General features: G+C 40.4%; 4 protein-coding genes across 12 annotated transcripts; 3 read left to right on the top strand and 1 right to left on the bottom strand.

Moving 5' to 3' along the window:
* The first annotated feature begins 22,024 nt into the window (after nt 1-22,024).
* On the top strand, nt 22,025-34,494 carry LOC111838369 (soluble guanylate cyclase 88E-like). 9 transcript variants are annotated; one of them, XM_023801256.2, is made up of 19 exons: nt 22,028-22,269; nt 22,409-22,515; nt 24,131-24,278; nt 24,913-25,090; nt 25,619-25,751; nt 25,875-26,049; nt 26,247-26,338; nt 26,611-26,868; nt 26,993-27,134; nt 27,448-27,573; nt 28,004-28,124; nt 28,360-28,489; nt 28,778-28,924; nt 29,602-29,748; nt 29,992-30,148; nt 32,233-32,342; nt 32,730-32,819; nt 32,928-33,046; nt 33,585-34,494. In XM_023801256.2, the coding sequence occupies exons 4-19, from the start codon at nt 24,963-24,965 to the stop codon at nt 33,931-33,933; spliced, it is 2,424 nt and encodes an 807-aa protein (XP_023657024.2). In that variant the 5' UTR covers nt 22,028-22,269; nt 22,409-22,515; nt 24,131-24,278; nt 24,913-24,962; the 3' UTR covers nt 33,934-34,494. The 9 variants fall into 9 exon arrangements, with proteins under 9 accessions (XP_072572225.1, XP_072572226.1, XP_023657024.2 ...); XM_072716119.1 differs by having other exon boundaries at nt 23,280-24,278; XM_072716124.1 differs by having other exon boundaries at nt 22,025-22,515; nt 23,280-24,278; nt 28,432-28,489.
* Nucleotides 34,495-37,228: 2,734 nt separating this feature from the next.
* Nucleotides 37,229-48,588, top strand: tnfaip8l2b (tumor necrosis factor, alpha-induced protein 8-like 2b). The gene is made up of 3 exons (XM_023801316.2): nt 37,229-37,451; nt 46,545-46,867; nt 47,674-48,588. Exons 2-3 carry the CDS (start codon nt 46,550-46,552, stop codon nt 47,914-47,916), a joined length of 561 nt encoding a protein of 186 aa, XP_023657084.1. The 5' UTR covers nt 37,229-37,451; nt 46,545-46,549; the 3' UTR covers nt 47,917-48,588.
* A 778-nt stretch (nt 48,589-49,366) lies between these two features.
* On the bottom strand, nt 49,367-53,644 carry lysmd1 (LysM, putative peptidoglycan-binding, domain containing 1). The gene is made up of 3 exons (XM_023801315.2): nt 52,368-53,644; nt 51,576-51,898; nt 49,367-51,120 (listed from the first exon to the last, which is right to left on the bottom strand). Exons 1-3 carry the CDS (start codon nt 52,545-52,547, stop codon nt 50,943-50,945), a joined length of 681 nt encoding a protein of 226 aa, XP_023657083.1. The 5' UTR covers nt 52,548-53,644; the 3' UTR covers nt 49,367-50,942.
* Nucleotides 53,645-53,853: 209 nt separating this feature from the next.
* On the top strand, nt 53,854-58,179 carry scnm1 (sodium channel modifier 1). Its single transcript, XM_023801314.2, has 8 exons — nt 53,854-54,008; nt 54,197-54,267; nt 55,516-55,604; nt 55,686-55,780; nt 56,103-56,203; nt 56,623-56,753; nt 56,842-56,977; nt 57,370-58,179. The coding sequence occupies exons 1-8, from the start codon at nt 53,958-53,960 to the stop codon at nt 57,503-57,505; spliced, it is 810 nt and encodes a 269-aa protein (XP_023657082.1). The 5' UTR covers nt 53,854-53,957; the 3' UTR covers nt 57,506-58,179.
* The last annotated feature ends 13,753 nt before the right edge of the window (nt 58,180-71,932 follow it).

The raw sequence follows: 71,932 nt of genomic DNA, 5'->3' as shown, positions 1-71,932 counted from the left end.
ACCATTCATGCCACTAAAGTATCCCAGCCGAGCTCATTAACCCTGTCTATAAGACAAGAAAAGCATTTATATGTAAATTGACTGAGAAATGAAAGTGTGCATCCATAAAACTGACAAGTGTCATGTGCAGATGGTGGAGGCAGAGCGGCACTTGGCCGTCTCAGTGTGCGGAACCATCTGGCAAAAGTGGCAGGAGCCAGAATGATAGCTAGAATAGGCTTATCACCCCCCCCCCAGCCCCCCCCCCATTCCGGTCTTTACTAAAATCCTTAGTCCACACTGAACCACTGACGCATGCGGTCATCATCACTGTGGTTTTATCAAGAATAAAAAAGGCATCAGGAAGGAGCTCTTTAAAAGTTAATAATAATAAAGAGTTTTAATAAAGAGAAGAGTCTGAGAGTTATAATATCAGTCCTAACATTATAGTGCTATTATACCGCAGACTCAATCGTTTTCTGGCCCTACAATCACAGACAGTAATTATTGTTTCCAGCAATAACTGCTAACCGATTCCACGATGAATCATGATCTCACAGCTGCTCTTCAGAATATAGATAATAATTACACTGACGATATCTGACTTACTCTTTTCACGCTTTTTCCAATGTGGATATAACAGACAAAGGGTGTATTACAGCTCTGAATAAAAATCAATGAGTGGAGTCAGAATAATACGAGTGGTTTGAAAGGAGATAGCTGATAAAAGAAAGACTTCACAGGTTCAAAAAGTTTCTTTGATGTCACAAAAGCTATCCATTGCAGATGGAATTTATCAATGTTAACTAATGATTGGATATCAAATGTAATGGGTACTTTGATATCAATTAACAGAGACGGACCCTGTTCCTGCCTTTATTCAGAGCGTGATAATCAATTCATTTTTGTGACACCTTTTCTGACAAAGATAATACATTGTACACCCCAGAGGGACCAGTTAATGTACATTAGTTTTCTCCTTACAGGTTATAAAGGCTGACTGGCATTTAGATAATTTAACACACTCATTCATTACATAAAACAGAATACCAGCATAATACCTGCATTGTCCATATACTGCAACTGTGCTGTTCCTGTTGCCTGACTTTTGCATGCATAAATATGACTAAAGTTTAGTAAGGTTTGGCAAGGCCATGAAAAGAAAGCTTGCCAACAGAATATGCATTAATAGTATTTGTGTAGCAGTTTTGTAAGGACCTTCCAGAGACCAGTTATATTTACCAGTGTTTATTAAAGTATTCAGACAAACACTCTAAAGGTTGTTCTTTTAGAAAATGAAATTTTCTCTCTATGGCTGTGTGATGAATCTCAAACAGCCATCAGTTACTCTAAGTGACTCACAATGAAAAGCGACTGAAAAAGCAAATCCATGCGCAATTTACAGAATGAAAACAAGGTCACTTATTTTTCCAGTCCACTAATTGAGGAGGCTGCATTTCTTGTGTATATTTAATCGTGGAAAACATTAACATTAAACATTTTTTTGTGATGCACCATAATTAAGAACCGAAATGGCATAAAATTCAACCCAGAACCAAATCAGAATGGTTAAAAATGAAGATGCGAGAATCAGTCTCTTAATTGCAACGATGGATTCATAACATTACGGATGTTATCAACAACAACAAAAACCTTACCTGCAAACACACAATGCTGACTCATTCAGCCCCTCAGCAATGACAGTGTAATTTGCTTATGAGTAAGTGTTTCTTTGAATTGGTTTTCAAAATAATTATAGAGCTTTCACCTAAGGACATAGATGGAAAGTGACTCTGGAGCAGAGCAACATCACTCATCATGCAGATTTCATCTTTTGAGTTACCCTTAATCTGCCCCCTGTCATTTTTTGTTTGTGCTTGTCAATGAACTCTTAATATTTATAAATATTAATGAAGGTCTAATTAGCACACTGGAATAAACAGGAATAAATACCAAATATCAAAATAATATCAAAAATATTTTTCTTCCTTTCGTGTTTGTGTCCTTCCATTTGTATATTTAGACAGCAAAGAAAACAAAGAAAAAATGTTCATCTATATTTAATATCCCCCAATTAAATTTGTTTTTAACATGAACTTTGATGTATTTTTAAAAATAGGTTACTGAAGTCCCTGATTCAGACACTGATTTTAAAATGTAATGAATGTCTGTTTATTTGTTCATGCAGAATAATTTTTTTAGAATTATTCCATCTCTTTCTTGAAGACTGAAATATTTGTATTTATGTAATTAACATTAAAGAACATTTTGTTGAGAGCAGTGGAAATGAGGATGAGGAAAATGTACATGTATAATGCTTGCAGCATTCGCTGACACACGCAGCATATAAAAGGCCTGTCGAGAAAACGTAAACAGCAAGAGAGAGACAACAGCGGCAACAACACAAGTCTGCTGGACGAAAATGTCTGTAATGTAGATGTTGCTACTCTTTTGAATAAACATTGGCAACAAATCGGTGGCAGGCAAACAGGAAAAGCCTGGACATTTGCCACTTTTATTCCAGATGACACTTTTCTGTGCAATTTAAGGTGCTGCCACTTACGACATCGCTTTGCCAGCAGAAGCAGCGGAGAGGCAGTAACAGTCTGCTGTACTTGCCTGTTAAAATGTTATTATTCAGCTATACAGAGGGGGGAGGATCGCTGTAAGACCTTCCGCTGGAGCTCCTAATGGGCTGACACGCCCTTATTAGGCGTTTTATTGGCTGGGAACAGATGCCCTAGCTGACACGCATGTTAGCTTGGAACCTTTAGCCCCCATGTTGGGGTGACCAGGTCCCCTTAGACTCCAGACATAATCATCAAGAGCAGCAGCATGAAATTCTAGGATTTTTTTTTTTTTTAAGGTAGGGGGCATCAGCGGGGCCATAACTCATACAGAGGGGCAAACCGTGTCATAAGCCAACTTGGTTTGAATCAGTGAGTGACAGGGGAGGGGGCGCTCTGGGGACCAATCAGCTTTCAGCTGGCCAGTGCCCCTGTGCGCCTGCCCCTGCATATACCCCTGTACAAATACCAGAGAGGAAACTGCTATTGTAACATCAAACAAGCAAAATGGAATATGGAAATGGTATACATATTAAAACATTCAGCACCCAATTTACTTCAAAGCTCACTTTTATGTCCCTTTCAGACATAAAAATTAAGGCCTTTACAATCTTGCCAAGGCATTTTAAAACTCATATTTATGACTCACATTTATTATCTTCGCCATTCACGCGATTCCATTTTTTCTTCTGTTCAATACATCTGATGAACTTTGTGAAGAATTTTTACAGAAAGAAGGCATAAGGAAGACAGGGAGACCCAGGAATACGTGGCATGACAAAAGTTCCGTCGGACATATTTCATCCTCCTATTACACTGGTCAACAGTGAAAAAAAGGTCTAACTTTTTATAGCTGATCTAGGATAATTTTAATGCGCTAAATCCAAAAATCACATTGGTTTTGCGCTACCAGGTCAACTTTTTGATCTATTGTCGAAATTAGATAAACTGATGCCATGCAAAGCATTACGTAAACTACATTGTCTGCGTGCGTGTGTGTTTCTCATTTATAGGCCTATACTTAAAATTTTGTTGCTGCATATTACAAATATTGTTATTTAGAGTTTCAAAGTTAATGATATGGCATCATTAAGAAGATCTTGCAGAAATAAGCCTGATGTCTTTTGTTACATTTGCGGCGAATACACTCTTGTTCATAACAGGAAACCAATCACAAGTTTCGTAAAGCGTGCATACCTTGCTTATTTCAGTATGGCACTAGGTGACCAAGACAAAGCTTGGGCACCACACATGGTATGCAAAAACTGCACTGAGTATCTGCGTCAGTGGACCAAGGGTAGTTTGGAATACTCATGGTCTGGAGGGAGCCGAGAAACCATGGCACTGATTGCTACTTTTGCGCTATTGATGTGACTGGGATAAACAGAAAAAACCGGAACAACCTGACATATCCTGATCTTGAATCAGCACGTCGTCCTGTAGCTCATTGCGATGAAATCCCAATACTTGTCTTTGGAGAACTTCCTGTAATTAGCGACCAAGACTCTCCCAGTGCTCATCACAGATCCTCAGTTTGAAAAGTCAATGAACGAAGTGGAGCTGGAAGCGTGGAAGGCTTTTGTTATGGTTGTGAAAAACTTTCTGGGCAACAATAAGGCCCCTAACTACGCGGAACTTGTCACGAATATGTTGACTGCTTTCAGGAACCTCGGATGCAACATGAGCATCAAGATGCATTACTTATACTCACATATGGATCGTTTTCCGGAAAATCTTGGATCTATGAGTGATGAACAGGGCGAGCGTTTCCATCAGGAGATGAAGGAGATGGAGAACAGGTACCAAGGTCGGTGGGATGCAGTAATGATGGCGGACTACTGTTGGAATCTGACTAGAGACATCCCTGCCGCTGGACATTCCAGAACTTCAAGGAAAAGGAAATTTAAGCCCCAAGTTTTGAACAGTGATGATTGAACATACAATTTGCATATATAAAGTTAATTTTGTGGTAAATTAAAATTTTTCGAGACTGAAAATCGCACTATTTTAAAATCAACTTAGCTGAAAAACCTGACCTGATCTACAAAAACTGATGCCATATTCGTGTTCTGTGGGCCAGAAATATATTAAATCAGCAGAAATATATTAGACAACTCACCAAAATTTTTTTTTGTAACCCTGTGTTATATGTTTTGCAGGAAAAAAACTGACTGGACCATTCATTTGCAATTATTTCTGAATATCACCATACTATAATACTTTAAATACTACTTTAAGTCCTGAAAGTTTTACATTTGCAACATTTGTTATTTGGTTTACAGCATAAGAATAAATTGTTTCTTCAGTTTTCCTGAGCGTCAAGTAAAAATGAAAACTGTCATTCAAGAATTCAATTTATAAACTCACAACAGAAGGAAGGGATGTATATTTTCTCCCCAGCAGCACATTTAAGAATAACAAATAAGCCAATAATAGCAAAAAGCAATAAGTCTTATCCGTCACAATCACCATCTCAGACCTGGCTTCGCAGTTTCTTCTCTTTAGAAGACTTATAAGTGTTCAATCCTCATTTCCTATAAACCTGCAGTTTGTCTGTTTATTACCGAAAGGAAAAATCCTTCTGACTTTCACCACGGAAAAGAATGAAAGGAATTTAATGGGAAATCATTAAGAGATGCACTGGTGAAAGGCAATGGGGCAGGCTGAACTGCTGAGAGCTGGGTTCCATGCTGGGTTCCACGCTGGGTTCCACGCTGCCACAAAGTCTAGACGCAGGTCAGCGTTCCACACAAGCAACCTGTGGCATCTTTTTTCCACATACTAGGCTGATTTACCAGAGATGGCTTGCATACTGTTAATAAGGAGGCACGATTAGCTATGAAAATAAAGGGAAAACAAACAAGAAGGTGCTTAATGGGCTCTGTGTCTCCACAACAGACCCATTTATTGTGAGTCACACACATACTTGTCAAGCAGCACAGAACAATGTAAAATATGGCTCATCTGAGCATATGTTCTTTTTTTCCCATTACTTTCCTCACAAAAGTGCATTTTATTGGAATAATTATGCATTCATATACTGCAACCTAATCACAGAATTCCTCTCTGTGAAGCTCTGAATAATAGCTGGCGAAACTGTCTGCTAATACCGTAGATAAACAATATCAGGCCCCTGGTTTTTGCTTTGCATCTCAGATCATCACAGATACTACAGTTCTCGGATACTGGGCTAGCAGAATTGCTAGCCTGACATGCCAAGATGATCAAGTTTTCTTGTCGGGCTAACAAACCGTAACATCACCCCGTCCGACGGGCTATCAGAAATGATCACTTAAGTAAAATAACATTCCCACCTCTATTTGCCCTTTCTGCAATTTTGATTTGCCATTTGGAGGAAAAACCCAACAAATACGTTGTTGATCTTGATGATGGTTTGTCCTCTGGGAAGTGTACGCTTAAAGTCTAATTGATAGGGGAGTTGAAATTTGTTGCGCAATTGCGCCATCTTGGTGCATTGTCAGTGATAGTAATCGAGTACCCCAAGCATGTTACAGCAAGCAAGTTAAGTCAAGCAGGGCTTCATTATCACACCAGTCATGTACATTGCTTATGGCTATGTGAAATAACATTATAAGAACATAATAATACATAAACATAATATATAAAAACAAATTAAAAGCAAAAAATATTAAGAGAAAATGGATATTACTGGATGGGACCCATAGACACTTTCACTTATGAGGATATTGTTAATTGTCTGGTTTTTCAGAAAGTGACAAAGTCTGGAGATTCAGTTTCTTTATTTCTGGTTGGGAACAAAAACTGTGGAGGAAAAAGTGTGGAAGAAATATTTCGGTGTATTTGTTGAAGTACAGGTGTATGTTTGACACTTATGCATCAGTTAGGGTTATATATTGTTATATTATTTGCATTGTGTGATGGTAACATTAAGCGATCGCAATTCTCTCTGCCTGTTGTCATTGCTATTACACCAGATTTCATTTGATTGCACATAAGTGAATGTGTTTTAAAGGCAAATTGTCGATCGATTTATTTTATCCCTGGATGCGCGGCTGCAGCGCCTCTCCGAGGAGTTTGTTTCTTTTTGCTCTCCTCTCTTGATGTCTGTGGTGCTGACTGGCTGCCATGTCCCAAGTTCACTGCTGGTGCCTAGTCAATGTTGCCTCTGTGTCACAACATGCGGCAAGAATGACCCAAAGGTGAAACAAGTAGAGGTTTTATTGACCGCGAGGGATCAAAAACGGGAGGACTGGAATAAGGAAGGGCACAAGCAACAGGATGGTTCAATGTCAATGACCAGACTGGGGTTGACAAGACAAACAGGTACTTAAATTCAAAGACTAATGAGGGGCAACAAGCAACAGGCATGACTCATCAGGGCCACGTTAGGGGGGAGACAGGGGGGGTCAGGGGGCCATGGCAGACAGGACGTGACACTCTGTCACACTTAGTGAGTGCTTTGCCTAACGTGAAAGGATAAGAATGGCTCTTAGGATATGTTTCCATGTTGTATTTTAATTTTTTAATTACTTTATTGAAAATATCTACATTTGTAATGTACTTTTTAAAGGGCTAGTCAAAGTTTATTTCGGGCTACCATGGACTTCGAAATTTAGTGAGCCCTGGGATATATACTTTCACCCAAAGATAACCCTAACAGATTATACCATTCCCTTCCCACACCAAAATACCACCATCAGCCCAGGTACAATTCCATGTGAAAAATCAAGCAAGGCTTCAGTAAATCTCTCGTTCTACATTCCCAGGCTCCTTTCTCAGTGAGACCTGAGATACTTCTAGCTAAAAACAGCTGGACCAGTTTGATAATCTATTCTTTGTGGAAATACATGCTTTTGATATGCTTTGCATGGCCCATTTACTTGAAGGTTTCCTTTATTTTGTCAGTTACGGTACATGGTACAACTAACCAATCACAGATGGCATTGTGGAGTCTACTGACTCAGTTCATTAGCATCACAGGGTTCATACTGGTATTCAGTTTACTACGTACGGCTCTGAATATTTATCAGATTATCTTTTTAACAGCATTAAAAAAGTTCTTGCACTATGGCATTCATGACATGTAAAGATGTGATGGAAAATGCCTGTAGCTATATTTCATGTATTCCTGTACCCGCATCTAAAGAAAACCAAATGAAACCTAAAATATCCAGAATTATAGACATTTTATAGGAGATTGAGGATGAAAATTTAGGCCAAGAAACAGCTGCCTTGTTTCCAATGCAGTAGAAGACATACAGATAGCTAAAATTTAACACATTTATTTATTGACTTCCAATCACAATATCAAGTTAACTTTCACAGTGGACACACTGAAGAAAACAGGAAAACAACAGACCATAAAGCTTGCAACTGGATTTACGAAACCAGGACAAGGTGCATGAGAATCGAAGGCCAGTGCAGGGCACTGGTGAAGAAGCAGGAACAAGAGCCAGGAAATGGGGCTGATATATAGAAACGACTGATCACACCACACCTACAGTAAAACAAACTGCCAGCCACCCAGGACACCAGTTGTGAAACTCTGCTTGACCGTTATGGAACCAAGACAGGAACAAACATGGAAACAAAAACGCCGGCACAGAGAACAACAAATCCAACGAGGAGATGTGCGCAGCCCTTAAGAAAAGCCCAGAAATAAAAGGCCAACACATTAAAGCCAGCAACTGAATTCCAAACCAAACTGAACACTGAGTATTTCTGTCACAAACGATGATAAAGAGACTGACCCCCTATTCAGTCTAAAGAAGATTATCATTCACACATTAACTTGCCAGACAGAAAACAATTTTTTGAACAAAAATCACCTATTGTTTCCCCACCTTCAGACTTGTCACCTTGCCAGCTGCCAAGTTTCCCTTTGATTGGCTTGTTATCCCAAATAGATCCAGGTGCACCTTATTAATTGGGGCATTCCAGCACCGCTAATGAGGGCAGGAACCCCCCCAGTTCCTGCTGAGATTCAGCTCCACACCGAATCACAGATGTGAAGATTCCTTTCTAAAAGGATTACAGATTCTTTCTGCAACAGATTTTTTTTTTGAAGTCTTCTTCAACAGAGGAACTGCCTCTTGCACAGGCACTTGTTCATATTTCATTGGTGGTCAACATTTGTTGTGCCAAAGGGCTGATTGCTCTCGAGGCCAGCATCAGGGCACCCCAGGAAGCAAATTAGTCCTACATGCTCCCATGTACAACAACATTGAAATAAATTCGGTTTATGAATTAACAACTTGACAAGTCGAAGTTTTTGTGAAGGAACAAGCCTGTAAACATTTAGGAATAAAGGCTGGCATGCAAAAACCTTGTATTAACGTGCCATTTTGCCTCCCCCATATTACAATTGGAATTGGAATTATTATAAAACTAAGGAGGAAACCATAGTTTTTATGGGGTTTTAGTGCAAATCAGCGAAGATAGAACTGGAAGATTGTAGTAGCAGATGTCAGATCTGATGCTTATGTGTTGCTTTGTGAGAAGGGGTGTGCCGAGAGAAAGTCGATCTACGGCATATTAGCAGCCTATGGTCTACGCTGAAATATGCCACGCCATATGCAATGCTGCAACTCTCACAGACCCCAGGTTTTGTCAACAGCGCATGCAATGGCGCATGCATGATAAAAGCCCGCCATTCCGTTAGAAGCTTGGCAACACGATGATCAACTGCCATGTTATCACACGCAAATCCATTCTTTTGCCATGACTGAGTACCTAGATTTTTGAAAATTTCTCTGGACTGTATAAAAAAGTCTGAACATTTTTAAACGTGAGTACTATTTTTAAAGAACAAGCTAATAACCACCATTAGCTCAGGGTAAATAAGGTATTCTTACTCTTAACTCGCAAATTTTACTTGTATATCCTCAGCATCCCGAAGCCATGCTCTTCCACCGTCCTGCATTGTATACATAGTGTTCTCTAAAAATAAGTCATTCTGTTGGTCCATCTTCTAATGAGATATCCAGGTCTGCGTCACGGGGAAAATATTAACTGTAGAAAATTTATTTTTCACAATCCAAATATTTACACGAGGCAATATACAGTTTGGAATACATCAGAAATACAATGGCAAATATAATTCTGCAGAAGTTTGGTTATTAGCATTGAGCCACTAAGGTCACTATGCATATATCTGGACTTTGTAGCATTGTTGATACTACAGATTTGTGCGATAAATGTTTAAGTATGAGAACTGTAATCATTTTCATTGGTAAAATGGACTTTGCATGAATTTTACATTAAGGACTTTTGTTCAGATTTTGCATCTTGCGCTGATTTTCCACTAGATGCCTCTTCAGATGCTCTTAAGATCATTGTATAATTGGGTGCATATATGACAAAAACTGATACAGGAATCTGTGTCGAATCAAGCCAGTTTCAAAAGCTACTTGGATGCATTTATGCAATTGTTTCCAGAGCACTGAGATGAGAGACATAAAGAAATGTAAAATGTGGGACGCTCCCAAAAAATCTGTGACAGTTTAACTGCACTAATGAAGGAGAGGAAGCACCTTGTCTTCACATTTACACGATTTGCTCAAATTCTCTTTTCACACTTAGATTTAATGGCTTTGGTAGCTCGGTAAAGGAGCTACCGTTCTTAGGGTTTGCTATTCGGAAACAGCACACCTTTCTTTTGATTTAAGAATTACCTCCTGATGTTTGACGATTCCCATCTCAGTATTGTGCTGTGACTCATTCTCAGGCCACCAGATATGTCTGTCAGGATCCGAATTGAAAAGGGGTGACTTTCAGAGTTTGTCAGAATAAGCAAAAGGGGAATTATGCTGATAAGGAAGCTTACACAAAGTTCAAGGAAGAATGCTGCTGTTGAGATAATTTTATTCTTATAAAGATTTATTGTAACACCCTTTGGAAATGTAGAGGACATCTGAATAATGAGATTACATTTGTTGCCCTGGATTCTTCAGTCCTCTTTAAATACCTTTAAGAAGAAGATAAGGATGATGATGATGATTTGGAGTGGCTTGGTGTTGGACTGGCTTGGTGGCCCAGTTAATGGGTAGCCCTGTTACCTCCCTTTACTGCATTGATTACCTCTCACAGTCCAAGGACATGCTTTTATGCAAATTGGCATTTCTACATTGCCCATAGGGTGATTTTAAAACCATGAGAGTGTGCTCATGTATATATTACGAACCTGTTATTTCCATCTTGTGGGGACACTTTTCCCAAGCTCCACATGAGAAAATGCAATCTTATAAAAAAAAAATATGCAAATGCAATCAAAAAACTAAAAATGTCAGACGCTTTGCATTTTGTTCGATTACTTAAGGTTAAGGTTAGGAGTGAGTAGGGGTTAAGGTTGTCATGCTGTAGTTAGGATTAGGATTATGCCCATAGAGTGTCCCAGCAAAGATATCCTCCTGAGACCCCACCCATTCATTTATGTCCATTGTAGTGGACATTTTGTTTTTGCATCTATCTTTTCACTGTTATAAGAAAACGTATTTATTCCTGTTGTACACTAAAGAGGACATGCTGTGAAATTAAAAATAAAAATAAATTTGAAAAAATCTAAATTGTAAGATGTCATTTCCTCCAAAGACAAGTAACCTAAAATTGAAGGACAATTTTCCTTATTATATTTAGTGGCAAGGAAATTTCACAAATGGACTTATTGCACAGGTGCCATCATATCACGGTACCACGCTTAAATTCACTGAGCTCCTTAGAGCGACACATTCTTTTGAACTTATGGAAGTGATTGGAACACCTGAATTCAATTATTCGGAGGGGTGTCCCAACACTTTTGCCAATATAGTGTATATCTTCAGCCAACAAGACCTCTGGACCAGGTGTCATTCAGCGTGAAAGCAAACCGGCTTTGACACTGAGTGCCTATAATTAGCAATGTCTAGGCCAGGTCACAACCTTGCTGGAAGTTCTGTGTGCTCTTGGTAAAAGTCATAATGGGCACTTAAAGGCTTTGTACACTTTAATATATGTCATTACATAACCATGCTAAAGTGCTGCATTATTCTCATTTTGCAGTAGAACCAACCTCTTATAATGTATTAACTCAACAGGGCAGCAGTTGCAATAACAGGGTTTAGCGCCTCGAGTTCATGACAGGTGCTACTCCCGCATTCACCTAAAACACCTGGGTATATAAATAGATCAGCAAAATTTGAGGGAAAATTTGAGCAAAGTGGCATTCACGCCTGCTAACACGACAGCATTGACATGCCTCAGGATATTTTTGAAACGTCTTGAACTGTCTTTTTTCAAACAGTGCAGTTAGAAACAACTGTATCGTATCCATTGTCTGTTGTGTTAAATTTTGCAATGATCTTAGAGTAATCAATTATTGTTTGAGGATTTATTATTAATCAGATTTGCTTTGTGATTGGTTATGATTAAGTCCTACTCATAATGACTCATGTCATTCTCTATAAATTAGGCTTCAAGTGCTTCTTGGTCCCAGATCACAGAAGTGTGTGAAAGGCGTGATGTGAGGGGTCATCACAGGCTTTCCTGATGCTCCATTTTCTCCTTATCCAAGTTTAAGGGTCTTCAACCTTGGGGTCTGGCCAGAGGAGTTTCCAGCTATAGAAAAGGTCAGATCCTAAGTCAGGTTTACCTGGGGCTTGACATTTTTATTTTCTGAAGGAAGATTGGCATTGAGGCTAAAATACTCGGGGCTGTAGCCCCGAGTGATCTGACCTAACGACGCCCAAGTGTCTGACTAGGATATAGACTATAAGGAGTCTGTGAAAGAGATCTGAAGACCCTTTTTGTTCCAGTTAACAAGGTCACTTGCATCTGTAAACATCTGTCTCATACGTCTAGGCAGGGCCGGCATGGATAAAATAATTTCAACAAGATCACTCCTTTCTGCCCCCCCCATACCCCCCAGGGATGGACTTGAGACAGCTTCCCCGGGCGTCCCCCCCCCCCCCCCAGGCACCGAGCCTACATCTAAGTTCAGGGCCAGGTGGATATCTAGCATCCAAAGTGATTTTATTTATTCTGTATGGTTACAGCCCTATGTGCGTTAATGCAGCTGGCTGAGAGCATAATATCACTCAATGGACATAAGGTATGAAAGATGTATAAACCGGGTAGAATAGAATGTGGGGGAAAACACTTGAGTTGCCCCCTGGGACTCTGTGCCTCTTCCCTTAGCCTTTTACTTTGATGCTTAGTTTATTGAGAGGATCAAAAACAATCCTTGGATATTAGATACTTGTCTGTGAGTCTCCCATAAGAATTCAGTTAGATTTAGATCTGGTGACAGTTGGGGGTAAATGCAGGTACAACATCCACACAAAGACAGTGGGGGTAAAGGCAGGTACAACATCCACACAAAGACAGCGGGGGTAAAGGCAGGTACAACATCCACACAAAGACAGCGGGGGTAAAGGCAGGTACAACATCCACACAAAGACAGCGGGGGTAAAGGCAGGTACAACATCCACACAAAGACAGCGGGGGTAAAGGCAGGTACAACATCCACACAAAGACAGCGGGGGTAAAGGCAGGTACAACATCCACACAAAGACAGCGGGGGTAAAGGCAGGTACAACATCCACACAAAGACAGCGGGGGTAAAGGCAGGTACAACATCCACACAAAGACAGCGGGGGTAAAGGCAGGTACAACATCCACACAAAGACAGCGGGGGTAAAGGCAGGTACAACATCCACACAAAGACAGCGGGGGTAATGGCAGGTACAACATCCACACAAAGACAGCGGGGGTAAAGGCAGGTACAACATCCACACAAAGACAGCGGGGGTAAAGGCAGGTACAACATCCACATAAAGACAGCGGGGGTAAATGCAGGTACAACATCCACACAAAGACAGCGGGGGTAAATGCAGGTACAACATCCACACAAAGACAGCGGGGGTAAATGCAGGTACAACATCCACACAAAGACAGCGGGGGTAAAGGCAGGTACAACATCCACACAAAGACAGTGTGGGTAAAGGCAGGTACAACATCCACACAAAGACAGTGGGGGTAAAGGCAGGTCCACATGCAGTGTTGTCCCTCAAGAATCAAACCTTTCTACTGGAATCCCTTTCCCCCTACTGTAAGTATAGGGTGGAAAGCTTGGGGCAGAGTCTACTTCAGCTACACCCTAGCCTATTGTCTGTGCTTCCAGGACCCCCCCCCCCCTCCACTATCCTTCCATAGCACTGAGATCGGTGTTAACAAAAATACACTTACGTTTCACCTGACCTCCACCTATCATGTAAATCAGTTCACTGGGCAGTAGCAGCATATTTTATAGACCTCCCAGTGAGGGCTCTTCAAAGCACTGCAACCAACATGACGAACAAAAAAAAAGCTGGGCCAGCGTTTTTAAAATGATGCTTAGTAAGATGGGGTATTAATTGCTTAATTAGCTCCTGAATCACACCTGTGGTGAAACACCTGTTTTTTAATTCTCTAAATCCCTCATTTTCTGTAGTCTTTCCTTTTGCTTTTCTTTTCAGGTACTTCTCTTGCTACTCTTCAGAATTAGTTGCTTTGAAATCCCTCCATTTGTCAAAATGAAAATCTTTAAATCTTTAATAGAACTTAAGTGCTTGTATACATACATTTTCACAGAACAGTACATGTTTCCTTCCACTCAGACTGTGTTTCCAAGCATCTAAATGCTGCATAATGGAACATTCAGTCAGCATCCAAATTACTAATGAACCACTTATTAATATTTTATCTTTCCTTTTACAGATTTCCGCACATATTTATATATTTATGATACTACCTGTACTTTTTGCATTTATGTATGCAGTAAATTCAATATAGCTACTGCTGTTACATTAGGAGATAAATATTACACAAAACTTTTGTGACTAGACACTCAGTGACTAAGCTTTTATATTGCGGCCCAACCCCTTGCAAAGAATTGAAAATATTAATACAAAATCCATATCTACTGGCAGGGTAAAGGTATCATATCAAATAATGGGGGAAGAACATAGTTTGCAGTAAACCCAGAACCTGAGAGAGATTGTGCTTATTGTTTGTGGTAAGGTGTTTCTTTTCTTATCAAAATTTTTATTGTATAGACTAAATAATTCAAACCCATTCAATAATTCAAACCAATGACCCAGGCAGCAGGTATCACAGACAAATATCTTTCCATTTCACAACATTTCATTTTTTGGTCACTGTGATTGTTCCAAGACAATATAATACTAGTCCATTCAAACTGTTATGGTATTTGGCACAATAACTTAATATATCAAACATATAAACCCTACTCTTCTGCAGACTGGGTAAGCAGAAAACACATAGTGAAAATGAAATCATTAAAGTAAAGCTTTGCTTTTTTCTGAAATAAACAATTACTGGCTTGATATTTTGGTCCTGAAACTTGGATCTGACCTTGAAAATACTGTATTAAATCTGTTCCCTTCACCGGATTACTCTGTTCCCACATGCATTCAGTGTTGGCCTGTAATTGAAAATTCCATTTGATTTCATAAGTACATTAATCTACATAAATGTCTTTTAAGACGACTGAAATTCAGCCCATACTCAAGAATGATATGTATAATAATAATTGATACTTTATTGATCCCTGTGGGGAAATTGTCTATATGCCTCCCTCAACTTGCTCTTTGTGGAGTAAGTTGTCCGCAAACGGCAGCCACCTGTAGCGGCGCCCAGGGAGTTGGGGGTTAAGGGCCTCGCTGAAGGACCCGCAGACGTGCTGAGGCTGGGTGTGGACTGAGCCACACGCTGCCCCTATAGGTAGACAGATAGCAGAGCAGAGCTGCCATTTTCTTTGGGAGTTTTAGATATCGGCCTAGTTGCTGGTTTCACTTGATTCGGAAAATACTCAAGCAGCACTTGTGTGATGAATAAAGTGACGATTTTAATAGCATATCACACCAAATAATCATATTCCCCCCCACAGAGTGGAAAATAATATCGGTCTCAGTAGGCAGGTATTTTCTTGGTTAAGGTCTTATATTGGCATTTTACATTGAATGTATCTAGCAAATGCTTTTGTTCGAAGTGACACACAAATGAATTTGCATGGCTGTTACCGGTTTGGGTAAGCGCTCCGTGTTTGCTCAAGCCTCTCCTTTGTCAGATTGCATCAATGTCACTTTTAAAAAGTGATCTGTGCCAAAGAAAATGATTAATTGAGCTGCAGAGAACAGTGATCAAGGAACATCAGGCGATATAAATAACCCTTTGAAACCTATCATTGGTGTTCATGCTTGCTTTGCATTCATGGATATTTTGCTTGCTGTTACAGATTATTTTTATGCTTTGGACCCCATTTTTGATGAATTTTTAAAAGATGGACTGAACAAAATTATTTAAAGGGCATTTTGCATTGGTGCTTCCAAATTAATATCAGAATATGTGAGGTCATTAATGGCTTCTACATAGATACCGCAGTGAATTTAATTAAATCTCTATTACAGTCAGCTGGCCTGCTCTTAACTACCCTCATTTCTCTCTAATGCTATGGCAATTTAGAAACTCGGGCTCTTCTTTTAAGGTAGCATTGAAGAGGCTGTCTGTTCGAAGACAAAAAAAAAGCAGAAAATCATTTTTGCAATTTGCACCAGCTTGTGGAGAAGCACATTACGGGATGATGACCACCCTCTGCAGCACTCAGGATAAAACTAAATATGAATGAAGAACAGTGAACGTTACTTTGACAAAATTCGGAAATCTACATTCAACCTTTTTGCTGCACAGTTCCGCTTATGTATCTATTGCAGAAGTGGACTGAGGTGCGTTTTTAAGAAGCATAAAACCCTCACAGTCCTCATGCAGCCATCAACCTGCTTCCACAAAGGCAGCTGATAGGAAGAAGTCAACTGCAGTGAGGTAAATGACAAAGAATCAGGAACACAGCAACTTTAGAGGTGTCACTAGCGGAGCGGAAATGGGATTAGCGTCACCCTCGATAAGGCAAAGGGCAGAGAGGTGGAGGGGGACTACTGCTTTCTAATCCTTTTGCAAATATTTTGCGACTGTATGAACAGATTGTTATAGGGTTCTGTGGATTTCATAGAATATTTAGGTGCTGCCTTCCATCTAGTCTCCTGTAGGTGGCAGTGTACTCCTCCCATTGTTCAGAGATAGTCGTTCCTGTGCCGCACCAGGAGCCAGCTGAGTTTTTACAGAAACAAATCGCCGTTAAGAAAAAAATGTGCCTGTGTCATGTCGTGACGCTTTCCAAACACTGCAGTCGATGCAATTAAGCTAATGCAGAGAGCGGGGGGGTGGGGGGGGGGGGTGGCGGGGGGTGAGAGATGGACTGTGAGAATGTAGATGTTCACCGTTAGCGATCTGAACTTGTGTAACCGGGTTGGAAAATAAGATCGAACTGAATACAGCATCATGGGACTGAAAACAAAATCTGTGTGGCACAGCTGAAATAGCTTGTAGACGGATTTATAAAATATTATGCTATGGAACACAATACCTTTTCCGCTCATAATATTCACAGTTTCTATTTTTATAATCTGTAAGGCTTTTATTTATTCATTGTGTGGTGGTGTTCTATTGTGTGTTGAATTCTGAATAATGTCTTTATCCAGTTGCTTGTGCAAGATGAATATAAACTGACTATTCATCTGTTTGGCTAAGCAGACACAGGAGGCTGGTATATACACTGTGCTGCGCAGAGTTGCTGCATTAAAGTAATGGCAGCTGGGCTGGCATGTAGCTGAAGTCTGTGCTTTTCTGTGGCGCCCTCCACAGGGTACACTGGTAACACCAGGTCTTAGATGAAGAATGAAGGGAATGTGTGGAAAAGAAGTTGCGACAAGGAGCAGGAAAACAGAGCATGCGGGAGTGGACGTGGAGAAGGAAACCTGTGGAGGAGAGAGAGAGAGAGACAGAAGGCTTCAGAAGACCATCTCATTTGAGGAAACCAGTTTTGAGAAAGCAATCGCTCCATGCTTTTCCTTTTTAATACAAAATCGCTGCTGGCGTGGGTTATAAATGATCCCGTCCTGACCTCCAATAGAATGACATGTCACCGGCCGGCTTGAGTAATAGTGTAGAAGGTGTAGTTGGCATCATCAGCACATTCTGCTTATTATGTTAGTCCAGTTCCCTGCCTGAGATTCGGTTCTGCGCCTCCTTTGCGTCTGGCGCGCTGTGATCCCCAAGGTGGGCTGAACACCGGCAGCCACGAAGCAGCACTTGGCAGCGGGCGAGTCCGTGAGGTGGCACAGTACACGGCGGCACCTGAAATAGCAGGCTAGCTCGTCACGCGCGACGCTAACGTTAACGTTAGCCCTGTGCTGCCAGGTGGCGTGTCCGCGTCGCGCGGAAAACGTATGGCTCGTTAATCCTGGGCTGGCTCTGACTGTAGGTTTAGCTGCAGGGGATTTTTAATTACTTAACATTACATGACATTACTCAACATTACTCAGTATGTATCTTAATCATGAGTAGTAAAATAGACCCAAGATGTGCAAATGAAATGACCAACTTTCTGGTTTCAGTTTATGCAAGAATGTAAACAGGTTTCCCAAACAAAACAAAAAAAAAGAAAATACTGCAGTATTCATACATAATATTCAAGTATAAAATAAATATCCTTATATATTCCATTAATACAAAATATAAACAGAAAGTGGCTGCATTTTATTTATTTTTTTCATCTTTTATAGTATAATTATTTCAATACATCTTGACATGTTTCATATATCTGAAATTTGAGGCTGCAACAATGAGCATAGTTTTGAAGAGTTCTGGCTTAACAAAACAACAAAAAAAAAACCTGACTTCCTATCATTTACAAAAAGCTCAAAGAGCTGATGAAAAAACAATAGATAATACCATCCGTCATCATGACAGACACAAAATTGCTTTGTACTACGCTGATAAACAATATCACAGTGTTCCATTTTGAAGTCTGTTTTGCCACACAATGTATGGCTGTACACCTTCGGTGCTTCCAGGACTTTCAGCACGAACACGCAACATCTGTCAACTGCCTGTCACAGGTCTGGGAACAGTACAGTGTTTAACAGAGATTTTAATTGGTGTGAAGGCACAAATAATGCAGTCAGATATTGAAATCTGTAAAGCAGCATGAGCCAAACACCCATTTTATATGTTTTTGTTCAAATTCTATTTAAATGCATTTCATTTTATTGCAATGCCTCAAAATAACATTCATATACAAATCCAAGGCTGCAAATCTGGTAGCTGATTTTTGTAAAGATAGTTTTAAAGAGAAACTTTAAAGTCTGGTAATATATAGTGTAGCTGGGAAAAGGGATTCAGAAATCAGAAACTAACATGAGACCCAGAGCACTGTTTGGCTGTATAGGCCTTATTTATCCTAGGAATGACCCTCTCCATGTGCAGAGAACCATGAAACACTCCTGAAGCTGGCTGAAAGGCTTCATGCAGTAAACCAAGGACCTCTGGAGTCATGTCCTTCAGCATAATGGAAAGCTGGTATTTTCATAAGCATTTGATTAAATGTTCAGGAACATTCTTCTGATCCATTAGGCTCATGTCCTACGTTTCTGGTGTCTGCATGTCAGAGGAACATTTTCTGGGCCTGTCACCGAGACATGAACCCCATCACTGTCTAAAACCTAAAGGGTTTTTGTGACAATGTTGCTGTGGTTCTTAGCAAACCACACACGTCACTAGACCGACCATCCTGCCCAAAGGTGTATTTGCTCATTTTCCCATTTTTTGTTTGGTCGATTCTCTGTACGAACACACAGTCAGTTCGCTGTAACTCCTACTCCCTTAATGCTGCAATGCCTCATGGGAACTGAAGTCTTAAGCCGTCAGCAGCTGTGTTTTTATCTGCCAGTCAGCTCACTCTTCCCAGCTACTGCTTTGAGACAAAACACTTCAATTATTTTTTCTTAACATATTTATTAATTCAGTGTATTCCCAATGCTCAGTCACAGCTCTCCATGCATTTTGAAATTTGAAACACACACATGCACGCACGCACACACACACACACACACACACACGCCGGGTAAACATATCTCTAAGGGGACCTCTCATTCATTTCTATGGGAAAAATGCTAACGCTAACTATGACAACCTTAAGCCCTACCCAGCCCTAACCATAACCATAAGTAACCAAGGGAAATACAAGAATACATTTTTAGCTTTTTCAGTGCAGTCACTGATTTTTATTAAATTCAGTTTTCCCTTATGGAGACCAGAAAACTGGTCCCCATAAGGAAAAAAAAAACGGGTATTCATCACGTTGTGGGGACATTGTGTCCCCATAAGGTAAGGTATACCCGCTCTCTCACACACACGCACAATGTCACATTGTGTGTGTGTTTGGGGGGTGGGTTAGGTTTATATTATATTGTTTGGTCCCCACAATGTAATATAAGCATAATCCACCCACCCCCACCCCCATGCACACTGACCTCATGTATTTGTGGGGACTCTCCATTCATTTCTATGGGCAAAACCCTAATCCCAACTGTGACAATATTAACCTTACCCAGCCATAACCTTAACCATAAGCAACCAAACAAAATACAAGACTTTTGGCCATTTTTGTTCTTTGATTGCTGTGGTTCCCACAATTCAATATATGCTCCCAACTACTAATCAAGCATGTTTATACAGCATAAAATATCAATTCATAATGAACTGGTTATTGGCTGCCTTAGTGAAGAAAGCTGATCACAGGCCAGATCGCTGTTTTTCTTACCGGCAGCACAATGTGCCGAAGACCTATTGTGAGGGTAAGAAACTGAAATGGTCAAGTAATAAAAGGAACTGGCTATGTTTTGTTGAAGTTGCCTGTATGAAAGTTACATTGTTTTCTACTTCCTAAGTGTTGGATGTTGGGCTTACCGATACTAAAATGAGAAAACACATTATTCTGGCAGAATGAATAGCCATGAATAGAGTGAGCCCATTTCACAATTGCACCGCAACTGCGCGTCGAGGTACATCACATTTAGACTTGTATAGATCTTCTGGGACCAGTCCAGCACTGAACGTGCTCTGCTACCATTCCATCTAGAACAGGGGTGGCCAATCTTATCCGCAAAGGGCCGGTGTGTATGCGGGTTTTCACTGCAACTCCCTAATTAGATTACTAATTAGAGGACTGATTGGCTGAAGAGTCCTCACACCTGGGTTTGAACAGCTGACCTACAGGTTATCCCAAAAACCTGCATACACACCGGCCCTTTGCGGATACGACTGGCCACCCCCGATCTAGAAGTACTTAGGGAATGAAGCTTTCATCATAGGGCAACAAGGGTAAGGAATACCCTGGGTGAGATGGCAGTCCAACACTGGGCACATACACACACTCAAATGAACCACTTTAGAGACAAATGGTTTATCTTTGGACCATGGAAGCAGCTTGAGGAATCCTGCCCTGCACAGGGAGAACATGCAAACTCCACACACACATGCCCACATGGTGGAGGCAGGATTTGATCCCCCAACCCCAAATTTGTGTGAACATTTCTTTTTTTTTTCGAGAGAGAGAACTGAGTTGAATATGCAGTAAACTGAAGTACAGCATGATATTCCATTCAGGCTTATCTGGCAGCTGCGTATTGGCAGGAGATGAGACAGGGGTGGAAGCCTGATCACACTCCATCTTCTGCAGGCCCATCAAGCCTGAGGGAGCAGCTCCAGCAGCGAGGGTGCAGAGCTTCTGTTTCTAATGTTTTTATGATGTGCTGTTTTATGTTCGGTGAGGCCCACAAAGAAATATATATTTTTTTTTACAAAACATGAAAGACGAAACAGTTGTAGACATTTAGCTGCTTGAATGCATGGTGTTTGAAATGACAGAAAAAAAGAAACACAAACAGACAATAGACAATTTGGCAGATATTAAGGAAAAGCCAGGAAGTTAAAACAAGCTTGTACACAACCCATTTCACTTATAGCCAGAATATTTCTTCCTGATTGCTCATGTTTCCCTGATTACTTTTAATGCTGTTATACCCTCTGTCCAACTGCCATCCACTTCTCCAGTATATATTTGCGGAGGGTTACAGTTTCTTTTAGACCAAAAAAAAAAAAATTACCTTTCAGTATTTCATTCCGTAGAGCCTGATATCTCACTTCAGCTTATTTTGGAAGTTGGTACATGCATTTCAAGCCTCGGAACGCAGTCCCATAGAAAACTGTTTATAGAGTTCAGAAAGGATTTTCTGCTCAGGAGACAAAACAAAACACATAACAATCTCAAATCCAAAGCTGAAATTTATAACATGCGTCCAGTAACAGGCAGCCATTACAACAAAAACCAAAACATTTTTTATTCAAGCTAGACATCAGTTAGGTGTTTTAGGTGTATTACTTTGTGTATTGTAATATAAATCAGAAAAAAATATGTATATATATATACAATAAACTACCTATGAAATGTTTTTAAATGTTTGTTTTTAAAAAATTGGATACATCTGGTGCCTTTTTCTGAACAAATAGTCAGATGATCACTAACTTTTAAAGTAGCAGTGCAACAGTGCCCCCTTGCGGCTACTATTTAAATTCTACAATCTATCCGACAATTTTCACCGTGAACCGGAGTCTTTCCCACAGAAAGTGGCGCGCGGAAAGCACAACTTAGGAATGCTACAGCCGTTATCTATATGGCACCATTCTGCCCTCCCGTCAGTAAACTAAAATTAATTGGTGAACAACTAGGTGGAAGAGTTATGTGCCAGTTAGCGCTGCTACCTGGCGGCTTCAGGACTAAGGGTTAAAGCGCTGCTCCTGCGCCGTGTGTGTGAGTGTGTTTGTTCTTCCCATACTGTGCTGCGTTTCTCCGGCTATTGGGTTTTTTGTCCAAAGACATATGGTTAGTTGCATTAGTGTCTCTAAATTGCTTATAGTTTGTTTGTCTGCATGTGCACACATTGCAACAGACTTGCATTGGTCCAGAAAATACTCTGTCCCTGTGCTTCCAAGCCAGCCCCCTCATGGGAACCAGGTTTAAAAATGTTTGAATGGACAGTGACTACGAAGACGGCGGGTGAGTTGCACTATTGTTTGCACATCATCAAATCTGGTTCCTCCCAAAACCTGCAGCTAGACATATTGGATCCCACAAATTAAGTTTGTTTCTGTTTCATACTGCAGTGAAGCACTTCTTTTCTCAGAAAAAACTTAATTTCACTGAACCAGACGCAATAATTTAAAGAACAATACAGTGCATAAAATTTCTAGTTACATTCCCTTCTGTAATATTCTACCTCTTGTTCAACATCTCCATTCAAAATTGATACTGTCAACATGAAATTAAATATACTCCTTAAATACATTGTGAGCTTAATTGCACTGCTGGTTTCATATAAAGGCCAAGAAGTATTGGACAATTCACTGCTTTCCTCAAAGAATTCTAACTCAATTTAAATGTTTTATTACAACAATATTCACGTCTGGGCAGAACTCTGCCGTGAAAACATTTGGATTACACTGGACAGTGTTTCTAATTATTTTGCTCATGTTGACCATTTTGTATTCAGATTCGGATGTTGCCAGTATTTCAACAGAGTTTATTTCATCTCACCATTCCACAATACTGGTCGGTGGACAACTACAACAGACTTTAAGAAAGAGTTTTTTGTCTTTAAGGGCAAAAATCTGCTGTTGACTGTTCTTTCATCAGGCAGTGAAGTGAGTTTCTTAATGTAGTGATTCCCAAGCTAGTTACTGAATGGAAATGGGACAATGGGGGAAATGAGAGAGAGGCCAATATATTACTGCCAATTTGAATAATTATTCCCTTTTTTTCAGATTTTGACAGGATAGGTCTGGCCAGTCCTGTCAACTCATCTCAAATTAACAATGGTCACAGAGTACTTTGGGGAAGACAGTGAGACCAGTGAAGAATCGTCAAAAAATTCTCAGAAATGACATGTTTATAACGTGACATGACATTTTTCCGCTTTTAGCATGAAATGATGTGTTGTATAACACTGTCCACGTCTCACTGAGAAATGTGCTAAATACTGAGCATGTACAGTGCAGCGCCGCTCAACAGTTTTTACACACACTGAGAATTTCTACATTTGTATGTTACTCGCTTAACATTTACTAAAATAAACACACTTAATATTCTTTGTCTTTGCTAGCAAATAAATGTATACTATGTTCACCATTTGAGTACCTTTACTAGCAAGAAAATGTAATATCTTTAATTCATCAAAGTAACTTCCTCAAGAGCAGATAAAATTCAAGGCGTTCTTTCTACAAGGAACATTAAATAATGCTCTGTTTCATTGGATGAAACAGGTAACTAGTGCATTTAAAGTTAAAGGACAGCCTAGAGTCTGACTCTGCCATCGCCACACAACCAGTTAATAAAATGTCAGACATGCACTGTTACATACTCTTTCCATGTTATAAAGGAAACTTGTTTTATTAGACTTATATTTTTATTAATAGTTGTTCACTCAACTTTTGAATGCTTAACAAGATTTTTAAAAATCTGCAGTTTATGAAATAAATGGAAAAGTTGTAAAAACCTGTTGTTTGCAAAAACTCGTGACTGGTAGTTTATCCGGAATTAAGGAGAATACCGACTCTGCAAACTAATACTGTGGGACGTTACCTGCCAGAAACACACCTTGCCCCTCCTATTTTAGCTCTCCTGCCCATTGTCCTCACAAAACAGTATCAAGAGGCCAATGTGCCATAAACAGGTGGCCGAAGATACAGCAAGGACCCCCAGACCCCTACAGACTAGGCTTTGTCACTGTGGTTTTTTCATTGCACAGGACTGTGAGAACAAAGGTAAGTGAAAAGCACCGTTTTATTATTATTGTTTTTAGAAAGTATATTTTTCTGTAGCAATCAGTGCAACCCTTTATCGACTCATTACTGACCTTGGTGACGTAATACCATCTTGTTTATAAAGACTCAAACTGATATTCTTCAAAGAGAACAATGTCAAAATGTATTTTTATGGGTGACCAACAATGGGTAGACAATGAGAACAGAGGAGAGAGCTGAGCGCTGCTGGAATGGCGGTCATTATGGATTATATCCTTACAGTCTATGTTAACACTTGTCCATTACTAGAATCTGACTACTCAGATACTCTACTCAAACTCAGCATACTCTATAGTGCAATGTAATAAATAAACAGGCTTTTGTTTAAATAGTGAAATTTATGTTATTTTTCTATATGACTGCATATTAGTGGATAATAAACAATATATATATTATTATACTTACTGTCAATTTACAATTTTATTCCCTGTTTATACAACACACACCTCGAATCTTGCTATATATATAGATTCTGATGCATTGAATATTTGTTTTTTATGCATCTGTGTTCATTCCTATGCGATTGTTGCTTCAGATCAGTACCTAAGAACCCCTTCTCTCGTCCTCTGTGCCCTGATATTGCTGATCCGTGCAGTTAGCCTAGAGTGAGACGGTCGAGGTTCCAACCCCCCCCCCCCCCTGAAAATGTACGGCCTTTACCTGGAAGCAGTGAATGACTACATCAATGAGTCCTACGGGGAGGATGTGTGGAGGTTGATCGAGGCCCGGGCCGAGATTCCCCACTTAAAGTTTGTACGGCACCAGATGCACAAGTATGTCTTCATCAAATTTTTCTCATTTTTAGCATTTGAATGTAGAACCCCCAGAACCCTATAGACTAGGCGTGATGGCTTAGAATTCCACTATGCCTGAGTGAAAAATGAGATAAGAATATATGCTCAAGAACACGTTGTTCTTTCTGAGGTTATTGACTCAGATGAGTCCACATATAGACGCAGATGAGTTCCACATTCATCTCAGTTAGAGGAACCAATTACTTAGCCTGGCTAAAATTGCCAACAATGCTACACTCCGTCAGACTTCAAGTTTGCATGAAAAACAGTTTCCTCCATGTACAACTCCATGCTGCTTACCAATTATTTGTGATGGTTTCAAAGTTATATAAAGCACAATAAAAAAAAAATCAAATTCTGTGATCTTAAGACATTCTATTTCATTGATATTTTTGTCATTTGACATGTGTCATTTTCCAGACATTTTTAAATTTATAAATTTTAAAATAGCATAGTTCAACAGAAATGAGTTCTTGTCTTATGAATTATGTCTCTGTGCTATTTCAGTGACAATCTGATCCTCCGTTTGGCTAAGGCAGCTGGAGAAGTTCTGGGCAAGACTCATGACGAGTTGATGTACGCTTTTGGTGTCTACATGGTAAAGAGGATCGGCAATTATGGCTATGAAAGAATTTTGAAGGTAACGTGAGAAGGACACGTAGGACCTCGAGCCGTTTTTCACCTGATGCCCAGACCAGTTCTTCTGCAACCTACCTAAAAGTTTACACCTGTTTCTTCTCTTGTATTTGTCGATGGCTGCCAGGTACTGGGACGCAATGTGAGAGACTTCATCAACGAGCTCGACAACCTGCACGAGTACTTCCGCTTCTCCTTCCCCAAGGTGCAGCCGCCTAGCTTCTGTGTGGAGGAAGAATGCGAGACCAGCCTCACGCTGCACTACCGTAGCACCCGGAAGGGTTTCACGCAATTTGTCAAAGGTAGTGCCAATAAACCGCTGCACATCAAAACCAATAGTTGGGTCAATCATGCATCCACATGCATATAACTTTGGACTGGAGTGTGGTCCAGAATGATGGCTGAGTGAAAGGCACTGTGAACTATTCCTTACAGAGTAATTCTGTTTCTTGTATTTTAAACAAATGATTCGAAATCCAATATCTGTTCATTCTTTCAGGACAGCTGTCCCAGGTGGGGCGACAGTTTTACAACACAGATATTGAGGTAGAAATCCTGTCCAAGGAGGAAACAGAGAAAATGACTTATGTGGTGAGTTAAAAGGCAGGGGACCAGCCAATAAAGCACCAGTCAATTTTCAGTACGTTTTCAAGTTTGTTCTCATCCCTTTGCAACTTATAATTGTATAGTGGGGTAAAATGTATTTGGGGAAAAAACAGAAAAAAATCCCCTGATTTCTTTTGAGAGCCTGAAACCGTACGTCAAAAATCAAAAGGATGGGAAAATAAGATTGCGTAAAGACTAATAAAAAAACATAGCGTTGGAAGTCTCATGTGTCGTGGCGGACGGCCTCTCGCCTGCAGGTCTATAAGATGAACTTCGACAATGCTGCCTTTAAGCACCGTATGCCCCAGCAGAAGACAGCCCCAGGATATGAGAAGCTGCCCATGAAGCGGGGCATATTCTTCGACATGTTTCCCTTCAGCGTCATTTTCCGGCGGGACATGACGATGTATCGCATCGGAGATGGACTCAAGGAGGTCTTCTCCGACTTGCAAGGGAAGAAAGTGAATGAGGAATTCACCCTCGTTCGGCCCATGCTGGAATTCAGCTGGGACAACGTGAGTGCTGGGATTTTCGCCTTCGTTCCTTATTTACCGTGCCTATCCAACTAGCTAATAGACTTTCAGGGTGAATGTGCCTTATGAATGCAAACAGAGTCTCTTAACTTATATCGATCCGTAGATCTACACCCACTTGAACAACGTGTTTGAGCTGCTCTCCAAGGCTGTAGTGGAAAGCAAGCAGAAGGTTAATATCCCGAAGCTGAGTAAGGAGGAGCCAGAAGAAAAGGAGGAAAGTGAGAAACCAAAAAAGGAAGAGAGAGGTAAAGAAGTCAAAGTCTTGGTTACCATCAGAACCATCATGACTGGTTCCGTGCTTCACTATCATAACACGAATTCATGAATTTTCACTTATTGTTTTCATAGATACTGTGTCATGTTGCTAACTATAGCATAGCAAAGTATTCTTGTACGGCCCAGTTCTACAGTAGACTCACTAACACAGGCGGATGGATGCTGTTAAGATAAAACTGTGATTTACAGTCCTAAGGAGATTTTCTTTCAAATGTCCGAGCAATGTTGGTATGTGGCTGAACGTGGCGCAGCGGACATACTTATGCCCCTGTGTGAACCTAGACATCAAGGCACTGGAGGATATGAAGGGGACAGACCAAGAGTACAGCAGTACTCTAACTCAGTGTAACTCTGCTGCTAACTCAGGAGGGGAGGACATCGAACTGCTGGCTTTCCAGACGGTAACAGGTAAGAGCAGCCGGTGGCCTGATCTACCAAGCCAGGCTCAGGATTTTCTCAACAGTCCTTCATGTTTAAAACGAGGACTTTAATGAAAACCATGTGTTCTCTAGTGCACACTTTATAAGACATTATAAATAGCGTTTTTCATATATCACTACTTCGTTGTGACTAAGAATCTCCACGCTCGAAACTCAAGAGTGTTAACAGTAAATGACATCCCAAAAAAAAAAACTTTAGTGCAGAAAACTTTTGAGGTAAAGTCATTAAATAATTACAGTGACACCCACCAGTGTCCCACATCAGTCAGCGTAATTCACACACGCACAGAGCAAAATCCGTCTTCTCGAATCACCACTGTATTTCAATCCTGTTTGCAGAACCACTTAAAAACCGACTAATGCATTAACAGGGCTGGTTCTGTGTTTCCACATGTCAGGAAAGTGCAGCGAGACCATTTTTGAGGACATGCGGGAGCCTCCCAAAAAGCCGCTTCATCTCAAGGGTCAGATGAAGTACGTCTCGCAGTGGGACTCTCTCATCTTTCTTGGAACGCCCATGTAAGTTCTACTCAGCGTTCTCCGTTACCAATAAAACAAGACATGGCTTTTGCATCTCTGTGCAAGACAAGTAAATCTCTTTAGTAAACATACAGCTGTTAAAATAAGGTAAAATAAGGTAAAATAAGGTAAGGAATTCCCGTCGGATGGTCTCAAATGGCTGATGGAGATAGCAGCTGCTTAAATGTGAAACACAAAGCTGTAACTATTGCTCATGTCTTTTTTGTCATTGTAGTATTGAAACAGTGGAGGACATGATTAAAATGGGAGTGTATGTCAATGACCTGAACCTGCATGACTCCAGCAGAGAGCTCATTTTAGCCGGAACGCAGCAGTCTGCGGAGCTGCAGCTCGCTCTCGACCAGGTACTGAGCTTGAGAAATGTAAAGAAACAGACAGCCTGCGATTGCAGCTTTCCTCTAGTGCTCAGCAGAGGTGGGAGATTTCAGGTCCAGAGAGTACAAATCCAGACCAGGATTTTGTTTCAACCAACCAGTTGAGTACTCTGTGACTGTGACTCTTTATACTCAACTGGTTGGTTGAAACAAAATCCTGGTCTGGATTTGTACTTTCTGGACCTGAAATCTCCACCTCTGGTGCTCAGAGTGTCTGTAGCCCAAGCGGGTGACCTGCGGCACTCTCTGCATCCTTAGGAGCAGCAGAAGTATGCCCAGCTACAGGAGATCATTAAAAAGCTGGATGAGGAGAAGAAGAGGGGGGACTCACTGCTGTATGCTATGATCCCCAAGGCTGTGGCTGACCGCCTGAGGAAGGGGATCACTGCGCTTGAGACCTGCCAGGTACCGGCTGGGTGCTGCGGTCCTTGCGCAGGCCAGTTACGACTGGCTTGTTTGATAGTATGTGCTGTATAAGATTAGGTTCATGTGTACTGTTAGATCTCAGCAGCCCTTATTTTACACCCATTCGCTGTATTTATGTCTCATGAGAAACAGATCCAGTCATCAATAAGTACTTGTGTTCATTATCGTTTGGAAACCTGGTGCAGAATAAATTCGGGCGGAGGGAGGGGGGGGGGGGGCACAGTAGTGCAGTGGTTGGCCCTGTCGCCTCACACCTCTGGGACCCGAGTTTTGAGGCTCTGCCTGGGTTCAATGTATGTGCAGTTTGCATGTTCTCCCCATGTTGTTATGGGGTTTCCTCTGTGTACTGAAGGCTAATTGGTGTTAGTGAATGGTGTGTGATTGCGCCCTGTCATGGATTGGTGTCCCGTCCTTGGTTGTTCTCAGAGATTGGCTCCAGACCCCCACAACCCTGAATGAGATAAGCGGTTAAAGAGAATGGATGCAATAAATTCATTGGTTAATATATTCGCTTTTTAAGCACTTTTTTAGGTAGTGTGAGGCATTAAACAATTCATTGCTATCGGCATTATCTCAAGGTCTGAGCCTGAAATGTGTATCCTATACAAAACAATACCTGACAAAACAGCACACACGTTTATCCCACGTCATTGCAGGTCTTCCCAGATGTGACCATTCTCTTCAGTGATGTGGTGAAGTTCAACGAGATCTGCATCCACATCACCCCTATGCAGGTGGTGGACATGCTAAATGACATCTACATTGTGTTTGACACGCTTAGCGAGAAGCACCATGTTTACAAGGTGAGAAGCTGTAGGATAATGAATAAGCAGCACGGTGGTCTCTCTTACCATTTAATATTTATCTAAGATGGTGAAAACATGGTCATCCAGAAATACACCTACAATATCCATTAAGGGGTATTAAAAGCAATGAGTCATATCACATGAAGTCATCTTCAGTTCCGTTTATAAGCTTTCATTCAGTGATTTAAAGGCTCAACATTCACTATAGTCCATTGACTTCATCTCGTTCTCCAATGCCAGGTGGAGACCATAAGAGACGCCTACATGGTGGTGGCAGGTGTCCCCAACAAGACCACTTTCCATGCCCACCACATCTGTGACATGGCCTTAGACATGCTGAGCTCCATCGATCATCTCAAAGATCCTTCAACTGGAGATAATATTCAGATCCGCGTGGGTAAGGAGAATGACAGCAGATATTTATTCACCTAAATATGAATTAGAGATTCACTGTTATCTCGGCTTAACACCTGTGCAAGGTGAGCCTGCAATTTATTCACATTATTGAGTGTCGCTGGCATCATAACCTTGAGCAAGATCAGAACTGAAAGCTAAGATAAAATTACAGTTATGTATTCTGAATATACTAGCAATATATAGCACTTTTTTTGCTATATTTTTAACCATAATTAATGGCTTTTTATCGTGCCTTTTTCTTTTAAATTTCTTTTTATATATTATTACATTTAATTACATGTCTATATTACTATATATTTTCTTGTTTCTTATAGTAATGTTATTTTCATATTTTTCTTTTTTTTTTATCTTTCTTTGTATAGCACCTTGAATTTCCTCTGTGTATGAAAAGTGCTATATGTGTGTATGCAGCCGTGGAAGAAAAGAGACCACAACATAATTTTTTGCTTCACTCATTTCTCAATTTATGGGTGTGTGTCTGTGAATAATATATATTTTTTGCAAACTGCATCCTGGTTCTTCTCTGTTTCTCATTAATGAAGGGCTTCTTCCTCGCTTTATGGGACTTCAGTCCTGCTTCTAGGAGCCTGATACAATCCTAGCAGTGCACATCACACCTGCATTTAATGTTTCCCATTCCTTTTGAAGGTCACTTGAGGTCATCCTAGGATTCATGAGAAACTGTCGGATAAGTTACAGTCATCTCTGGCATTAGGAAGCCGCTTCCACCCTCTACCTGGCTGGTTTCTGGTCGTTGCCAGTGTCTCCTGCTTCACATTATTCTTGTATCCTGCTGTATTAGAAATTTTTAACCTGGAAGCAACTTGCTGCTCAGCTTAGCCTTTCGCCAGCAGAATCACGATTAAACCAGGATTTTAAAATGCAGATTAAAAAAAAAATATATAGAGTGGACTTTTCATTTTTTCCACGGCTGTGTGTGTGGTCCAGGTATACCTTGTGGGGACTATGAATACCTTTTTTTTTTTTTACCTTATGGAAACCAGAATCCTATTTTATAAACATCTGTGACTGCAATGAAAAAACAAAAAATGCAAGAACTTGTATTTTGTTTGCTTGCTTATGGTTATGGTTAGGGCTGGGTAGAGGTTAAGGTTGTCATAAGAACATAAGAAATTTACAAATGAAAGGAGGCCATTTGGCCCATCAAGCTAGTTTGGGGAGAACTTAACTAATAGCTCAGAGCTTATCTAGCTCCGATTTAAAGGAACCCAGAGTTTCAGCTTGTGCTACACTAACAGGAAGACTATTCCATACTCTAACTACACCCTGTGTAAAGAAGTCCTACCTCAAATTCATTTTAAAATGTTCTCCAGCTAATTTCCACTTATGGCCACGAGCTCTAGTATTTAAACTAATATTGAAATAGCCATTTGGCTGAGCAGCATCCAGACCTGTTAGAATCTTATATACCTGGATCATATCCCCCCTTAATCTCCTTTGCTCGAGGCTGAACAGATTCAGCTCAGCTAACCTCTCCTCATAAGACATTCCGCTAAGTGCTGTGAAATTGATGTTTTGGATATTTTGATTTAATCCTTACGATTTGTGTTTTTGTTTAAAGGGATACTTGAGTTATCTAAATGTGTGCTTTATTCGTTAATGTATTTACATATGTGTGTTCTACATTACCCATAATCCTGTGTGGGTTTCGTCATGTAACGGGATGGGGGGGTAGACGAAAAGAGAAGTAAGAAAGATGGAGGTACTGCCATCCAGTCGACATTTAATTTAGTCTAAGTTTATGTTTGAAACGAAGTAAAGAGATTTGAAAGGTCAGTTTCTGTGTTTTGGCTTTGTGACTCGAAGATAGTTTAACTATCATAGATAGCTCATAGTTAGCATTAGCATTTTTCCCATAGACATGAATGAGCGGTCCCCAAAAAGTTATGATTACACGACTCTGTGTGTGTGTGTGTCTTATCTTATATATGCCATTTTTAGTAACTAAGCTGTGATAATACAAACTAGATCATTTACATACTATATATAAATATGGTAAGTTGACAGAGAGACACTGAGGTTCCGGGGCCTTGTGTCCTGCAGGGATCCACTCGGGCATGGTGGTGGCTGGCGTGGTGGGGCTGAAGATGCCGCGCTACTGCCTGTTTGGCGACACGGTGAACACTGCCTCCCGCATGGAGAGCAATGGGGTGGTGAGCGCCCGTTAGCCGCATGCTAACTCCTGAGTCACAGCTAGTACACCCACTGAACGCTAAGTCAGAGGCTGTGCTCATTTTCAGCACCAGATTACTATTTTTTTAAATGTGTTGCAAATAACGCTATATTGTCACGGATTACTTAATAGCATTTAATATAATGGACATTTTGACAAATTAGAAGGATAATAAGTCGTTCAAGGCCTGTACATTTGTCCGGGTAACTTCAGATATTCGCTCTATATCTTCCTGATCCTAGAGCATACTATTTTCATAACCTACTAGGTAATAGTAACAATCTAAAGGGCAAAGCCAGCCTGGGCTGAGGTCATTCTCAAGCAGATCAGAGACATGTTATTGATATTTCTCCTGCACATCACACAGGGAATGCAGATCCACATCAGCCAGACCACGAAGGACCACCTGGAACATGAACCATATATCATTGAAGAGAGGGGCAAGATCTTTGTCAAGGTGAGCTTTAGAGCTTCTTCATAACAACCCACAGATCATGTGATCCGCTTACGCTTAACCACGGGAGTGCATCGGAATTATTTTTAAACGCAAAACCCCTGTGTTCAGGGGAAAGGTTACATGAAGACATACTGGCTGAAGGGGAAGAAGGATCTGTCGTTTAAGTCCCCGGCGGATGTGCGCTATAGCAGCGAGCAGCGGGACTCTGAGGAGAGGACCTCTAATGGGTGAGCAGATGCGGATCCCATCACCTCCCGTCGTCATACATAGAAATGCAACACAGAAGGGAACGGCGTGAAAATTCACCCACAGCACTGTCTACTGGAAATGGTTTAGCATATCCAGTTGCCTTGATACTAGTAACTATTGGTACTGGTACTAACTGGTATTAATTACTTGGTGGTTGTGTACGATTTCATGTTAGGCTGTCGGCCAACTTTAAGAAACAAAACCATCGTGTGATAAAAGTATACAGTCAATTTGTTTGTTTCATTTTCTACCTGGCGCCCTGCGGAGTGTTGACGACTGCCCAGGGTTGGTTCTCGCCTGTGCCCGTCGTTCCCGGGATAGGTTCCGGTCTCCCCCCCCCTCCCCCCCCTGCGACCCCAGTTGGGACTGAGCGGTTTCAGAAAATGGATGGATGGATTTTCTATCTGCTACTTTCTACCTTCTAACTCATAATGTACTGTATTAATTAGAGGTTAAAGATGTAGCAGGGTTTATTAAATTGCTTGTTTTCTCTTGTTGCTGTTTCCTTTCTTGTAGCTCTAATGCCCAGCGCTCCGCCTCCAACCCCAATATACCCAGCGAACAGCAAGCAGAGGGGAAGCCCAACCTTACTGACCTGCCACCTGACACTCTGCCTCCCCTCGAGGGCACGACAGGGACCCCCGCCGTCTCCATGGACCCCCAGGACAAGGGGAAAGCCAAAAAGACTAAGAACAGCAAAGGAGGGAAACTCGAGGCTGGGAACACGCAGGAGAGCATGACCCCTGCTGGTAGCTCTGAGAATGCAGGTCCAGAAATCAAAAACAAGAAGCACAGTTTTAGGAACCAGTATGCCCAGTTACCCTTCTCCCTCCCCATACGCAGCACCACCTGTAGTTTGCTGTGAGAACTTCAAGAGTATAATCAGGGACTCTGTCATACTTTTCTTCTGTTCAGTTACAGGCCCACTTGTTCTTAAAGAGAAATAGCATCTAACATTAATACAAATAAGTTAAATAAATAAAGCAATAGCACCCTATTATGTACTACTTATTAAGTAAGATCCAGTTTTAGTATGCCAGTACCTACAATTTTCAAGAGATATGCGTTATATTCTAAATTTATGGCGTGAGACAATGGTTTGAGCAATTGATTTTCCAGATATCTTTGAAAAAAGGTGTTGTGCCCAGTAAGTTAGGAACGGTGAACTCTAACAATTGGGTTCTGTTGTATTTCAAGAGCACATGTTTAATAAAACTGAACAATTAGTATGCGATAGACATGTAATAAGCTACGTTCATGGCACACGTGCTAAAACAGGTTTGTAAACCTTACTGTCCATAAACAGCATGCATGTGCTGACACCTGTTATATTTGCCTGTGAATATAATCGCTGGTGGCTCTTTAAATGTCTGTTATGTAATTTCTGATTGTCATTTCCCATCCTTTCTGATGTCGTCATAAACATAATACAAAGTCAACACAGTCACATAGAAATCTGTATTTCCTTTTGGCAACTCCCCAGCCACGCATCTTGCCAACTCTCTAACCCCACGTACATTACAGCTGGTCATGCGGAAGGATGCATAGCTACACATCCATATAGCGGCAGATCTCAGTACACTGTCAGTCCTTTGCTGGGAGACGTTCAATAAAAGTTTGGGAGCACAGAGAATCGAATTTCCCTACTCAGCACACACTTAAAAGTCCTGAAATGCAGAAATATATTGCAGAAATGCAGAAATACTGACTATTTTACTCATTTAGATTTTTTTTTACTAATGTGATAGATGTAAAATCCGGCAATGGGTTATAATATTATGGCAGATAAGCTGTTTGTGTTTTAGAAGGTACTCTCAAAATGAGTAGACTTTCTCCATCCTGCACTATCTGTGCGTTGCTGACCTTTATAATTCTCATGTATAACATCAAAGGAATGCTTGGAATAAGCTTCCTGTTAAATTACAAGTATGCTGCTTCAAGTGCTGTATTAATTTACAATTCAATCCAGCAAGCGATCAAAAATCAGTAGGACTGAAAAAGACAAAAGCTCTGAATGAAAGCGTACATTTAGAAAAATGCTGCCATTGCTTTTACTGGAAATGCACTATTTCTGCACAATGATGTGATAATAGTTTCAGTTCGGCTATTTTCCGGCCACACATTGCTCTCATGTGAAGCTAAGCTCAGATGCCGCAGAGCTTATGGTGTGGCAGTGAGATATGGTAATTATGGTATGAAATATACGGCAGGGCGCCTAAAAGGTCAAACTGGAGTTCACCTTCAGGGGGGTGAGGGCATGCCTGCCAACCTTTGGTATATATGCCCAGAAAAAATATTCACATGGGGGCCCCCACACCCGAGGCAGAGGCCCCCCTACAATTTCCTACAAAGGTTGGGCAGGGGGTGGGGAGGTTTAAAATTCTGGTCAGCCAGATAAGTTGAGGTCCCTAGATTTCAGCCAGAGTAAGCACTTAAGGTGCCCTTAACTATAGCGGGAAATCAAGAGAAAACAAGCAAATATCAGTAAAAGAAAATTAGTGTATAATAAGCAATAAGAGCAATAATAATAAGCACAAAGGTAACAGGTGTCAGCAAATATGGAAACAGCTGGATTTCATGCATGCTGTACAGTGAAGATCTGCACTTTGGAAGCGATTTGGGAAGCGGAGAAAGTCTTTCGAATGAAGCGAATGTGCAAAGCTAGACTGATGTTACCGTTTAGATGGCGTGCTGATGCACACAGGAGACGGGAGCCAGGCAAACCGCCGCGAGGCAGGTGTGACCGCAACTGGAGCAGCAGAGGTGAGTTGCAAGGATGGAGAACTTGCACGGCGTGCTATTTGGGGCCTCTGAGAGACACCGGTCCTGCACCACCCGGCGTTCTCCATACTGTCATTTCCGAATGAGATGTCATTAACCGATAAAAGGGTATGTGACCAGGAAACCACGCGAACTGCACTTCCTGCCTTTTGGCAAAAAAAAAAAACAGTGCTGTTGTAGAACTGTACCTTGCCAGGGAGATGCAGGCAGTTGATAAAAAATGAGAGCCATGGAGCTGCAGATTCTCACACTGCCTTCCTTCACTGGTCCTCATCGTAGCTACTAGCTCACTTTCTATTAAAAGGACCACAGCTGAATGAAGACACTGGGAGAAAAAGCAGGGGGCCCCAAGACTCATATAGCTTTACTGTGTTGGTCAGAAACTGGCAGATATCTAGTCCAGATGGTCGTCTTTCAGAACTCTTGCTTATGGAATATATTTGCTTGAAAATTACACATTTGCAAGACAATTATCTATAAAAGTATGTTGGTTCTTGCTAAAGGAACTATTATATTAAACGTTTGTTTTGAAACACAGGACTGAGGAAGCAAGATATTGATTTAATATTTAAAGATTAAGGAAAATCTTCCACAACTATCCAGATCTTCCATTAACCTATCCATCCTTTCCTCTCATGGTAAATAATAATATAAATATAAAATCCCAAAAAACAGGTTTGTAAAGCTTCATTTTTCAAAATTTAATTATGGAATCAGTTATCACGAGTTTCAGTTTCAAAACGTTTAAAGGAACGACAAACAAGATCTGAAGCCGAAAAATAAAACGAAACAAATCACACTGTAGTCTTTGGTTTCATTTCATCTCTTCCAGGCTTTTTTCTGTGTTGTTCCCTTTTGAATCATTCTGGAGTGCAGGAAGGAGGTGGGCGATCGTACAAAGGGAGATCACAGAGTGACAGGAAAATGTCAGTTTTTGGCAAAATATGCATGTTATTTTTATTGTTAAGGATCCTGCCCCGTAGGACTGATGCTTGTAATGGAAATTTCAGTTAGATTATATGTCTAGCTAATCCAGTTGTGTGGGCTGGGTAATGCCAGTACATTTGACCAGAAAAGTGCAATAAATTTGTAATTAAAGCATAAGCAATGTTAACGTGGTGGGGTGGGGGGTTGTTAAGCAGTCCACTGCTGACTGTCCACTGCATTAATGCAATTGGTCAGCACAAAAAGGCTAAAGCCAAACCTTTTTCAGAATACCATGCTGCTGGATTATTACTAAATTCTTTCTGTGGATCACACTTGTTAGGACAGGCAGAGGCAATCTACAGCGTCAGCAGAGAGAGAGAGAGTGAGGGAAGGGAGGGAGAGAGGGAGGGGCTGAGGGGGAGATAGACAGAGTGTGCAAGGCAGAAGGCAAAGGGGCGTGTCTTGAAGAATTAGTTCCTCAAGGAAGTTCGGCTTTCAAAAAAATCTTTAGAAAATCCAGATACACGGACGTCTGTGGCAGTGGGGATTTTGGATTGCTTCTGCTTACTGGAGGAACAGTCCCACAAGTACGGAAATTTAATGCTCAAGACCAGTTTCAAAAGAAGAGGGGAGAAAGAAGCTTGACGAGTTGGAGTTTGAGTGACTGAAAGAGAGGTGAGGTTCTTCAGGGTTTACGCTTACGGTGCATGACCTGTCATCTTGCAGCTAACGGTGATGCTAAGACCTTTGACATGTCAGTCCTCTCACCTTGCTAATATAACTGACTAGTGTTTTTAAGAGACTGCAGATGTTTTAACACAGTTTTAAGTTGGAGTAAAAGCACATAGAAGGGTTAATTCTGAGATCATGGGTTAGAATGGAAATGTATTCTATTCTCTTAGTGTTTCACATTCTGAGAATGATGCTTGTGTTCACTCAGAAATAGGTAGCACTGCAGAGATGGAGAACACTTTAAACGTTAAAAATATTTCACGTTACCCAGCTCTGAAGAGATTTTTACTAGCGAATACTGTATATGATGTAACTGATTATAATGTATCATTTTCAAGTGAATTATATCTCCAAACTTTTATCGAGTTAATCAGCATTACGAGATACTTTACCTCAGCTTTGGACTGTGTACTATATTCAGAGCGCTGTCTTTATCAGATAAAGTACCATCTTTTCGGTCATGCTTTACCACTCCAGATTTCGCTGACTGATGAGAAGTTTCAATTTTGCTTTGAGTGAGGAACATGCTTTTAAAACGTTTCAAATTCAAATTTAATAACAACAAACTTTAGTAGTCTTCTCAATACCTTGTTGCAATTTGTTACCGTTTTCATTGCAATACAGTATATCCAAGTCAACATCTAAAACCATTTCAAGAGTTGGGCCCAAATTCAACTAAAAAAATGTGAATCTGGAGAAGAAATACTTATATATTATTTATGAGGTATGAATTATAATTCTTATTGTGTCAAATTAATAGCTCTACTCACAGCAAAACTGTGGCAGAAAACCCCAATAAATTATTCTCTTTTACGTGACACTCATGTCAGAGAAGCCAGAGGCCAGGATGACACATACTCTAGTCAGGTGATGTACTTTGACTTGAGTCTTGAGTGCTGAACGAGTCCCAGATCCTGATGTTGTTTAATTACAGGGCTGCCAGTCACTCTACACCCTTCAAACAATACGATGCCCTCTTGCATCAGCCCCATGTTATTGAGGGATTGCCCAAAAACAGAGTTCAGCGTTCTACCAGATCCAGTCATCACTGCCATCCTAAATATTTAGCTCATTTGTTCAAATTTCTCTAATCATTACACTTTACTACAGCTCTCCTGAACTTTGGCAGAACCGTAAAACCCAGTTCAGGAAACACTGGAAACTGGCAGAGACTAGCCATTTTAAAAATTATCAATTGAAATGTCTATACATTTGCACACTGGTACAGTAGCTGGTTTGCTTGAGAAGACATTCACGTTTACCTTACAGCAGTATTTATTGCAACAAAAGACGGATTATGTCCAACATAAAAGGTTATTTTCATTTAAACGACATTTCATCACCATGTAAGGAACTGGAAGTATTTAAGAGTGATGAAACTACACTAAATTGCAGAAGGACAAAGTCAAGCCCAAAGGAATTTCAGGACAGATTCAGTTTCTAAAATGAAAAGAAAAACCCTTGCAACGTTACAGATTTAACCCATAGTTTTTATGTTTAGATTTAATCTCTATAAAGACTATACTTTATATTTCACTCTAGAGATGTATCTCTACAACATAAAATAACAGGTTAGTCAAATGCTTAAGCAAAATAAATTGTCATCAGTCTCGAGAAGTGATTTGTACTGATATGGTACTTAAAGACACATGGTATCTAAAGCACCCTGCAGGGGGCCTTGAATGTGTAAAATTATTGGCTGAGGGACCTCAAGTGACATTTTGTCAGTGGGCCCAGAATTTTTTAGCTCTGCCCCGTCTATTTAATAATTTTGCAATATAATTCAATGTACAAATGATCTGGCAAATTTTAAAGGTTCTACTTCTTTTAGAAGACATATCTGAGGGAGAGCCAACGCAAGGAGCTCCTCTAGACTGTTGTCCTATTGTATAAAAACTAACAGCAACAAACATGTTGAAAAAGCTCTCCATGCTGGACCAGGTGAAATAATCATTTGTAGGCCTCCTTTGAACCACGCTCTGAAGCTCAGCTGTTTCCAGCTGCCTCATAGTTTAATGGTGAGGAAATGTGATTAAAATTGCAGAAGCCACTGCGATCCCTACAGAGTTCCTGACTTTAAGTTTGTATGGAATGGAATTAAATATAAAATTATAAAAAGTTATTATAATTCTCCTATTCCATTCATGGTTTAAAGTAAATATAGTGAATTAATGTCTTCTAATCCCTGTAAAGAGTTTGTGTAAAGGTGCAACATTGTAGCAGTAAAATCCTTTTGTGACTTTCAGCGAATTTCTGAAGTTCCACTGCTCAAATGACAATGGCTAGAATAAGACTCTTCGTGGTTTATAGGAGTAGCGGCTTTCAGCTGAGCTGGTAAAGTTGAACTGGATATCAGACATCTCCACATGCACACAGTTAATATTTACACCATGTAAATGTTTACAGCATGCAAACCTCGATATTTGGGGTCACTGCAAGTAATATTTGAAGACACGATACAATAGGACTATGCACAAAAACAATAGTCACCAGAGAATCAGAATACCCCAAGAGCTCAATAAGAGGCAAATCAGGAGTAATACTAATGTATTTTTAATGCTTGGCACAGGTTCAATTTTCGTCAGCCTAAAGAGCTCTCTGGGGCAACGTGAAGGCTTCAAGACAAGGTCATGGACCCACCAACATCTCGTCTATGAGGCCAGAGGGATGTTCTCACAGGTCTGGGGTGATGTTTTAGATCAGACAGCAAGCTCTTTTGCTGTCTGCTTTCCAAATAAAGCTGGTTAGTGAAGACCTGCAGGAACCTGCCTGCGCTATGTAACGCACAAGCCCCTGGCCTCATACCTGTTGGAGCAGGTCGCCAATTTTAAGCGAACCTTGTGCTCTCTCCCTGAACGTCTGAAAATGATGCATTTACATACCAGCGAGTTAACCATGGAGATATGGTTAAAACAGCCGTTCTCTTTTCTTACTGAAGGGCTTGAATTCAGGTCTGTGGAAGCACTGAGAACTGAAATGAATGGAAAGAAATGAAAGAAAACTCACAAGCAACTTACAATTTCCCCAATGTATGTTGTTAAATAGCAACATGCGATTGAACGCTTGATGTATATTTACATGTTATCGCATTAACCATCATTTACTTCTGAAACTAGTGTATTCATAAGATACTGGGTCAAACACAACATGTGTTTCATGACTTTTTCAAATACCACAGCCCTGTAATGTATATGTGGTCACTGGATGGAGTTTCTATTTTGCTTCTTCTGAATTACAGTTTATTTCTTGTGTGTTATCTTTTTCCATATTGAAAAATCATTGCTAATATATTGCTCCAATTTTGCTGTTGCTTGGCCATTGTAGCTGTTGTAAGAATTCAACCACTGTGGTTTTTCCAGGCATAAAATTATTCTAACATGTCAGACTCCAACAGATAGTCTTGACTTTACAACCATTATAAAGTAAAGGGAGAGACTGTGGTGTTTACCTAATGTTTGCACATCTCAAATCTGAGGGGAATAGAATGTTTTCGTCCTTGACGCTGTTGGGGCTTTGCCTCATGCCCCCATGATACCACCTTTTCATGGTTTCTCCCCTGAGCTAAGCATCCACGTCATAGAAAGGAAAACAAGACAGTCCCACAAAAGTGCATTGAAGAGTTATTACATTATTTCAGCCATACCCTTTTAATTATAATAAGAATCAATATGGGCAGCACCACAGAGATTAACTTAGCACAAATGCTATACGGCTTCATACTCCCAGATATGCACGGAAAAAATGAACTCAGTAGACCAGGTGGTGTTCAATGTTGCTATGAGTATGTGACGGCAACTCTAATGCCAAGACCAAGAGACAGCTCCAAAGGTAGATTTATTGACTCAAAAAATCTATTTACAAAAAAAAAAAATATTCGGCTAAATATTTGGCTTTGGAGTGAATGTAGTCATTCATCCAGCCTCTGACAGCAGATAATTCCGGAGCATGTTTGAAAGTGTTGGTAAATTAACAAAGCTAATCACAAGCCTGTACTATGCTCAGACAATTCTTTACAAGCTTGCACACCTATCAGAGAAAGTGTCCATTACAGGCACGATTAATCTCCTGTTTTACAGCACAATAACCATTATATGACACAATAATGAAGCCATGACGCAAATGATCAAAGGAACCTTAAATGAACAACAGCAAGTAAATAGAATACCTTAAAGTCCATGACATAATAGAAAAAAGGGAGACTGCTGGAAGTTCTTAGTCATAATATTAAGAAAAATTGTATACTGCAGTTAGCAACTCCTGCGCGAGGCTTAAGCAGTTGTCACATATGACCCCACCTCTAAACTCTCGCAGATCAGGCAAGAGACAAAGTCTGCAGTTACATTTTCTTTGCCAGGCTGATACTTATTCACAAACTGAAATGGTTCCAAAGACAAATACCAGCAAGATAAACGAGCACAGATATCCTTCATGTTGCCTACCGTTTGGAGAGCTCTATAGCGCTATACTTCATAGCAAAGCCAGCATCTTTAATGCACCAAAATGCTACCCGAAGGTGATGCAGATGGGGGTTCCATATATTCCTGAGCATCACTACATTACCGAGATAAGCAGCGGCAAACTCTCCTACAACACAGTATGCATCATTCCTGCATAATATCCATTAATTGCTGGAAAGTTGGAGGAGCACCATGTAAACCAAAGGGTAAAACCCAGAATTGCATGAGGTGAGGAGTACAAAAGTTGGTTAATTCTCTAGATTCTGGGGCAAGAGCCACCTGTCAGTAACCTACAGTAGTCTACTAATAAGCTTAGCTTTCCCTGTCATCTCCATAATGGACAAGGGTAGGAATCAAATTTAAAGGCTGAATCAAGATAACGGAAGTCTATACAAAAACATAGCAATAAGACTCTCTTAAGGAAACCCTACTCAAGAGAATAGAGGCGCAAAATAAAAATAAATAATGTTCTGCAAAGGAGAGACCTCAGAGTATGAAGTTGAGGAATCACAAACTACCAACATGTGCTTGTTGCCTGTTCAGCTTCTTCCGAGGGGCTTACAGTATTCCTCCCCAAATGTTCAAAAGGACAGGCTTGGGCTCCAATGGGGCTTGGAGATGCCCGTTCTGATGGCCATACTTTGGTACTCAGGACAGGTTCTGCAAAAGGCAGCAATGTCTTTTAGTCATCCTCAGCAAGTTGAAGTGCCTTCTTACTCTGGAATATGTTTTGCATCGTCCCAAGATACCTACCTAAGGTCAATGCCACAAACTAATCACAATATTACCTACACTTTTCAGAAGTCTGAAAAGTCGGATTACTTTTATGATATAAAATGTCTATATACAGGCAGAAAACACCCTCTTTACATGACATGTCAGTCCAACATATGTCAGCTGCTTTTACAACCTAGGAGTACATTACGGAGATCATCCTTTAGGAGTTGAGGCATATTAAGCGGCATTTTCCATTGATCACGGCTCAGAAGGTTATCAGGCTCTGTAAGGTCTGAACTTTGTACTACCGTTCTTTGAAACTTATCTTCCCTTTTCCCCATTTTGGACTCCTTCAGCTTGAATAAGCTAGCCAGCAGGTGATATCCATAAAAAGGAAGGGCAGTCCAAGATTTTTTTTCTCTGCTTCTCTCTGCCCCTTTTTTGGACTGAGCTAGTGCCATATTACGTACAGTAAAATCATGGTGAATGACCACTGGGTATGGAAAATGCTGTTCTCATAAGATATGCACTGTCCTTGTACCTCCAGGTACACCTCGACAGTTGGATAAGCTTGCTCTTCACCATGCACACACTTAATCCTTACAGGAGGGTCATTATCCACTCTGCAAAAAGATGGGCCGCGGCCAAACTCAAAGTACAGCCAGTGTCTACAAAAGCAACTGCTTTGTGGCCATTTAATCCAACAGGCATGTCACTTAGCTTGGCAGAGGAACAAAAGTAGGCTGCAAACAAGTAACGCATAGCACAAGCTGGGAGTTAGATCCAGACATGTGGGTCCTTTGTGACCCACTTAGCCAGAATTATAACATTTGATAGCCTCCGCCTTAGTAGAACTTGAATTTTCAGTCCCTTTCAGACTTCTCTCACCCCTCTTCTCCATCAGGGGGGAAGCTTGTCTTCAGTAGTCTTCCACTGGATATCACTCAAGGGTTGAGTGCGCCCCTAAGCTGCCACAAAGAAGTCTGCAAGTCAGGCATCATTCTCAGGGATGAGTGAGTTCTGCTCTTCAAACCTAACCCGGAACTCTGGACAAAGCATCTTCATGAACTGTTCATTTGATTATTTCTCCAATCTCATTTTCCCTGCAGGCTTCACCCATTTGTGACAGAGGTTCCTCGGCTGAATGTACAGGGTTCCTCGGCTGAATGTACAGGGTTCCTCAGCTGAATGTACAGTTCTTTTGGGGGTTTCCTCTGCTGACACTTCCACTGAGTGAAAACTCTCAGCATTGATGCAATGCTTCTTCAGTATGGCCTCCTTGACAAACACATATTCACCTGATTCATTCACATCAATTGCTACTCAGACGCTAGATGTTTTGCCATTCAAGACAGGAACAAGTTTTATGGTCCAGTCTTTTTGGAGCCTTCTACAAACTGTAGCTCTGCACTCAAATGGGGTATAGAAATGTTCCATGTCATATGTTTCATTGACCTATTTCATTTTGAGCTGTTTAGGAAGGCAAATATGACTTGCTGGTCTTGGATTGGTGGAGGTTCCAAGAGGCTGTTCTGCCTCCTCCCCATCTCTTTCCAGTACCTCTTCCCAGTAGGTACACTGATCTCCCCTTGCAGTAACTGAAACTGATGCTGAAACAACTTCCGTCAAGCAGCTTCTTGTTCCTCATGGACCACCCTGTCCTGTAGATCAGCTAGAAATTTCCAGAACATTTGCTTTAGCGGTCCTCTATCTGCTTCAAAATTTGCTATTGGCTCCTGCTCACCAACACCTCAGTCGCACCTTGCTGCACCTCCTCATTATCTGGGTTGGATTCAACCTCAATTGTGGTCTCAGCATGCGGTAGCATCTTCAGTGACATTACAACCAACAAGCTTCGGTACTGACCATTATAATGCATTATGAAGGTATTCATAGTGCATTAAAGCTAAGAGCATTCATAATGCATAATAAACATGGCTTTAATGTATGCCTTTTTATAAATATTTACAGCTGTATTTAAATACTTTATGAATGCATTACAATGCATTATGAAGGTATTTATAATGCAGCTGTATGACTGCTTTGAGTAAAGTGTTATCCAACCTTCTAGCAATCCTCTAACTCAAGAGCACCTCCCACTGGACCATCCTATTACTGCCACCAAGTTGTCAAAGAGGCAGTTCTAGACCTTTCAAATACTTTTCAAAAAGTATTTTTTTTTTACATTTTACCTTAGAGTTAACTATTTCTTCACACAGTATTTAGCATTCAAAATCAATAAGTACTCAAGCTATTTATTAAATTATACTTGAAATTCACATTCTAAAAACTTATAATATCAGCCCTTTAAAAACAGCGCTGTATCTACAGCCCCCAGAATATATAGTAACATTATAAAATATGCTAAGCTAGATGCCTATGCAAGACTTGGCAATTGTTACAGAGCCCCGTGGGGCCCACCGAACAGTTGAGGGGGCTCCGTTGATGCACTTCTTAAACTGGCATCATCTGATTGATGCAATATGCCTATCAGAGCAAAGAAAATTAAAGGTGAATCATTAAAGCCCCTCCCACATTTGTTGTAGGGTTCCCTAGCTAAAGTCTATTTTCATTTGGGGGCCGCTGGTTCAATAAAAGGTTGAAAACCCATGCAGTAGATAATCAATGTTAAGCGCTGGTTAGCAAAGGAGTATTCATAAGCGAAATGTGACACAACAAGATATTTAAATGTGTCAAGTGAATGTTTTGAGAGCCTGAAAATACTGCAAGGAGCACAAGTCTGTAAAGACACTCTGTAATGACAGGTGTCAGGGTCATGATAAACTTAAAGGTCACAGTATCAAGCTCGACAGGGCCAGGCTACTGTAACAGTAAACCAGTGTTTATTAATCAGTGACACTTATTGACATAGACATGGCTGGCTGTTTCTGAAACTCACACATGTGCTCTCAATGGGGATCTCTGTAAACGTGTTTTGCAGGCAAACTCATGCTGCTAGGTCAGGTGACCCAAGCATAATAAGCGGGTATTTGTGTGTCAGGAATGCGTGTGCAGGAGCCAGAGAAAGAAAGCACACAAGTGTGCAAATGAGTTGCATACCGGTATGTGCACAGAGGAAAATAAGAATAAATGTGCATAAGAATTCTCCAAAGAGATTTACTTTTTATAGAAAGTAATAGGGGAAAGTGCAAGAAGGTGAATTGAAATTGAAACATAATCTTACACATGGAAAAGGGTCATTAAGCTTGTGTTTGTTTTTAAAGTGTATCCTGTATGCAATTTATGGACACTGTGTATATGACTATTGGCAGGCAGTTATGTAGGTAATTATAGTTGTCACCAACTGTCACTGTTCCCACCCATCTACAAATATCATCACGATTACAGTTTTGTCAAACTGAAGCCCCGCCCACTGCATGAAGAACAGGACTCTGCGTCTCTATGGGGTTTTAAAGGTTTCAGTAAGACTCAACAGACCTTAAAACTAACTAAACAGAAAGAGAATAGAGTTGCATAATTTTTTTTTAACATGAAAATCCAAAAACCCTCCAGACCATCCCCCATTACCAAGACAAAAAACAAGAAATCTATGTTGATTCATACTTTCTCTTAACCATAACCTTAAACAGGATATGAAATCTTGGCAGCCATATTACTTTTCATATATTATTGTAGATTTTCCCTCAACTGGCACTTAAATCTCTGATTGCAAATCTGCTTCTGTGTATAGGTATTAGTGTGTATGCAACATGGATTTTTCTGTATTAAAAATGAAAACGTGACCTCAGCAAAAACCGGCATTTATGTCTCTTTGGTTGCCTCCAATGTTATTGTAATATGCAAAACAAACCATATCCTGTGATTCAGGTGTTTCAAATGTTGATTCCCTTTGCTCCCATAGCTGCAATGGATACCTTCAGCTCAAAGGACATGGCTATGAAGGCCCAGAAGAAGATTCTCAGTCACATGGCCAGCAAGTCTATGGTACAAGCGCTCATTGACGATACCAGCAGCGATATCCTCGATGAACTCTACAGGGTTTCGAAAGGGTACACAGGCAGCCGGGCAGAGGCCCAGAATGTGGGGAAGGACCTAATCAAGGTGGCAGTGAAGCTCAGTGTCCTCTATCGCCACAATCGCTTCAGTGTGGAGGAGCTCAGCTTGGCCCAGGACTTCAAAAAGAAACTCCGCCAGGTTGCCATGACCGCCATAAGCTTCTATGAGGTTAGTCTCCATCATCCGTCACTCATCACGGCAACATCAGTGAATATCTGTGAAAGCAGACACTCTATTAACTTCAACACTGTCAGAAATGTTCAACAGGGTGATGATTCATTGCAGTGAATCTTGTTTCATCATCCTTCATGACTCGGTTGAGCATTAGCTGCTTATTAATAATGAAGATTTTAAGCACATAAAAGCAAAGAATGACTAAAGATGCCAATTGTATATCACGATTAAAAGAAAAATTCTTAAACATAAATTTGACAAATTTCAACATAGTTAACTACCAGCAACCATATATACAGTCGGCCCTCCGTATCCGCAGGTTCCGTATCTGCAGGTTCCGTGTCCGCAGGTTCCGCATCCACAGATTGAAAATATATTTAAAAAAAATGTTTGGTGATGTTTGGTGTTGGTGGTGAGTGTTAACACTGTGTGTGTATGACAGAGAGAGAAAATAAAAATTTATTTTCACTATTTATAATTACATTTTCTATATGTATTATGATGGTTATGTCTGTGTATGTATGTACAGAGCATTTACATTGTATTAAGTATTGCAAGTCGTCTTGAAGCGATTTTAAAAATACTGGAGGATGTTTGTAAGTTATATGCAAATACTATGCCATTTATATAATGGGCTTGTAGCATCCACAGATTTTGGTATCTGAGGGGGGTCCTGAAATCAATCCTCAGCCAATATGGAGGGCCGACTGTATATAGTTACATTACAATACAGCATAAAGCATAATGTGCTTTTATACTAAGCAGTAAAATGAATAATGGTCTCTTTCCCGGTGACCAAGGTGGACTTCACATTTGACAAGAACGTGATGTCAGAAATCCTGACGGCGTGCCGAGACCTGCTGCTGAAGCTGGTGGACAAGCACCTCACCCCCAAATCCCACGGCAGGATCAATCATGTCTTCAGTCACTATTCCAACCCAGAGCTACTTGCCAGTCTCTATTCTCCAAATGGACCGTTCTCGTCCAACCTCACCAAGATCTGCACTGGCTTGAACAAGCTGTTGGAGGACGACAAATTATGAGCTGACTGTCCTGCTTGAAATAGAGACACTGCTGGGGATCAAGTCCAAACTGAAACGGAGGAGAGAACAAGGTTCTCACATTACTGAACAAGAACTAATATGTACACAAAAACTATTTGAGATGGGGCAGTCCAACCTGATCTTTTTCTAAGATGAAGCCACATCAAATAAGCCAAATGCGACAGCAACAAAAATGCTTGGCTATTCCAGTGGAATTTCCCTCTTCGGATGCAATAATTACAAAAACACATCTTAAAATGATCATATACCAGAACGTCTTGCATTTCAACATTCAAAGCCATCGCTCGTCTGTTTGTGTCACGCATGTCGATAAAAAAAGACGTTGCATACCGGTATAATCCACTGCTATCTGAGCACGTGAAGTAATTTTAGTACCATAAAAGCAAAGCGCGCAATATTTGAGAGCACTGTAAAAACCACTGCCATCTAGCGCTGTAAAAAAGAATTGCTATGGGTTAAAATTTATATATACGGTGCAAACCTACTGTAAATTACACGCTATTTTGTTATTATAAACAGTGTTGAATGATAAAAATGAACCACCACTTTAGAGCTGACATCTGGTTTTCATAAAAGTTCAAGATATATGTATATTAATTATGCTGATAAGAATTCTATAGATTTTTTTCTATAAAACGAAAATAAAACATGCACTGACTTTTGTCCTTTTTTGCAGATCAAATGACTCGGGTGCAGAACCACAAATATTATGAATATTAACTGGCAAATACTGTCAATTATGACTTTTCTGAAGAAAAAAATCCCAGATTGTAAGCGCTTTTCCAACTAAAGACACAAGGTGTAAAGAACAATTGTCTGCCCTACAAAAGCCACTTCCTCGCGATGTTTAAACATACCAAAATAGTATTTTCAGAGTTGAAAACATACTTCACACTAATGGAATCAAAACTTGTCTTAGGTGGCATGAGAGTCCCCACCAGCTAAATACATAACTGCTCTCTACATCTTGCAACTTCAAAAACAATGCTATTTTTAAATCCCTCCACATCATGAGTACAAGCTTTACAAGTCTAAACACTTAAGAAATATCAACCAAGATGCTTTTGTGTAGCGGATGGCTTCAAATTAACACCAAGATTTGGACGAACATCAGAGCTTATGTCCAAAAAACTAAATCCAAAATACAAGCAAAAGTTCCAAAACAAAGAAATGGGACCCAACACTTGGCTTTGCCAGTCTTTGTTCGAACAAAATTAACTGTTCCTCAAAAAGTCTGGCTTTCAGTGTTGAACTATTTGATTCCCGATACTCATTTATGTATTAACTAGAACATGCTACAATGGAACATGATATATCAGTTATCAAGAGGAAAATATTAGCCACCAGTTTTTTTTTTACTTTCTGGGAAAACAGGTCATTTGAGTTGTGAAAAACTGACATGTACTCAGATATTTGACAAAAAATACAATTTGTAGAATTGGATAGTTAATGCTTTATTAAATTTTTAAAAGTATACAGATCTCAAGCAGTTTTTGGTAATAATCGGCTTTTTTCAAATTAAGATATTTTATCAATATTTGCATAGACTATTTGGCACCTATCTCAAAATATACATGTACCTCACAATGTTATGAGTTTTCTTAGCTTGAAAATTCAAAGGACTCAACATAGACAGTGTCATTAACCAGTGTGAAAAATAGCTTAAATTCTCTTTAGAATAAATAAGTACGCAAGACAACATAACCTTAAGTGTGTCATTAAACAGCACACCTTTATATGAAGGTTATTATGGGGAGACTGACATGGAAAAGTTCATATGAAACCTGTATTGACATTAGTAATGAAAGGGATGTTGGTTCTGCTGTGGCAATATTACTAGCCGTAACATATGTCAAAGGAAGTTCCACTTTGGAGAGCCATTAGTAGGGCTCATTTATAATAAAAGAATAATAACAATATATCTGCATCATTCTTCAAGTTACATTCTATAGTTCAAGGGTATTACATCATGACCCCATCGACATTTCCAACTTGTTGCAAAATACTTGCGGCTTTAAAAACCACAGTATTCAAAATTTACAATCTCAGTTTCTGCTTGGTTTAGTCAATAAAAAACACACCAATATCTTTTAACAAACTTATCAGTGCACAATATTTCCAGGCATTTCAAAATCTTGTCTCTCATCACCGTCGTTGACCTTTACACCCCCTACTTGTTTCACAGCTCCTTGCTATACTTAATTCCTCAGAGGACACGTTGTAAAAATAGTGTCGAAAAACATGTCAACAAATTCCACATAGCAAGGCAGACGTACAGTGCAACAAAGTTACTCAGCAAAATCACATGGCCCACACAAACTCAAAACAGTATTGAACCTTACAATCAAGAAGTGAGCAAACATTATCATACACCTGTAATAAGCCATCCCATTCTGCAGAGAGACAAGAACTGGCAAAATCAATATTACAGCAGTTTCAGGTCACTATTTCAGTCAACTAATTTCAACTGAAACTAAAATAAATATATATAGACTTGGTGGATGACAGCTGGGATAAGATTTATCAAGATTAAGGTCAGCAGATTTCCTGATAATTTTAGAAGTCAGGTAATACTGGTACAAAACAATTAATAAATTTCTAATTATGTTCTAATTAGGTACACATGGGATAAAGTACTTTTCTGCATTTCCTCGTCTAACATTTAAATCAAAATATGCAAGAACTACAATGTATTTTGAAATGTATCTTCAACACATTAAAATGCACATATTTTCTATTACATCTAGCTGAAATGCGCATATGACCATTTATACATAAAATTAAGGCATCAAATTTGGATGGAAAACCAAAGGTAACAATATGCCCTCGAGATTCAAGACAGTAATAAATAACTATATTACAGTATTTACTGATCAGAAAAATGTTGATGGGTCAATGACGTCACACAATTATCAGCAAAAAAAACAAAAAAAAAACACAGCAACTCAGTCACCCACTGTCACATTTGCTCTGTTAAGTGCCATCTCCAGCAAACATGCAATTTGTCACAGCTCAAAGATCTCATCCTCATGGTCCTTCAGCACCGTGGCACGCTTGGTGATGGTGAGGGGAACCGCTCCCAGCATAGCTCGCTGGTTTGTGGTAGAGGAGGCGGCTACTGCGTTACCAGTCGCCTGATGCGATGAGGCACCACCAGGGTGAGAGTCTTCCATACATGCAAATCTACAGAAACAGGAGGAAAACTCAAACAGATGAGGACTGCTACTCTCCCATTAAACATCCATCTGGAAAGAGGGGCACAGAATCCAGTTCTATGTTCACAAACACTTTAAATGCCAGACATACTCAGCCACTTATGCTCCACTAGCTTACACCCGTGCTTAGAAGCTCATGTCTAAATACCCTTAAACACAGCATGCCAAAAAATAAACCACTTCAACATCAAAGATATGAACAAGAAACCCTTCCGCAGACCGCTACAATCACTCAGTATGGTGCAAGTACAAACAAATGTAACTAGTAGGTTCAATCCTGAGTAATGTTATGAGTTGTTTCCATACGAGTACTATGTGGCAATAGGGCACTTTTAAAAATGCCTCATTTTGATAATTGGTTCGCCTTGGGATCTATATTATGTTCTCTTGTTCAACTCTTTTTCAGAATGATTAAGTACTCACTGCCGATGTCCTTCACGGATCTTCTTAACAGCTGCCATTTTGGACTGACTGATCTGGGCATCCATTCTTTTCAGGAAGTCCATCGGTGAGAGTTCAGGACCCTCTGGTGGTCTTACTCGCTCCTCCTCTTTCACATCAGCCGGCTTCCTGTGCTTAGCCTGACCCTCCCTGCTTTTATTAGAATATGACTGCTCCATTTCCTCATCAGCAGAGACTCCATTGGTGAATGCATCAAAGTCAGCCAGCACAGGGATGGAGATAGACTTCTTCAGGAATACAGGGTCGTTGGTGTACAGTCTGTTAGCTCTTTTAATTTGTTCCATCTAAGAACACAGAAGACACCGTTCATGCATTTTACCCCATTACTCAAGACTGCATTCATTGTATATTTTCCTCCTAATTAAATTATGTAGTTACATATGTTCTGTCCCATAGTGATGCCAAAAATGTACTTATAAGGTAACACATGAAGGAAAAGTCAGCTACTGCTTCTCACTGAATGCAGCTGGGTCCTGACAGGATATATGGAAATAGTTATAGCTTTTCTGTATATAAATATTAGATCATTAAATTGCATCCTCGTACCTGTGTCATCCGTTTTATGAACACATTATTTAGCCCACATATTTTACACTTGTAAAAGAGATATACCAGGCAAGAGCGTTTAAATAATAGGTTTTGGAAGTTTTAATCAAATTCCATTGAATTGAGCTCCTGCAATCCAAACCAGAATGGCAAATTGTAAAATACAGTAAATTAACACAGCAAAAATATCAGATTTAAGTAACTCACTGATACTCCATACTTCAAGGCAAGTCCTTGGAGCGTCTCTCCAGGTTGGACGTGATGCTCTATGTGCCGCTGGCGCAACGGGGAGACAGAGCACTGCACCAGGCTGCCGTACGAACGCGTCCGGCCGGCTTCAGGACGCCCCTTAGCTCCGGTTGGAAGGGGCGCACTTTCAGATGACATGGCTTCGATCGCCTGGTTAGTGCGTAGCCAAGCAAGTATCTCTTTGCGTTGCAAAGTATAGTTTTGATGATATTCCGCAGCGGTTTTCAACCATCGTTTTTTTTATGCCAACCTCATTTACATTATCTGAAGATTCACTGAATCGGACGTTTCAACGACGATTTGTTGGTCTACAATGAACACCGGAAAGCAGTTATAGGACTGTGCACACAATGTAATAAAAATATCATTTCTTGGTGGCTCAAAGTGTAGCTCCTATTTACATATTCCGAAAACGCAAATTTAAATGTGTTTTCGTGGAAAAAACACAAATAGTATCCACTGGAATTAAATGAACGCAAAGAAAAGTAGCAGCCTAATCACTCGGGAGCGTTTTCTGCGCTGGAGTTATTAGTATTTTTTTGAGAAACTGAAAGTAGCCCAGCGCCGACGTCACGTTAACTAGCTGGTTAACCACGCTGACAGATTGATATCTAAGAGCCGTAGATTCGCAACAACTGTTGTCACATTTGGACGATTTCACAAGAGAAAGCAGGACTCCGCATGCGAGGTCTCGTTTCGAAGAACAAAGTACTATCTGCTGCGTTTTGACGAGAAAACCGGCCGAGATCGCAAGTTCAATCTCTGTTCACTATACTGGAAAAACCTATAGCGCTACATGAGCACATCTAAGAACAAGATTATAAAACAAAATTACAGCAGAACTCGGGTGTCCTCAGGACCAGCTGGGTCACGGAACGATAGAGCTGCCATGACCACAAATCAACGATAAATGAGGCAGTTGTAGCGTATTCTTAAAAATACTTTTACTACAGCAAAGATTTACTATTGCACAGAAAGGCAAAAACTGTCGCTCGCAATAGTGCATATGAGCAAAATAAATTACTGCATGCAGCTACTTCGTTTTAGACAGCAACTCTCCATCCCCAATAACCAGTACAAACGAGACAAACAGTAAAAAAAAAAAACAATATTTCAATACAAGTGATGGCCAGCGTTATTTCGTTTATCAGAGAATTTCCTTTTAACAACTACCCACTCTTTTCGCATCCTTGTACTCCGTTTAAAAGAAAGTGATTCCTTCCAATGGACCTCGGACCCCGAGCGAACGCGGTGCATTATGGGAGATGCAGTTAAGCACTTATGGGGTTAATCAAGGAATAACATTTAGCTTTCTCACTGCAAATGTAACACCTGTAGCATCAAGTTTTGCAATCATTATATAATCAATAAGCAATTAAAGCAGAGTATGATTCGGCGTTTTCCGAACGGGTGGCATTTTAAGTTATTTAATTTAGTATCCCACAATGCAATTCTTCAAAAGACTCAAATCCCATAGTTCCGGTTTATAGGACACACGCTTGCAAATAAACATTAGCTGAGCAAATCAGCTTAACTTCTGTGACAAAAATGTCTTTCAAGCGGGAGGGAGATGACCCCAGTCAACTAAACATCCTCAAGGTATTTATATTAGTAATTAGCCGTAGCCTTACAGCTAGTTACAGTTTGTACTGTTAATTAAACTCGACAGCCTGTCATCTGAATGGTGTAAAACACACACGAATAATATTTGGAATGAATGTATGTTGGTAGAGTTTGGGTAGTTTCACTCAGTGGACGCAATTATATTACTGTTGTTGTGTTTTTAGAAGCGTCGTGTGGCAGATCTATTATCAAACTTTATTCCCGAGGATGAAGCTGCCCTTATGAAAAACGGAAGGTAACGGCAATTCATAATGAAGCGAATTTTGTTTTGAAATGTCATCGAAGGGTAATGTCAGCAGGGGGGTATTCCAGAAAGCTTGGTTAACTTACCATTTGGTAAATCTTAACCTCTGGGTTGATATACCCCAAACCCGCATACCATGAGTATGTCGGTTCCAAAACACCTGAGAAGAGTAAGTTCAATCAACCTCCTATTGCTTACCCAGAGTTAATGCGCGTGCACCGTGCATACATAAAGACGTTTTCAATTGATCACCGATTTCACGAGTCAGAATGGAAAATCAAAGTGAAAAAAAGAGAGCGGCATACTTCACAGAGGCGGAGTTGGAAGTTTTAATGCACGCATATGAGGAATTCAAGCCAATAATAATGAAAAAAAGCAATACGGCTGCATCGGCTAAAGAAAGAGTTGGCTTGGCAAAAAATAAAGGACAGAATAAATGCGTGTGTATTAAATTGCAAATTTGACATCGCCTCCCCTTTTATTATAATGCAAAATAATTAAACACATAACCCTTCCGCATCCTTTTTACTGTTAAATCACTATGAAAGCATTTACTTTTCCTGCCATTCATTTCTTTAGGTTAAAATAACAATGTGTCTCGACTAGGAATATATGGTTTCTTATTTAATAAGGTGTAATCCTTCTGGAGACAGAAGAACTTTGAGCCAAGTCAAAATGAAACACAAAAACATTCTGCAAAAAGGTTATATTATTATCGCCCATATTGTACAAAAAATGCCCTGACGCAAAAAACCGAAGCGCTATGTACAGAATGTTTTCTGTGCTAAGCGCAGACCCGCGGTTTGGGTTTGTGACATTTGCAATATGCGGTTTCAAGAGATGTTAAGTAAATGAACGATTCTTTTGAAAACTGATAACGCTTTTTCAAATAATCATTAGGAAATGACAAGACATCAATACGCGGTCTTATAACTCTCTCCCGGCGAAAAAAACCTTGTATAATTTATGCCTCCACGTTCACAGGATCGTCATCAAAAGGGCACGCCATGCTCAGTAACCTTCTGCAACAAACTTACCCTGGAACATAACCTGCTCAGTAGCAGGTTATCTTCAGAGAGTAAGCTGCTATGGTTACGTACATACCCAGAAAGTTAACCTCCGTTTTTGGAACCGAAAGTTGAGGTTATCCACTAACTTACCCTTAAACTTACCCGGGTATGTCACATAACCTGCTTTCTGGAATACCCCCCAGATGTCGACGTACGATTCTGTTGACAGGTACACTTGTTTAGTGTGCTCCTACCGGCCTGTTTTTGATACTGTTGACATGCTGGCAGTTCACCGAAAGGGAAAGAGACATCTTGAAGGTGAGTTTAATTGAAACTGTACCGTAATCAGACTGGCTAATATATATATATTCGTGTCCTGACACCTTCTCTTGGCATCAGGGCTAAAGTGGTTTTATGGGAAGAAGGAGAAGTTTCAGAACGAACTTGAGAAACGGCGACATCATGATTATGTTCAGGCTGAGGAGCAAAAGAAGGTAATCAGTCATCATAGCCGGACTGTAGTGTCGGATGACACTATTCATTTATTTTACTACTTGAAACCGAAAAGTAACGCCTGCTGTTGAAAAGTAGACGTATCATACTGGCTGCATTAGTATTTATGGATCTTAAGATTTACTTGACTACCAAAAACACATTCTTGTGCATGTTCAGTAGTAGTACAAGCATGATTCTCTACCTTAAAACTTGAGTCTAGATTAAATGTAATATACCATATACGTATTGTTGATACACATGCATTATTAATGTGTTTTAATGTGTTTTATTTTGTTTGTGGTTTAACCTGTTGTTCCACAGGATGACATTAGCCCTGCTCCTCTGCTTACTCAAACGCGTAAGATTACCCATCATGCTTTGCTGAAGTCCACTCCTTACAGTAGCTGTCACAAGAAGACTAGGTAAAACTTAATCAAAGTTGCACTGATCCTGTTTTTATTAGACATAAATACACTGTTGTTTTTTCAGCAGGTATTGAAGCAGATTACCTGTGTTTTTTTCTCTCTCTCCCTCTCCTTCTGTTGAGGAAATAAATAAAAAATAAAGTAGTCCTCCGTAGAGGGGTGGTGGTGGAGGGAATATTAAAAAAAAAAAAAAAATAAATAAAAATAAATATATATAATATGTATAACAAATAAAAAATGTAACAGAAATATACTGTTAAACATTGTATGTTTTATATTTATAATGAATAACTGCCGAATTGATGTTTTGGATCAATATAGTTTTATAAGTAATGGGAAGTTGTTTTATTTGTGGTTTTTAAGATGACAAATCAAATTTAAAAGTTAAAACGATGGCTTTTTTTCCCCTCTTTAAGCACTATGTCAGAAAAAGAGTCAGGTTCTCATCCAGACTGCAACAGACTGTGTTACCGAAAGCCACCCACTGAGGCAGCAGCGAGGATCAGTGTGGAATCGACCGCACTCCCCAGCAACTCCAGCACAGCAGGTTATTGACTCATTAAGCACGTGAACTGGAAATAGCCATCGGCGATTGCTTGTGGTTCATATTTTCAGTTGTGCTCTTGCTTCCATAGTGCCCCAGAAACACCATTCACCTGCAAAGAAGAAGCATGTTGGCAAGAAAACATCCTGCTCCACAGGTGTCTCAGGGCCAGGACCTCCGTCAGCGGAGAGGCGCAGAGAGCTGGAGCACTATCTCAAACTGAAAAGGTTATTCACTTGTTTACTGAAAACAAGTTAATCTAAAATTAAATATAGATGGAGACGTTGTGTATGCATGGAAAAACTGTATATGCATGTAATATTCACAAGGTATGTACATGGCCATGTACAGTATGTACACAATACTTTCCCGGACTAATTTGTAATTGCTAACTTTTTAAAACAATCCAACTCAGATAAGCAAAAAGAACCCTAAGCAGTATTGTCTGCAAAGGCTTCGTTACCTTTGAACGGTTTATGTTTTGTTTTATTATACTGAATCATTAATGAAAATCCATTTTAAAAGATCAGTTTTATGGCTTAAGTTGCATTGTTGATAACTTTTTAGTCACTTGTGAGAAGTTCTCCCTGGAGTCTGATTGCATTTGTCTGTGTCTCAGCTCAGGATGGGTGCAGGACAGGTGTGGGAACTGGGTTAAGGACGAGAACGTTGAATTTGATTCGGATGAAGACCAGCCCGCTCCTCTTCTACCCAGCAGCAAGCCGCAACGTCTCGAAGAGCAGGAGAAACTTTGACCCCGCTGCTGACTCTGACCTCAGTCTTATACCTTTACCCCGCTGTGTCAGCCTACCAAGGAACTGCTGGCATAGTGAGTAGACTGATTACACCAACACCTCAGCAAGTGTTATCACCCATCTTAGGAGCTGTGAGTCGGCTCAGCTGGATATAAATTGACACAGTTGTATACGGTGAACCACATGTTTCCATCTGCTTGCATAGCATACTTCTTGAAACCTGGGGTCTAGTTCAGGCTCAACTTGAATTTCATTCTCTCCATTACAGTAATTTAGATATTTTTAAATGTATGCAGGTTACCAAAACCTTTGAATGAAAAGTCTGAAATCACTTTGGTTTGAATAATTGTCTTTCTAATATTTTTTAAAAATTGTTCTTTGCTGATGTGATGGAGGTCAGTCTCAAAATGACACTACTGCAAAAGAGACATCATTTCATTCATTCATTTTTACACATTCCTTCTGAGAAGAGAAATACTGCTCATTGTTGTTGTGACGGAACATCCCAGAAAACCATCCTGGCTACAAACAGAAAGCCCACAGAGAATTGTTGTGTCAGCTGATGTCAAGTCATCTGATTTCATAGGGTAACGGTGTGAATGCCTTTGGCACGAGGTTGTTCTTTGTACCCAATCTGCAAAAATTCCAGACATTAAACTATGAGCCTGAGGAAATGGGAGTTGTTGTAAATTAGTGCAGTGTATGTGTTCAAACATACAAACTTTCTTGAACATGAAGAGTATATCATTTTTATTAGGTAATAATTATCCTTATTCAAATATTCAAATGTTTTTTTGATAAATTTCATTGAATTGATTTCATATCCACATAGCCTTTTGTCTGGGGAAACAACTTTAGCTGGAAATTTATATTTAAATGTTGAAAGTAAATCTGTCTCTTATGGGACAAACGGTATTCTTGCAGGTAAGCATTGATCCAGCATAAATCATTTAATTTGATTGCAAAGATATATCTCTAGTATACAGGGTACTTGCATGAAATCTGAATTTCCATTTTCAGTGTCCTGCACAAATGTGTGTAAGTGCTAAATTAGGCTAATACTTGAGTTATTTTTGACAGGAACTTTTGGTGACACATAACTTCAAGTTGCTTTATGGCAAGTAACATTAGCCTGCAGGAGAAGCCTGCGACAATGCTGAAAATGTTGCACTGGACAATGGGGGGGAAAAAACAAAGGAAGAAAGAATAGACCGGTAGCCTTGATATACTGCTTCTTTAATAAATGATTTGAGAAATATTTCTCTGATTAAAGCCCCACCGTGGTAAATTATACCAAATCTGACACCTTTTGACCATTAAGCTCTTGTGTTCCATACTTTGACGAGATGCGCTTGTCCGTCTGCCAGAGCATCCAAGGATTTCGGTTTCTCATTCAACAAGCAGGGACGATTACATTTGAGACAAAGATTTACTTGGCCTATAAAAAACAAGTAATCTGATATCCTGTGTTAATGGGATTAATGACAAATGTTACAAAGTTCTCAGTCATGTTTTGATATTGTTGGCCTTGTCATGGTAAATGTGAGTTAAACTGTGGGCAGCATTCTAATGTGTAAAAGCTTTCTGGCTAAAGTGTTTTTTTTTTCTTTTTTTTTTTGCTTAGAGCCGATTTTCAAAAGCAGCTTGAATGATGCAAACATTATAACTATCGCACCAACAACACCCACTTTTGCTCTGCATCTGGTCATACCGGCTAGCTAGCTCTAAATGTCAGGTGTACACAAAAATAAACATACAAACAGATTCCTCCTACTAAAGCCAGTAACATTCTTCTGCAGGCAGATATTTGGTTCTATCCCAATCGATATCCTGTGCATGCCAGAGCTATTTTTGACTTATCACAATCTGTTCTTGTGAGAGATCATTCTCGGTATTGCGAACACATTGCGGAGAGTGAACAATTGGTTGTCATGGCTGACCATGCCCCATGTTTCACTTATTTTAATTTATTTTTATATAGCACCTTACACAACGCAGTTGCCCAAAAGCACATGACAAGAGTGTGTGGTATTCCATTATTACATAATTTATATAAAACGATGCATGAAACAGGAAAAAGGGGAAGATGGCATGGGCGTTGTTAGGTCCGATCACTCAGGGCTAGAGCCCTGAAGATTTTTGCCCCGATGCCAATTATCTTCCTTAAAAACAAAAGTCAGCCCCAGGTAAACTTGACTTAGACTGATCTTTTCCATAGCTAGAAAGCTGGAAGATGGAAAGAATGGATGGAAAGAATAAATAACAGACCTAATGGCATCCTGGAACAGATAGTGGTGATCTGAATGGGAGAGGAGTAATTGCAATTACTAGCAAGAATGTTAGTTTTATTCATAAGAATTAAATTAATACGAATATGCCTTATACCAAAGACAATTCGGCCTGCAATAGAGTTGAAGCCGATCGGTTAGATTTTTCCGCCACAAGGTGGCGATAGAGCTATAGGTAAAACATGCATATCTCTTTCCTTATTTCTCTGGGGTGCGTTTCCTGAAGCCTTCTTAGGAAGGAAATAATCGATTCTCGAGCCATCGATGTCAATCAATCATGCGCTCCGGCGGATATATTTGATAAATATGTAAATGAACCTGCATTGTCGACTCTCATTAACGCCATGAACTTAAGTTTTGATATACTGTGACTGGCACATTTAGAAAGGTGTGTGCATTCCAAAGGTGTCGGAAATAGGGGAACATGTCCACCCCAAAATAGGCAGAACCCCCCCCTTCCTTCCCAATAAATGCATAACCAACAACGCATCAAAGTTGCGTCGGTTTGAATTAAGTAATGGACTAAACATTGAAAAGAAGAACTGAGACCAACCCCTCCCTGGAGATCGGGGAACCCCTTATTTAAAGTCACCACCAAAAAAAAAACCTAACTCACCCCAACTCAGGACAAAACGCCATCTTTCAGATGTAACTGAACGATCAAAGGAAAGCTTTTTTCCGGCATATTAAAGCAACATATTATCATTAGAATTCTGTGCAATGAAAGTATGTGCAATCCTAAAAAAATATGCCAGTGATCCCCTTTAAACTACCAGCAGGGCATTCTGTCGAAATACATATCATGCTTTATTAATCATGAAACTGCACCACCCTCTTAAGTATTTACTTAAATTTGCTTAAAACTTTCCAGGGACAGCACCAATGAGTCACGAATTTTATATATAGGCCTATATGTTTGTGTTCTTGAGTGGGAATATATAGAGCACTTAGAAAACCCCACATCTGTCCACGCTGAACTGCAGGAAGAGAAATTACTGTCACCCACACAGTAAAATGTCAGTGCATATTAATTATTATTTGAAATATTTTAAATAAACATTTTAAATGTTAAAAATAGTCTTATTTAGGGTGGCGTGGTGGTTCAGTGGTTAGTACTGTACTGTCATCTCATATCTCAGAGGCCAGGGTTTGCAATTGCGTTTCTGCCCGTATTGCCGTAGGGTTTTCTCTGGGTTCTCTGGTTTCTGCCCCACAATCCAAAACTTGATAAATTGTCTGTAGGTGTGATTGTGTGTGTGTGTACGCGCCCTGTGATGGGTTTTCGTCATTCTTTGTCTTGTGCCCATAGCTTCCAGGATAGACTCTGGACCCCCATGACACTGCATAGGACAAGTGGGTATAGAAAATGGGTGGAAGGAATATACATTGAAAAATGTACATAGCCTATTTAATTTACATTTGCCCAAGTATTATAGCCTATAGCTTAAGACGTAGCATACCATATGGCCACAGAAACATCCTTTGCTAATAGCTGAATATACCGATGGCATGAAGCAGAATAACCAATTGAGTAATACTGAAAGTACTGGCTTTGGGATTTACTGAAAATGTTGGGCGCTAATTCTGACTTTAACGTTTATCGTTCACACGGGATTCTTGGGGAATTTTTAATTTCATTAGCTCTTTTATTCTCACCTACACATATTTCACATACTGCAGAGTCCATAAAACAATGCATATTTTCATTTTCAGTATGTAATGATTTTTCCTGCCTCCCCCGATTTATATTATACTGTAATGTACTTTATCGAAAAGTACCAAGCTCCCACATCAAGGTGCCATCTATAATCCTTCCAGAAAGAGTCAGTTTACTCAGTGACCTCAGGCTTTTTGAAGGACAGAAAGGAATGCGTAACAGAATATGTATGTCAGGTTAACCATTGAACTATAAGGTCTACGTTTCTATCCAGATCATATTCTTTTTCTCGTGCCGACTCGGGGTGTTTTGTCCTATTTTTATTTACTTCAAAGTCTATCAGTCAGAACCCCCCCACCACAACCAACCCATATATGTTGTTGTTTATTCAGTGCAGATTAAACTGTTGAAAAATTCATCCTAAAGGCAAAGCTGATTACGGGGAATTTAAGTGAGAGACAGTGAATATTATACAATGGCAGTCAGGATATCACCCTTATAAAGTAAAATGATTGTAGCTGCAAGCTAGAGCTAATGATTACAGGTTCTCCTCTGTAGCCTTGAAGATTCCTGAGGCCTTGTTTACTGTGAAGCAGTGCAGGGACGCACGTGGGAGGAGCAGGCCCAGCGCCCTCACTCCTGGAAGTGTTGACATAACCACTGTGGAATATAAGAACACCAGGGCTAATGCTGCCTTTTCCCACTGCTTTTCTTGCTTGGTATCAAGACCACACTCTATGGCAGGCAGAGAATACCAACTGAGGCCCCTGCTTGGGAGTGAAGGAAAACATGTGCCACAAAAAAGCAAGACAAAGAACAAAAGACACAGCCTGATGAAAGGAAAATGGGATGAAAGGCAAAGAGCTGAACCAAAGCCGGTGGAAAAGGCGTGGGTTCCTTTCAGCTGAGCTGGAACTCAGATAAACAGGAATCGGATAAAAGAATGGAATGAAACGAAAAGGCATGCAGGGAAATGAAAATATATGTTTAAAAAAATGAACTGTAACCTCAAAGATAAGCTTCTGTGACTGTGATCAGAAGGCTGCCGGTTCAAGTCCGGCCTTGGCATGCCTGAGGGTCCTTGAGTAAGGCCCTTAACCCCCAGCTCCCTGGGTGTCACATCGGCTGGCTGCCTTTCGCGGCCAGATTGCTCTCACCTACAGAGAGTAAGCTGGGGGTGGCATAAAGAGAATTTCCCCACGGGGATCAATTATTACATAATCACCCCAAAATGTTATTCCTATTAGAGAACAATACAAATGAAAGTGGGGTCCACTGAAGTACAGATTAAATCCAGTAAACAACATAATTTGCGGCAGTCTTGCAGAGCAGGTAAAATTCTACATTTCTTTCTTTTAACTATGTGTCCACTGGGCAAAACGCAGGTGTGGAGGCAGGCCAACCTACACATAATACAAATTCATCAAACGATGATGAGACGGAATTCAAAACGTAATTACGGCAGACAGCCCTTCCATGACATTGCATACACCAAGTACGTACTGTCCGTTTTGCCGCTGTAACCCTGGTAATATTAGTCACACATATTGTGACATGGGTGTAACGTTGATGCTTGTCTACGTGACTGTATCCATAACAGAAGAAGATGAGGCATGACCGACCGTGAATATATTGTTTCAGAAGAGTTGCTGCGTGGAGGTGATAATGTCTTCATACCAGCTATTGCATGAGTGCCCCCGTTTTTGGATGTTGTCTGATGTTGGTTTGCATCACCACTCAATGCACCACTGAATGTCCAGCTGCCTGAGTCACAGCATGTACTGCAAGAACTTGACTTAGAATTCTTCATTTGTGTTGTGTATCTTGTTGTGTGTCTTGTCTTTGCATTATGCCTTAATTGTTAGTTATCTTTTGTCATGGCGTCACCAATTGTACCCTCCTGACACCTGTATAGCTACAATGATTTTTCGAAACACCTAACCCTTCACCGAAAGACCGAAAAAGAGTAACCCAGTGACCTGAGACCTGTAAACAAAAGGTTGATGGTTTAAATCCTTTGACAGGCTATTGTACCATTGACACAGACACCATGCCTGATATGTTCCACCAAAATATCCAGTGGTACACAAAGGGTCCGATAGTAGTTTTCACCAAAAGCTCATTGAGGAATGCTAAGCTTAGATCCTAGCAACAGTCCTGGAGTGGACTAACAAAACCTGTCCATGGAACTGTAGGACATCACCACGGAGGGGACCTATGACAACAGCAACACAACAGCAGATCTGCTGTGCTCTCAAAGCCAAAAGGTCAATGCTTTATTTGTCCTCCTGTCCAGAAAAAAAGATCTATATTTATAATTTTCATTGAGCTAATAATAATCACAATATACAATTCATACCTCTTTACAATCACTGAGTACGCTGTGGGGAAACACGTAATCTATGATGTATGTTTCTATAATGGGACTCCCATAGCTCCTAAGTTATGATGACCTTCTGTTAAACTGAATCACAGTCTGCATTCCTACAACTGCAGTTCAGCATAGCATGTTTTTTGGAATGTGGGCCGAAACCAGAGAACCTAGAGGAAACCCTTAACGACACAGGGAGAACATGCAAACGCCACACACACGGCTGGAGCTTGGAATCAAACCCAGGCCTTTGGTGGTGTGAGGCAACAGCACTAAGCACTGCTGCAGTACCAATCATTCCTTCCAGTTGTTTTTTTTTTTTTGGAGATTGTTTTTGCTTGGAGATTTGAGTGTTTGCTTGTATGTGTTACCTGTGTGAAATACCACGTGCATGACTGTGTTTTGTGGGGGCGTGTCTCAAGCATTCCTCCTTGGGCACCACACCTCTGTTGTTTCGCCTACATACAGAAACACCCAAGGATTATCTGGCCGAGAGGGAATGAAGAATTTTGGAGGCAGAGCCTGACTGAGAAGCATCTTGCTCCAGCTTCAGAAACTCAAACCAAGTTATTTTTTTATTATGTTTGGAAAGTAAAATGGAGCATGAACAAAGTCTCAACTCACAGTCTGATGAAGTTCTGTTTTAGTAACTGTATATATAACGCTGAGAGCTCAATCAGTGTTGAGCAAGGGCATGGATCTCTGGGGGTTTGGGTGGAACCAGATGACAAACTCTGTCCACTTGCAGTCATTCATACATGTCGTAAAAGTTTTGTGCTCCGGCTCTCCAGTGATTACTTGTGTGTTATGGCAACAGGCAATGGTGCAGGAGGATAAAGGCAACTTTGAAAAAGAACACACCCAGGGAAACAGGGCTAAACTACAAGACATCAAAAGGAAATAAATTCAGGGAAGAAGGCAAGAACAGACAAGGGAACATAACATGAGCACAGGCTCATAATACAACAACAGCCTAACAGACTGAGTGAGAGCAAACACTTAAATACACACAGGGAATCAGAGCAAACAAATGACAGCTGTAACTCATAATCAAATCAACCAATCCAAAGGATCACAGGAAACAGGTGGGGTAGATTACATTAAACTAGCACAAACACTGCTCTAAAAACTATGGAACAGAGGGCTGAATACAGCAGGAAAGACCAAAATCAAACAGGACACAAGCATAGGACAGAAAAACTAAGACAGAGAATTTAATGAAACGCAGGGGAAGAGAAAACCAGATAAGTAATTAAACAAATGAGGTTGGTCTGGAGCCTCAAACCTATGACTGGAGGGTTACAGCCATTTAGCCAAACAGCAGTTTTGGGCATCAGAGAAACACACAAGGGTCCAGCGTCATGGAGGAGGGGACCGGATGTCCAGCAACACCAACAGAGACATGAAGGGCAGGACGGGCGGCGCTGACCCTGACGCTTGTGTCTCGCTGGTTCAGATCTCAAAACCCTCCCCTCAGCCCCAAAGTCAGTGCTTTGTTCCTTAGCTTGTTTCCCTTTGTTTTCATCAATTTTCTCCCCACCACACTGTAAAACCCATTACTTCCGTCTTCCCTCTAATCCCCATCTCCAGTCCCCTACTGAGGAAAATCTCAAATTCGTTCATGGGTTTAGATTACGGCAAAATCTGAAAACTAAGAAACGCAGCAAAACAATAGGTTAACAACACTAGGAAGGACTAGAACCGTAAGAATACATAGGAATAATAAATCAGCAGAAGTGGGGGGTGGGGGGGAACTAATTAGGGAAACACACTAAGTAATAAACACTAGGAAACAATATAGGAAAACAGAGGAGAACAAAACCAAATACGAACAAACTTATGGTTTCTGGCCACAGCTTCAAAGACAAACCACAGTATTGGGGCCATACATTCAACCCACTGAGCTATGCAGGGGTCTGAGAAGCAGGGGAAACACACCAGGGCTGAAGGCCACACAAAGGAGATGGGAAGCAGGATGACCAGCGATGCCTGCTGGCCAAACGAGGAAGGAAAGGAAGGGCATCAACCCTGACAATTTGCCACAACATATACATTTCCAAAAGTAGTTTGAAGACATAATATGTTATGACTTTGAAATTAATGCTATGCGTTAATGCGATAAATTTCCCAGCCCTAGCTTACATAGATTGTTGTACAGATGATTTTATTTAGCCTGGCCACTGAATATGTTGGCCATCGATTATATAATTGTCCAGTTACAATTGGCAGGAATGAGTGAGGACCTATTGGGAGGAGGTATTATACAGTCGTACGGCCAATGGGAGAAAGGTACCCCCCAGGAGTGCTTCTTGGCATATCAAGGTGCAATGAGCCGATGGCTAAAGGCGCATATGGATATAAGATCATGAAGTGGATGAGAAACATTGGCCTCATCATCCTCCTTTAGCCGACTTCCTCTAGGGAGTCCAGGGTCAGTCGTCTAACAGAACCAACCCTCCAGATCAATTTTTCATTACTTTGCATCCACCTTCATGATGTTCATCCAACAGACCACAGCACACAACATTAAGCTATTATTGATTGGTGGAAAATCTCCAGTAGCTTGCTAGACATATTGAAAGACATTAATCTACTTATTAGAATAGTCTGCTCTGGCCATCCATGTAAAGGGCACCTCTGTTCTCTGTTCTGACTAGTTCTGACTAGGCTTCATGGTATGGCAAAATTTTCCTTTGTCTTACTATTAAGGTGTCAGAGCATGTGAGCGGAGTGGAGCGGTGAGAATTTCCGCTCCTCGCTCACGCTCTGCTCCGCTCTGCTCACAGCTCTGTAAGGTGTACATACTGTAATTCCTATCATGACAAAGTTCTGTATAAGCTTCCTGCATTCCTTTTACCTCCATTGTCAGCACAGGCGATCATAAGAGAAATTTTGTACGGTAGTCATCTTTCAAGTCTATATTACAGTTTTTCTCAGTCGCTTTGGTACATTTCTTGAATCATGCTTAACATTTGCAAAACAGAAAGTGCATTTCTCAAAGCAATTCATACATATACTGTACACAAACACACAGATATGTATACGTATGTACACACTGTAAATATGGATACATATGTGTGTGTGCCACATTGTCTGTCCAGTATGTAACTGCATACAATATTACAATAGAGTGCACATTCTTGGATTACATACCTGTTGTTTCTATGAAACCTTTGAATGACTGAGGTCACGGTTGTTCTCCCAACATTTGGCCGTACCCTTTGACCGGCCTCAGCCATTGTAAGACCATGACATTGTAAGACCATGACCACAATTATGTCCCTTATTTGAAGAACAGGAACGTGCCTCTGTTCTTGGCCTCTTCTACCTCTTCCTCTGTTTTGCCTCCCTACCCTTCCGCCATGCAGCCTTTCTCCTCTTTTTCTTACTGGCTGGTTACCATGTTCATTTCCTTGTTGTTCATCCTTTGCCAAATTATACCATTGCTTTGTGTTCTGTCACTATACACTTGCCGACTGAAGGTTCATGAGATGCACCTCTGAGCTATTTTAGAGAACTGGTTGATCACCGGTCGATCTAACACTTCAAACATTCACCTCCATTGGTGAAAGTCAAGATTGAACTGAGAGAAATTCATCAATTCAGGACACATTTACAAAAAACACTGTAATAGAGAGGCATGGAAAATATGCTTGACAGATTATGACAACTGGTTCAATCATCTTGCATGTAATGACTTAAACAGTGAACTAATGCCTAGATTTGGGGGTAAGACTATTCAAGAGAGTACCAGTAAAATACATTTTGAGTAACATAACAATTGATAATGTAGGAATCAGTAGATGATTGTACATAGTACTGTGCATGACTGTGCAAAGGCATTTGCAATTTGACCAAATGAATGAGACTTTGCATTTATGATGTGTACAGATGACTGGATGACGTGGAGGTTGTACAAGTAGTTATGAGAATTTCATTTCTGACCTAAGAAATTTACCAAAGCGACTGAGAAAAACTGTATAGAGCGTAAACAGAAACTGAGTTTGGACAGTTCCCATCATGATGAGCTCATTGTCATTAGATTAGATGTGAAACATCCCAAAATTTACCATACTACCCACACTGCCAGGTTTTCAGCCAAATGATCCCTTTACCCATCAGATATGAAACCAGGAAGCTGGCAGGACTGGGGATTTCTGACTGAATGGGAGATTCCGGAACAAGGCATGTAAGAAGAGGATTCAAGTGCGGCTAGTTGGTGGAGCTGTGGAGAAGTTAACAGCAGGTTATGGAAATAAAAGACACAAAACTAGATAAATCACAAAACCAGAATTATAAGCATAGAGACACAACAGACTACATAGAACAGAAGAACACCATCCTGAGCTCCAGAAGTCGCGAGACTGAGCCTCAAGCAACTACCATTACTCAATAAGTTGAGCCTTGAACATCCGCTGCTGGAACATTCAATCCAGGAAATTCTAGCACTGGAAAATTCAATACTGGAAAATCCAGTACTGGCACTGTGCCAGAGGTGAAACAGGTGTAACAAGTGCTCGCTTGCTGCTCATCGTGTACTTTGTCACATAGTCCAAAAGCATCACTTGTCATTCTTTTTAAGACTACTGACAAACTCGGAATGAGTAACTGCTAAAACGTTAATTAAATCTGATATGGCAGTATTATTTTTCATTATGAGGTGCATGTAGAAGGTGACTATATCTTATAGACTGTAACTGTCAGGCTTCAAAATGACAGCATTTTATTTACTCGAGCGACATTCAGAAAAATGGTTTTGCAATCTGCTACATGTGTACAAGTAAACAGAAATTTGTGGCTACATGCACTCTATATTGTGCAGGAAAATGAACAATGTCAGCTCACATGTTGAGCAAAGCAATGGTTCTTGGAGCTCTCTCCACAGTGAGAGAAGTGTCACTGCACATGGTCCTCTTGTGTGGATCCCCGAAGGTGGAATGAGCTGTCGAACTTCATCAGACTCCCTCTCCACCTTCAAGAAACACCTCAATGCCCATCTTTTCCAAGAATTCCCCTACTAGCCTGATGCCTCTTTAGGTTCACTGAATACTCATTTGTTGCACTTCTGGTCCTTGAATAGTATTATTAAGTTCTTTCTTTAGTTTGAAGCTGTTGTGTAGCTGTTGTGTAGCTGTTGTGTAGCTGTTGTGTAGCTCCTGCTCCTGCTGCTTACACATCTACCTGGGCATTCACTGGAAGCTCAGCCTAACTACACTTATGCCTAGCTGACTGTTTACCTTCACTTTGGACAACGGTGTCCACTAAATGTGTAAACGTAATGTAAATGTAAATGTGTCTGGTTATTTTATGCTTGGTAGTATCACATTAAGGTTATTTTACTGATCTTTATTGCCTTTTTATGTATATGTTAGAGTCTTCTCCTTGTCTTCCTTTATTGTCTGTTTTTCCATTGGGAAGCCCCAGAGCTCTTAGTCATGAGAAGGTGTTTACTGTCTCTACGTGTGGGTCCAACACATATCGGTCAACAATATTTTTTACCAAAAAATGTTTCACGTAGTTAAACTAGGCAGCGTAATTGATGTAGGCAGCAGAAATTTAAGGCCCTCTAGTCACCTCAGTCAAAATCACGCCTTTTATCTCAAGCAGTTATATTTGTTGCTATATCTGTTAATTTTGTAAACCTTTGCGAGCAACTGAAGGAACCACTGAAAAAAGTACTATAGGAACAAATAATGAATAACACATTGCATTCTACTGATCTTGTGTTTGTTCATCGTTAATTAATTGTGACTCATAATCTGTCCCGAGCAGTTACTATATTTGTTGCTATATCTCTTAATTCTATTAATCTTAGTGACTTACTGAAGGAGCTATTAAGGAACTGAAAGAACAAGTAATGAATAACGCAAGTGAAATACTGCTGTCATGTTTGTTCATCATTTATGAATCATGACACATCATTTTTCTCAGTCTTCCACAATAGTCCATTATTTTAGGAAGGCACCTAGGCCTTTGCTATTATTACTATTCGGTATATATCTAAGGGTATATTGGTATATATATCTGCGAGGTATAGAAATCCAAAGGTGGGTCTGCGTGCATGAAGATAGGAGGCCTGCTGAAGGTCCTCCCACAGATGTGTTGGTTCTCTGAACATTTGGTAAATGTGGAAGAATTTCACATGAGTGCCTTGGCACACTGGATGTGTGTTTATCTGCAGGCAAAGCAAACACACACAGTGCCATTAGAGATCTGAAATGTACCGTTAGCGTCTAATGGACAGGTGGAAAAATATTGACCAACATGCACAGTGCTCAGTCCAATTCCCAAGCCCAAAGTGGTTTCTTTTTCAAAGTTTGCTTTATTACAGGAGTTTAAAGATATTCTCAAACTGTATGCTGGCATGCACACAAGCCTTGGAGGCATGAACCATGGGCTGAAAAAATAACTGGGGTAGCTTGGTGGTTCCCAGTGTCACCGGTTGATAGTTTACATTCGCCCGGCTCCATATGCATGGGGTTTCTTTATACTTTATTATGATGCTTTATTAATCCCCATGGGAAAATTCTCTTTGCTCCATCTTGCTCTCCATACATATTAATAGCAAGCTTGGGGGTCCCAGCTAAGGGCAGCCACCTTGACGCTCCCACAGGGCTGGAGCTTGAGAGCTTTGCTCAAGGGCATGTGACTCTGCCAAGATGAGCTCAAACCAGCAGCCTTCAGACTGAGGCTTAGCCCACGGCCACACGCTGCTGCTCTCCCTGTATTATAAAGGCTTCATCATGATTCATCAGTTTCTTCTCACAATAACACAATTCATTTGTGTGACAATGTACCTATAAATTGCCCATTGTAAATGCATAATGATTGTCTGGCATCCCATGTACTGTGCTACCCTGATTTGTGGCCTGTGTTTCTTGGGATAGTTTCACTGCACTCCTGTAATGTATAAACAGTTGGATGATGAATTGATATAAAAATACTAAAGGCTACAGAGAAATTTGGACAAGGATTGAAAAAAACATAATATATTAAAAGAAACATTCCATCAGCTAAGGCATCCGAATTAACCAAAAATTAGGTTAGATTAAACTTTATTGTCCCCATGGGCAAATTTTGCTTGGGCGTAGTGCATGGCTGCTATATACAAAAACACATAACAGAATATCGCAAGATACAAAGAGAGAGAGAGAAATGTATATATTTAGTCTGTGGATTAAAATGCCTTTTGCTCTATTTCATTTGAGATGTAAGATGTAAGAATGAAGTGCCAATGTAAAGTGGTTAGCATATTTTTTGCACATTGTTCTATTGTACAGTATTCATCAGCTTAATAGAGGCTGGGACAAATGATCATTTTAGGTGATTTGATTTGCACTTTGGCACGCAGAGTCTCCTTCCTGATTCGTATTTAGGGAAGTCAGGGTGTTGGTTAGTCAGAAATAATTCTCCTTGCTTGTTTCGTGACTGTCTGCTCATGTAGGTTTCGTTTGGACTCATATCCTCTCCTCCATATGATTTTTATCGCTGCTTTGAGCTGTTTGATTGCCATATCTGCTGAGTATCTCTACCATTGCACTGTAGAAAATCACACCATACCATCTCAGTCTCCACAAGAAATAAAACCTCTGCTGCAGTCGATTACGCAGATTCTCCATGTAGTATAGAATGTGTGAAAAGGCTGTATATGTTGTTCCAAGTAATTTATCTACATTAATTCAAAACCAGTAAAGGTTGTTGCTCGGATTCATGTCAGTCGATGCACTCAATTTTGAAATAAAATGATTAATGTTTCTGTAATGGCGGTATGTTCATTAGGCTTTCTGATTAGCAGATTTGGAGATCAGTAACAAAAACTGTGTTACTTACAGCAGTGTTTTTAATACTATTTTTAGTGAGTGAGTAAAAACGATATTCCAATTGCAGACTGTCACTAGCGGGAGGCAAGGAGGACAGAGACCCAGTATTGCGGGGATCAATAGGCTTTACTGAGAGGTCCACCCAGACCAGACAGGACAGAATGAGCCGGGGCTCGCTACGGAGCGAATGCTCCGCGATCACGCCACTGGTGGTGGTGGTGGGCTCGGGCGTGGATCGAGGGCTTCTGGATAGGAGCCGGAGCGACGGCACAAGATGGACGCGCTGAAGTC

The sequence above is a fragment of the Paramormyrops kingsleyae genome, chromosome 9, assembly GCF_048594095.1.
Source record: "Paramormyrops kingsleyae isolate MSU_618 chromosome 9, PKINGS_0.4, whole genome shotgun sequence".
Taxonomy (NCBI): Eukaryota; Metazoa; Chordata; class Actinopteri; order Osteoglossiformes; family Mormyridae; genus Paramormyrops; species Paramormyrops kingsleyae.
Note: the sequence above shows the minus strand (reverse complement) of the source record. Positions and strands in the feature narration are given on the sequence as shown.

Excerpts from the sequence above, each read along its gene's own strand:
- LOC111838369 (XM_023801256.2), top strand. The coding sequence starts at position 24,963 with ATGTACGGCCTTTACCTGGAAGCAGTGAATGACTACATCAATGAGTCC. Across the intron at positions 26,050-26,246 it reads TTTCACGCAATTTGTCAAAG|GACAGCTGTCCCAGGTGGGG; the intron begins GTAGTGCCAATA and ends TCATTCTTTCAG. Across the intron at positions 32,343-32,729 it reads GCATGGAGAGCAATGGGGTG|GGAATGCAGATCCACATCAG; the intron begins GTGAGCGCCCGT and ends CACATCACACAG.
- scnm1 (XM_023801314.2), top strand. The coding sequence starts at position 53,958 with ATGTCTTTCAAGCGGGAGGGAGATGACCCCAGTCAACTAAACATCCTC. Across the intron at positions 55,781-56,102 it reads AGGCTGAGGAGCAAAAGAAG|GATGACATTAGCCCTGCTCC; the intron begins GTAATCAGTCAT and ends GTTGTTCCACAG. Across the intron at positions 56,754-56,841 it reads CAGCAACTCCAGCACAGCAG|TGCCCCAGAAACACCATTCA; the intron begins GTTATTGACTCA and ends TTGCTTCCATAG.
- tnfaip8l2b (XM_023801316.2), top strand. The coding sequence starts at position 46,550 with ATGGATACCTTCAGCTCAAAGGACATGGCTATGAAGGCCCAGAAGAAG. Across the intron at positions 46,868-47,673 it reads CCGCCATAAGCTTCTATGAG|GTGGACTTCACATTTGACAA; the intron begins GTTAGTCTCCAT and ends CCGGTGACCAAG.
- lysmd1 (XM_023801315.2), bottom strand. The coding sequence starts at position 52,547 with ATGTCATCTGAAAGTGCGCCCCTTCCAACCGGAGCTAAGGGGCGTCCT. Across the intron at positions 51,899-52,367 it reads CCTTGAAGTATGGAGTATCA|ATGGAACAAATTAAAAGAGC; the intron begins GTGAGTTACTTA and ends CTGTGTTCTTAG. Across the intron at positions 51,121-51,575 it reads ATCCGTGAAGGACATCGGCA|ATTTGCATGTATGGAAGACT; the intron begins GTGAGTACTTAA and ends CTGTTTCTGTAG.